Source organism: Anomaloglossus baeobatrachus, chromosome 6, assembly GCF_048569485.1.
Source record: "Anomaloglossus baeobatrachus isolate aAnoBae1 chromosome 6, aAnoBae1.hap1, whole genome shotgun sequence".
In the NCBI taxonomy this organism is placed as follows: Eukaryota; Metazoa; Chordata; class Amphibia; order Anura; family Aromobatidae; genus Anomaloglossus; species Anomaloglossus baeobatrachus.
The window spans coordinates 255118051-255190139 of NC_134358.1; positions in this window are offsets into that span (position 1 = coordinate 255118051).

The following is a 72089-nucleotide window of genomic DNA, read 5'->3' on the forward strand; positions in this document are numbered from 1 at the left end:
ACGTAAAGCGTGAAAGTCCCGCTGTATCCGGGACGGTTGGGAGGTATGCAGCATGTTAGAATGTGTACATAAGATCCCGCTGGTGGTGGCCGCAGCTTATAGGCCCCAAATCTGGTGACAGGTTCCCTTTAAAGTGAACCTGTCAGGTGCAATATGCACTCAGAGCCAGGAGCAGTTCTGGGCACATATTGCTAATCCCTGCCTAACCGTCCCTGTATACACTAGCATAGATAAAGAGATCAAGAACAAATATTTTTAAAGATCTTATATCTTATGCTAATGAGCGCGGGGACTAGTCCGAAGGGCGTTACTTCACTTGGCTAGTCGGCTCGCATAGCATGTTAGCATGTTATTACGCCCCTGTGTGAGTACTAATACGCTATGTGAGCCGACTAGCCAAGTGAAGTAACGCCCTTGGGACTAGTCCCCGCGCTAATTAGCATAAGATATAAGCTCTTTAAAAATACTTTTTCTATAGATGCCTTTATCTATGCTAGTGTATACAGGGACGGTTAGGCAGGGATTAGCAATATACACCCAGAACTGCTCCTGGCTCTGAGTGCAGATTGCACCTGATAGGTTCCCTTTAAAGGGAAACTGTCACCAGAAATTTAGCAAAAAAAATAAAAGATTCCCCTCTGCAGCTCCTGGGCTGCATTCTGGAAAGGTTCCTGTTGTTATTGTGCCCACTTTGAGACCTAAAAAAATACTTTATGAAGTCTTACCTTTTTGTATGCAAATCTGTTTTTATGGTCACGGGGGCGGGCTGCCTGGCGTCCGTTATTCCCCCTCCTGCCGCTGTACGCCGTCCCCCATTGCTCATTTCCATACATGAGGACGCCTTCCTCATGTAACTGTCCTCCTGAAGTTTTGTGCATGCCCAGTGCCACTCTCGCGGGACTGAGCACTGTGCAAAGTGTGAACGCTTTTGAGGTGATTGCGCAGGCGCGAGATTATGGGCGGCGCTGTGATTGTCATCAGCAGCGTCATCCAAGTACCCACCCATAATCTCGTGCCCGCGCTTCTCACTCTGCCTCCACCGTTATGCGCAAGCACTGTCCATATGAACCATGTTACCTATTACCGTGGGCGCGAGATTATGGGCGGCGCTGTGATTGTCATCAGCAGCGTCATCCAAGTACCTGCCCATAATCTCGTGCCCGCGCTTCTCACTCTGCCTCCACCGTTATGCGCAAGCACTGTCCATATGAACCATGTTACCTTTTACCATGGGCGCGAGATTATGGGCGGCGCTGTGATTGTCATCAGCAAAGTCATCCAAGTACCCGCCCATAATCTCGTGCAAGCGGTAATAGGTAACATGGTTCATATGGCCAGCACTTGCGCATAACGGTGGAGTCAGAGGGAAAAGTGCGGGCACGAGATTATGGGCGGGTACTTGGTTAACGCTGTTGATGACAATCACAGCGCCGCCCATAATCTCGTGCCTGCGCAATCACCTGAAAAAGCGTTCACATGCGCAAATCTTCGGGAGGACAGTTACATGAGGAAGGCGTTCTTGTGTATGTAAATGAGCAATGGGGGACTGCGTAAAGCGGCAGGAGGGGGAATAACGGACGCCAGACAGCCCGCCCCCGTGACCATAAAAACACATTTGCATACAAAAAGGTAAGACTTCATAAAGTATTTTTGTAGGTCTCAAAGGGGGCACAATAGCAACAGGAACCTTTCTAGAAGCAGCCCAGGAGCTGCAGAGGGGAATCTATTACTTTTATTGTGAAATTTCTGCTGACATGTTCCCTTTAACTGGTAGGGCAGCCAGGATAAAGCAGAGCTGAAGTTGTTGGGAAGCTAGGACCCAGCAGCTCTGCTCCACAGGCAGGAGACCACTGATCGGTAAGCTAATAGAAGCCTGCAGATGTCACTCTGCATAGGTTATTACTGGCCAGTGCTATCTGCAGGAGAGAGAAGTGCTGATTGCATGGTCTCCTCAGCTTCCTGATCCCCGTGTGTCTGCAGCAGTGAGAAGCCGCACAGGGGGAGTCAGAGAACAGCTGCAGAGAAACGCAGGCTCCAGGACTGGGGGGGTCGGCTCTGGGGGAGGGGGGGTCGCTCTGCTGCAGGGGGATCGCTCTGCTGCAGGGGGTGATTCATACCTCAGCAGCAGTCACAGGAGTAGGTGCGCGGTCGGCTCTGTAATGAATAGAAGGGAGAAACAGCGAGGCGGGGCTACAGTGGGTGGGTGGAGCCCGGGATAAACAGCCTCACGGGCGGGACCCGGGATCAAAGGCTCAGAAGAGGGACTGTCCCGCTGTATCCGGGACGGTTGGGAGGTATGCCTAAACTATGGCTTTGGCTATAGCTATCACTAGGTGATAATAATAGTCCACAACAGGGAGAATTGTCTTGATTGGAATTTTCACTGGATCATTGGGAACAACAGTACTGAAAGGCTGCAGCAGTCTAAAGACAAAACAAAGTCTCAGGACCGCCTAAAGAAAGTAGTTTAATTTCTTAAAGGGGTATCAAGTAGTGTTTAATCCCTTTAACCCCTTTAGGCCCCAGCGATTTTCCATATTTTGTTTCTTCCTCCCCTTCTTCGAAGAGCCATAACCTTTCTATTTTTCTATCAATATAGTCATATTGGGGCTTGTTTTTTGCAAGATGAGTTGTACTTTTGAATGACACCATTAAATCTGCCAAACTTCCTGAAAAGTGTGAAAAAAATTCTAAGAGCGGTGAAATTGCAAAAAAAAGTGCAATTGCACAATAGTATTTGGTGCTTTTTATTTACCATGTTCATTATATGGTAAAACAGACATAGCATTTGATTATATAACAAACATGTACAGTTTTACTTTTATCTAAGTGGTGAAAAAAATTCATGTTTGTCAAAAAAAAAGAATTTAGCTTTAGTCGTTATTTTCCGAGACCTATAGCGTTCTTGCTTTTCTGGATCTGGGGCTTATTTTTTGAGTCTTAAGCTGACATTTTAATTCATATAGTTTTTGGGTAGATGCAATGTTTTGATCTCCTGTTATTGAATTTGAATGCAATGTTGCGGCAACCAAAAGAACCTAATTGTGAGAGTTTGATATTTTTATCCCCTAAACCCTTTACTGATCAGATTAATTGATTTTATATTTTGATAGATCGGGCATTTCTGAAAGTGGCAATATCAAATATGTGTATTTTGTTTTATTGTTATTGTTTTATTTTCAATGGGGCAAAAGGGGGTGATTTAAACTTTTAGGTTTTTTAATTTTTTCATATTTTGGAAAACTATTTTTTATTGTTTTTACTAGTCCCCTTTTGACACTTTATGACTGCATGAGCTGATCGCTTCGGCTGATCAGAGCAATGCTTCAGCATCCCTCTAATCAACAGAAATTATTTAAAATCTGGCTCCGGGACAAATTCCAGTTGCCATACAAGTTTGTGGGGACCAGAATCAGACTTTTAAAAATGCAGGCAGAAGGGATAGGAGGATGGGAGCAAGCCCACTGTACTTACAGAGGCTCCGGCACAGCTGTACACTGCTCCCACAGCCTCTCCTTCACTTCTTGGACCGCTCATTATTGCTCATCCATATGCACTGCATTCCCCACTCACTGGCCATCCTGGCATCTGTGATTGGTTGCAGTCAGATGCGCCCCCTAGCCTGTGTGGCAGCATCTGACTGCAATCAATCACAAGAGCTGTCTGCGGGTCAGTATGGTGGTATAAAAATAAATAAAACAATTGGTGTAGAGTCCCCCATATCATAATACCCAGCACAGATAAAGCATGTGGCAGCAGGTTGCAGCCCTCAGCCGTGCGCTTATCTTGGCTGTGTATCAAAATAAGAGGAACCGCATGCGGCTTTTTTTTTAATATTTAAATAACTAATTTAAAAAAACGGCGTACAGTCTCCCCAATTTTGATACCCAGCCAATTAAAGCCCAACAGTTACAGTTGGGGGTTGGTATTCTCCAGACTGGGGTGGTCAGTGGTTATTGGGCCGCCCCACCCTAATAACAGCAGCCTGCAGCCTCCCGGAATTGTCGTATCCATTAAAGGCAACAAGCCTGGCGCTTTACCCGACTCTTCCCGATTGCTTTGATGCGGTGGCAATTGGGGTAATATAAAAGTTTAATGACAGCTCACAGCTGCCGCTAACCCTAGATTAGTAATGGGAAAGGTCTATGAGACTCCCTCCACTACTAATCGGTAAGTGAAAGTAAATAAGCACAAACACTGAAAAAATCTTTTTTTAATAAAATACAAAAAAACCTCTTTACGACTTTATTACTCCCAAAACATACCTGCAGGTCCAACTTAATTCACAGAAGGTCCCACGACAATTCCAGCTCTGCTACATCTAAACTGACAGGGCACGATCATGGAACATGAATGCCCGCTGTGAGCTCCAGGCAGAGAATCAATGAGCCACCATGATCAGCGGTGACATCACCCAGTTGCGGTCACAGCTGGAGTCCTCCACCTGGGAACGCAGGTCACCTGACCTCAGGTGACCTCCTTAAACTCAGTGAACTCATATGCATTTTCTGCCAGAAAACCGCGTTTTTTTGCCAACAGATGCAGATTTGGTGCTGAAATTTTTATACCATAATACTGCACCCATTCTAAACCTCTGGACAAAAAAAAAAAAAAAAAAAAAATCGCATCACTAATGCATCTTACTTCATGCAGTTTTGATCTGGGTTTTTTTGGCATGAGGTGTAGATTGGGTGCATGAATATGGAGTAAAAATTTCAGCCCCAAACTCGCATCTCTTGGCCCAAATATGCAAAAAAAAATTTTTTTGTTCCAGGAGGTGCAAATTTGGTGCTGAAATCTGGTGCAGACATTTCACCACCAAATTTGCACCTCCTAGCAGAAAACCACAGGAATGGCGTTAAAATTTTTTTTTTGCATTTTTGGGCCATGAGATGCAGATTTGTTCATGAAATTTTTACACCATATTCGTGCACCTATAACGGGGGCAGGGGGCGCCTCGGGGGGGGAATAGTCTTGGTCTCCTGCCCTAAGGGCGACAGGCCGACCCCCGGCCTGACCGTCACTAGTAAAGCAGGAGTGTTTGGTGGGCAGAGTGTGAGTGGCAGGGACACATTCACATCAGCACCTTGGCTCCCAGCAACGCCTTTCTCCTTGGGCTCGCTGGCTCCTTTATCATTCACAGAAAAGAGTCGTTGACAAGCAGCTGATAAACTACACAACAGTTTATTGTACAAAGTTTCCATGCTTTGCTTGCATCCAATTTTCAGCAGCAGGTTTACTTCAGTACCACAATTCTAACGTTACAGGTTCTCTTTACAGCACACTTCTTACTGACGGTTTCCTTTTCTCACTGCCTTAAACACTTTCCTCCGGACACTTTCCTTCACCTGCAGAGGCCACGTGTTACCCCTCTGATAGCTGCACTCCAACCTGGATTTAGTCAAGCCCTATCCCAGGGGTTTCTCAGACTATGGAGTGGATCCAGTACATGCTACCGGTTCAGGACAAGTTCCAAGTTTTCTAACCTTTCTCAAAGGTCTACTCTGTTTGCTGGTTACAGGCGTTCCTGTTTCCCGAAGGTCTCTTCTCTGCTTACAGGCGTTCCTGTATCACCTTCACTTCTCTAATCAGCTCCCACACTGACATTCTGCCCCGTCACGTCTGACTGAACTCTGGCCCTGCATTCAGAGCCCATCCCCCAACTAGGCTACACTACTCCTCCCTCCCTGCCACTGTTATCAGGGGAACCACCTACTCTCTACTGACACCTAGCGGGGAATCTGTTTACTTCCTAACACAGCAGATAACATTTTATCATTACTGTTATACGTTTAACAAACATTCACCACCACACCATGTGGCGTCTTCAGGGGGGGATTCTCTTTTACTGCTCGGGGGTCCGACTACCCCCTTACACACCCAATCTTCACTTCCTGGCAAAAAAAAAAAATCATCAAAACCGTATGCGGTATGATATGATAGTGATGTGTGGTTTTATGCCAGGAGGTGTAGATTGAGTGCAGGAATATGGTGTAAAAATGTCAGCATTAAATCTGCATGTGTTGGCAAAAAAAATTTGATTTTCTGCCAGATGATGCAGGTCTGTGAATCTGAGTTTACTGAGGTCCCCTGAGGTCAGGTTACCTGGGGTCACAGGTGGAGGACTGTGGGAATCTCCTGTTGTGACCGCAAGTAACCTTAGTGACTTCACTGCTGATCATGTGGCTCATTCATTGTCTACCTGAACCTCACAGCGTTCAGTCATGTACCATGATCGCATCCTGTGACTTCAGATACGTAGCAGAGCTTTAATCATAGTGGGTCATCATGTGGAATACGTCAGACCTGCAAGAGTGTTTTTGGGGTTAATAAAGTGGTGACACAGTGTGTTTTTTTTGTATTTTATTTCAAATGAAGGATTTTTTTGGTGTTTGTGTTTATTTACTTTCACTTATAGATTAGTAATAGAAGAATCTCATAGACCCTCCCCATTACTAATCTAGGGCTTAGTGGCAGCTGCAAACTGTTATTAACCCCTTATAACCCCGATTGCCATGGCACCTGGACAATCGGGAAGAGATAGTCACATTTAATATATGTGACAATACTGGGCAGCTGCAGGCTGCTATTTTTATGGTGGTGGTGGCAAATAAGCATGGGACTCCCCAGCCTGAAAATACCAGCCTTTATGATGGCTAGGTATCAAAATTTGAAGTGACCACACAACTTTTTTTTTTAAATTATCTTTTTTTTTTAAAAAGCCACATGCGGTTCCTCCTATTTTGATGCACAGGCAAGATAAGTGCACGGCTGGGGGCTGCAACCTGTAGCCATATGCTTTATCTGTGCAGGGTATTATATTATATTATTTATTTATTTTTATACCACAATAGTGATTCGCAAACAGCGCCTGGGATTGGTTGCAGTCAGACACTGTTATACAGGCTGGGGGCTCATCTGACTGCAATCAATCCCAGATACCAGGACAGATCATGGACGGTGAAAGCAGTGCAAATGGATGAGCAATAATGAGCGGCTCAGGAAGTGAAGGAGAGGCCGCGGGAGCAGTGTACAGCCATGCCAGGGCCTCCGTAAGTAAGAGTTGCTTGCTTCATTCTTATTTTCTTTATTTTTCCTTTATTTTTTTTTAAATTTCCCCAGTGCTGGATCCGTATCAATACCTGGAATCCCGGGACCAGGTCCGGCACCCGGGTATCTTTGAAACCTCATGGATCTGGACTTTTACAGGCAGTGTCTGCCCATCACTACTTATGACAGAAACAAGGGTGATCTGCTGACGCTGTTCTGTCATGACAACTCATTGGCACCCCTTAATCTCATCAAAGGGAAGGAGGCAACCTAGGACGTATAATATATGTCCTAAATAATTAAGGGGTTAAATAAAAAAAGTATTCCCCCATTGGTTTCAGTAGATATTCAATATCAGGGTCCTTTAAGACACAGAAGCAGAACTACCTCTTAAAAGGTATATCACACTAGGAATAATTATCACCTATCCACACAATAAGTAAGGGTTAAACATTTATTGGGACTCCCACTAATCACCTGAAATGGGGTCCAGCGATTTCTGTTTGAATAGAGCCACAGTAAAGTTGTGGACTACCACTTCAGTCAATGTCTATGGGACTGACAGAGATGGTTGGATGTGTGGCGCCCCGAGGCTCTGGTCACCACAGCGTACTGCACCTCAATTAAGGTGCGGTATCCATCTCAGGAAAGGGGGGTATAATCACTGGTGTTCCACATTCACACATTACATACTGCTTAGTAGCCTCCACACAGGGTGGGATGGCTCAGGTTAGGCAGGGGGTGGCCAACACGATGCATGGGACTTCCCCGATCACTGAAGCCAGCCACCTGGGGGGCGGGTTCCACTTGGGGGTAGAAGTAGGCGCAACACACATACATTCACAGAGATGAGTCTTGACCATAGTTCTGCCAAGACACTTCCGGCACTCTTGGACTTTACTAGGCCCGGGTCTTGGAGCGGCAGTTCAGCCCGGGTACCTAACTGCTGAGGTGGACATTCTAGGAAAAGGACACTCTCTCTCTCTCTCTCTTCAAACACCGGGGGTGGCCCCCTTACTTGCTTGGGATTGACCGGAGCCCACGATGACAGAGAACAGCACCTGGGTGCAGCTTTAAACCAGTGAGTAAAAGAACCTGAAATCGCAGTTGCCGACTCAGACTCTGATCAGTGTCGCCGTCGCACAGCTCTCTGGCACTCCCAGGGGACTGCCATTTCCCCATCATCCACTCGGGGCCCACTCCGCCTGTGGGGAGCGACACCATCCCTGCTGCCATAACACCTGCCCTGGCGAGGAATTCTGCAACAGCAGCTTCTCCCTGGCCATATACCACAGGTGGCATCACGGCAAACTTTCCCAAGCATCCTGCTTCCCCCACCATTTACTGTATGCCTTGGGGCAATGGAGGCCACCTGTGACATCGCCTGACCCGCCCCGCAACGAGTAGGTTAACCTCCTGCCCCGTGGGGCGCTACAGATGCAAAGTCAATTCTTTAAAGGAAGGGGAGCTTTTTCTTGTGGTCCATTTATTGGATAACACAACTACAGCCACTAGTTTAGCTTGAATGGTGCATTGTAAAAATGTCCTCATCTAAATACATTTCCTGATGGCATTTTATCTACATGTAGTAATCTGAATGTATGTGTGGTAATTTATCACTACGATATAGTTGAGAATGTTTCTTGAATTGCATAATATAATTCTAACAATAAATTCCTAATTAAAAACAAACAGGTAAAATAATGCTTCATAAACAACTGTTTCAGGCATGAGGAAGTCTAATCCCTTACTACATGATGTAATGTTATGTAATTTCCGTGTGACTTAGCAGAGAATGATTGTAAATTAAATCGAGATCAACAAAAAGGTATTATTAGAGATTACTTCCAAATGTATTGTGACGTGTTTGAGTAATGCAGATTTTTGGTGTGTCTGCATTTGTTTTGTATGTGCTAGAATTTTAGGATACATAACTTGATTAACTACTGTTGATGACAGCATCCATGTGCTCCGTAAAGCACTCAAGATGAATAATCAAGTAAATTTAAGCTCCTGCATTATACTATAAGCATGGATCTGTATTTTATTATATCACGAATTGAAAAATAATGGATGGACCATTGACTGCAGTACACCTATACTGTAGAACACATCAGCACAGAAAATAATCCATTATTATAAAAGATGAGACCATAGAATGGCATATCGATCAACTAATCTATAATATGATTGAGATATATATATATATATATGCGGTCACGTCAATCAAAAAGGGGTTTGTGGTTTGGAGACGTAGGTGTACGGCCTGAGCCGTGTTAAGTTCGTGACACCACCCACGGGATGTGGTGAAGGTGGACACCACCGCTGCAGTTACGGGGAACCCGGGGGAGATGTTGCGCCGCAAGTTGTTAACCTCTCCGTGGGTAGGGATGGTGGCCCCGGGACCCGTTGGGATGTTTGGCGGTGCAGGGAGATGGGCGGCCGGAGGGCACTGGTGTACTCACGATTGGTAAACACATGAGTCTCTGGTAAACCAAGGTGATGGTAGTCGGTGCCCGCAGCCGGCTGCAGTCTGGTCCACCACCCGGTTGGTGGTTTCTGCCTTTCTCCTGCACCTGTTTGTGATGGTGGACTACCTGCGCTTGCAACTTCAGGAGTCCGTTCCCAGCTTTTGGTTGCCTGAGGAGCCCTTTGCCCGCAGACGCTGGCCCGTGGGATCTCTGTGCCGTGGCGGTGGCTTTCTAGCCCCCTCGTTGGGCTGTTGTCTTCAGTCGGGACTTTGGATGGGACAGGACCTGGCCGCAATCAGGTAATTAGCTAGCCCCCAGTGGCTTCTGGACCTAGCTTCAGGGTCTGAGTACCCCTCTTTTTTGCTCCAGTTTCCGAGTCGGTTCCCTGGGTCAGTACCGGGGGGCCACTACCCTGTCCCGGTCCACCAAGGTTCCACCGAGCCATCTTCCCAGCTCCTCCAGACGGAGACCGTAGTCTGCCTCCTAGCCAGCAGTACCAGGGCTCCTACCCTGGCACCGGTTCAGTTTGGGTCTTTCCTCCGCTGGAGCTGCACCCAGCTCCAGCCCACACACCTCTCCATTTGACCTCTAGACTTGAACTCTAGAACACGACTACTAATCTTTCCCGCCCCAGACTGTCTGAGACTCCTCGGTGGGCGTCTTCCAACCACCTGGTTCTGCCCCCTGGTGGGTCCATCAAGCACTGAGGGGGTGAATAGGGTTTTATATGTTTGGCTGCTGTCACCTGTTAGGGAACGGTGTAGTGCGGGGCCCTATCTGTGACTTCCTGGCCCGGCCAGGGTGTCACATATACACACACACACACACAGCATATATATACATACAACGACGAGCAAAAGTGTAACAATATTTCGAACTTTTGACTTTCAGGCACTGTATTTCACCATCCATTACATCCTTGGCTGAGTCTACCTTTATTTTATAGGCAATCACCTTGGCTATCTCATAAATAAATTTTACTTGCAACTCATTAGCATATGATTAGTTTTGCAGATTCTTGTCATTTCACTGCAGTTTTACTGTTTTGCTTATGGGGGAAAAAAAATACACAGCAAGAAAGGGCAACACTGTTTACCCTCCCAGGTCGCAGAAACAAATACACTCACAGGATGCAGCAAAAATACCTTATTAAAGATGGAGGCAACAAGGGCAAAACATTGATGGTGCAACCACTCATACACTGCCACTTCATAAAGGGGGTGATTGCTTAATATTAAAATTGCACACAAACACTTGTTACCAGACGAGCCTTTGGTGATAGTGGTGTTACAGTGTGTGCAGGTGTGCTTAGTCAATACAGTACTGCTCTACACTTTTTTGAATAATACAGTGACAAGCCTTAGCTACTTCAATAACATAATTAATCTAGTCTTTCAGCCTCTGCATGTACAACACAAGCCAAATTTCATCTTCATGGAAGGCAATACTCCAGCTTATCGAGGTTGCATTATTAGAGTAGAGCTGTTGGACATTGGAGTACCTCAAATAGAGTGGCCTGTACTTTCTCCGGACCTGAATCCCTTTGAAAACCTATGGAATGAGCTAAGTTGTCACATAGAGGCTCGTAATTCTGTACCCCAGAACCTCAATGACCTGAGGGCTACCATTCAAGAAGAGTGGGATGCAATGCCTCAGCAGACAATAACTTGACTTGCGAACAGCATGAGATATTGTATTCAAACTGAAATTGATGCTCAAGACCTCATAACAAGTTATTGAGACATTGACATTTTGGGGGGTATACACACCACTGTTGTTGGCTTTTGTTTCAATAAACTGCTTGAGGTGTGGAAATCACCTTTGTATGCTTAAGTGGAAAATGGATTAACTCCATATCTGCAGGTTAATAGCATTTTTCCATATGACAAGTTCCCTTAAATGTCCTACTTTCATGAGAAAATATCACTTTAGCATGAACTTTTTGCTAGTGATGTGCAAGCACTAAAATACTTGTTACTTGATTTGAGCTGGTCACACTCTTGGACGAGCATTCTGGAAAGTCAATAATTGGCTTGTTCGGCTCTCTGCCCACATACAGCCAGACATAAACAGAGCATTTCCAGCACGAGGGAGGGCGTGCTTTCTTTTTGGTCACACTACATCCAAGACTGTTGTTTTATCCCATGGGAGAGCCATTCAGAAACTGTGAATGGCTCTCACTGGGGTGCCTGCTCCCATCATGTAATGAAGCAAGCCTGTGATTTCTGCTCATTGTTTCATGGATGACACATCCGAGCATCCGCAATATTCGGCAGAGCACCAAATGTGTATTGTAGGCAAAAAATAAATTATTTTCAACTTTTACATTTTAAAATAATAAAAAATGGAAATGGGCAGATGCAAAAGTTTGGGCAACCTGCATGTTTAGTAATTACAAAAACTTGTGAACAAGGGGGGGTATTTTTCATGTTTTTTTGGAGTAAGAATTACTGCACCACAATTGTGAAAAAAGTATACAGTTTTTATTATTACAAAAAATACAAAATACTGGAAATCACATGTGATTGCAGTTAGTGATTAGACATACATAGTTAAAAATCCAATTAAATGAGACAGAGAAAAGAAGGTCACAGGGAGGAAGACAGGCTACCCCTTAATTTCTGTGCAGGGAACAGGATAGTTAGATTATATCCCAGATGGCCATATAAATAACCAGAGAAACATAGGTATATCCCCTAAGATAGTAGAGTAATGGAGTGCTTATACATGAAAAATAACCAACAGGATAAGGTCCAAATCAGGGCCTGAACACAATAGTATGTAACACAACCAGCGAGTACATAGCATAATCTCAAAAAAAACCCAAAACGTCTGGGTTCACATGTGAGGCTGACAGACTCCCCTCCTTGGGTGCTATACATACCACAGGTAGGTCCTTCAGGTGCCAATCTCCACCATTGTACGATTTTTTTTTTTCACAATTGTGATGCAGTAATTCTTAGTCCAAAAAAACATGAAAAATACCCCCCCTCGTTCACAAGTTTTTGTATGTATTCTATGGGGTTCATGTACACTACCATCATTATGAGGTTCGCTGTACTTGGTATTTTTTTTTCTAATGTTTAGTATCTAGTAGCACCTTTGGAAAGTATCACAGCTTGTATATGCTTTGTGTAGCCAGCCAAGAGTCTATCAATTCTTGTTTGAGGGATTTTCATGCATTCTTCCTTGGAAAAGTCTTCCAGTTCTGTGAGATTCCTGGGTCATCTTGCAAGCACTGCTCTTCAGATCAGGGGACTGTGATAGCCATTGCAAAACCTTCAACTTGCGCCTTTTGAGGTAGTCTATTGTGGTTGTTCAGACCTAATGTTAACCTCTATTGTTCCTGTTATCTGCCATTTTCTATTTATATTTCAAACTGAGGAAATAGCTATTTCATTTTCAGAGTGCTAGGCAGCTATATGGAAGAGCCCATGGCTGCTGTTTTTTGGCATAAGTTTAAGAGGCTGGGTTTTCTAAAACTGTGAAATTTGCCTTATCTGGCCTTTCCTAACGATGATAGTGAACAAACCATAACCCTAACAGGCTAATTAAGGTATGAAACCATGGTTAAAGTTATCTAAGCACAGAAATTTCCAAGGGTGCCCACATTTTTGCATCGGCCCATTTTCCTTTTTGGAATTTTTCAAATGTAAAAGATGAATATATATATTTTTTAAACCTTTTGCCTAAAATACAAACGAAATGTTTAAACTTTAACTTTATGCCTTTTAGAAATGATTTCATCTTCAAATTGGTTAACTGTTCATGATAACAGTAATTTTCACCAGGGGTGCCAAAACTTTTACATGCCACTGTAAATGCAAGAAATAAATGCAATGCAATGCAACAAGTATATGTGCAACATAAAGTTTGATAACACTGTAAAATGTACAGAGCACAACATATATCTGTAGCAAATACATAGTACAAAACAGTCGACAGGTCAGAATGAGGATCAGTAGCAAAAATAGATGGTAGATAAAGGGATGCCAAGATGTGCTTTGGGGTGGGTGCTTACTGAGGTGACCACTATGTATTCACTACTAGAGATGAGCGAACATGAGGTTCGGTGTTTGGTGTCAACCAAACACTGACTTTTTTAAAAAACAAACAGTTTTTTTGGCGGCGTTTGGGTGATTTACATATTAACTTCACTCATGTGAGCATTGCTGTGCTCAGGTATGCTTGGTTCTCAGCCCAGTGCGAGCCACTTACACTGTTTGAAACCCGTGCCCTGGGGTTAACAACAGCATTATTGTTATGATTCCTCTGTGCAGGGCTTCTTGCACACAGGTGATTCTCTGCAGCGCCTTCCTGAACTACAGAGCCAGAAGTGACATGTTTCCTTTGTGCAGAGCATCTTGCATTTGGAGATGCTCTGCTTAGTTTCTTTGAGCACTAGCTGTCAGGTTGTTTGACAGCACAGGATTCCATGCAGGTTCTGGGAGCTGCTTTTACTACTGGAAATTGCTCTGTTTCAATACTGAGCATGCTCTCCCAGAACCTCGACAGTTGTAATCTCTGGTTCTGCAGTTGTGCTCTTGGCTCGTGTTTGTGTTCTGATCTAAAGTTTTTTACTCTGGACCATTGTTTGACTCCTCTCTGCCTGCTCCCTGTTCTTCTCATTACCGCCCGGCTTCTGACTTCGGATCGTTACCTAACCTCGTCTTTGTCTGCTCCCTGAATCTAATAAGTACTCTCTTGGAATTCTGACCCAAGGCCTGTGACTCGACTGCATTTCTGCCTACTCCCTGTGTCCTGTCATGTCCTCCTGTTTCCTGACCCCGGCTTGTCCGACTACCGTTCTGTCTATACTATCTGTAAGTAGTAACTAGCATCAAAGGTATCAGATGTAGTGTTCAACCCCCTACATAAAAATGGAAAAACACCACCCACACACACCCAGAAGTGATCTGCTTATGGCTGGTTGTATGTAGGTGGAATCCGGCACTGCCAATCAGTGGTTCGGGCTAAAGCGGGCTTTACACGCTGCGACATCGCTAATGCGGAGTCGTTGGGGTCACGGAATTCGTGACGCACATCCGGCCGCATTAGCGATGCCGTTGCGTGTGACACCGATAAGCGATTTTGCATCGTTGCAAAAACGTGCAAAATCGCTAATCGGCGACATGGGGGTCCATTCTCAAATCTCGTTACTGCAGCAGTAAAGAGGTTGTTCCTCGTTCCTGCGGCAGCACACATCGCTGCGTGTGACGCCGCAGGAACGAGGAAGCTCCCCTCACCTGCCTCCCGGCCGCTATGAGGAAGGAAGGAGGTGGGTGGGATGTTACGTCCCGCTCAGCTCCGCCCCTCCGCTGCTATGGGCGGCGGTTCAGTGACGTCGCTGTGACGCCGCACGGACCGCCCCCTTAGAAAGGAGGCGGTTCGCCCGTCACAGCGACGTCGCCGGACAGGTATGTATGTGTGACGGCTGTTGTGCGGCACGGGCTGCGATTTGCCCGTGTCGCGCAACAGATGGGGGCGGGTACCCACACTAGCGATATCGGGACCGATATCGCAGTGTGTAAAGTAGCCTTAAGTCTAAACCCGTGCAGGTACAGTTTGGCTGCATGCACCGAAGCAAACTTCCATGGGTTCACACTTATCTATAGCACTTTACTTCAGCCAAATCTGTTATTTACAGAGCTGATCTTCTTTCTTCTAGAAGAGAAAACCAACGTTGATGACTGTCTTGAAAATGCAACTGGTAGTCATTGAGGTAGTGCCGCTCTCCTGATCAGTGAAGCTGGACTGTTCCTATCCTTTTGGCGGTTTGAGGACCTAGATTCCACTGCCAATTTCTTTTTAAATAATGAAGTGCCAATGTTAATTCAGCAACATGAGTCCTTCAATGTAAATGGAATTGCAATACAGCTCTATTCAGTTAATGCTTAGCAACAACTGGGGTCCCACGAGACAGACCCCCCCCTGATCATAATAGTGTGGCATAAAAAAGTGATATGTCCTAACAATTTAAAACTGATTTTTTTCTATATATGTAGCTCAGTGTTAAGCCATCCTCCACTCGTCAGTCAATTATCCATAATAACAAAATATCTATTACCACTTTAATTACAAATTAGGACCGGTTCAGTACCTAGAGTGCGGCTACTGACTTTATCATTGTACTCACTCCTTTGTCGGAAACAGTATGTTAAACAGATGTGAGTGGCCTCTGGCCCTTTACACTTTCTTAATGAGCTGCTCGTCACATTAGTGTAGTAATGTAAGAGGATGTACTGTCTTTATGTGGAGGTGTAAAGTTATATTGGAGCTAATGAAGTACAGTTTTGCAATTTAACACACCATTAAACACAATTTGAAGCCACAACTATACACAGTATATTCAATAGCCATTTCAGAAGTGTCAGTGCACTGATAAATGTCACTCTGAGTAAATTAGACCTTTAGGGTATTTGTGCTTGTCTTCCCTTCCGTGTCCTCTAGGTCAGATTTCCTTAGTTTGCTAGTAAAAAAAGAAATATTTATAAAGACCATTTTATTTTCTCTGTTCTTGCATTGTAAAAACACAAACATGAGAACAAAAGGCCTATTCCTGGCACAATAAAAGCCGCTTACTATGTGTATCGTTACATGTACATATGCTCAATGTTCTTATTTGCTTGCCATTTGTGGATTATTTTAAGTGTTGGTTTGAGGTCTTAAGTTTATAAAACTGGGTTTGCCACATTTTTCACAAAAAAAATATAAAAAAGCAAACATAGTACGTCAATTACTGATCGCAAAGCAAATATACAGTCAAGTAATTTTTACTGATGGTTTAAGAACAAACATGCTTAAAATGTTTTCAGAGTTCCTAAACCTCCAGATATCGTGAGTAGAGATGAGCGGATCGATCCACAGCGAATCGACCTTGAGTCGAATACCATGAAATTCAGTAGGCTAATGAATAGAGATGAGCGAACCTTTCAAAGTTTGGTTCGCTGATCTTTACCGAGCCTCCCGATGTCGCCAAACAGTTCGGCGAACTTACCGGACCCATTGAATTCAATGGGAGGCCAAACGTATGTGTTGTAAAATGGTGTAGGGGGGCTGTAAAAGATAGAAAATAAAGCAAGACATACTTACCAAGTCTCCTCGGGCGGACTGTTCCCACGCCTGTAACTGCTCCGCCGGTTGTACTTCCCTTATCCATATTCACTGCTTTCCCAGCTTTCCCAGCTCACCGGAGTCTCTGATTGGCTGCAGTTAGACACCGCCAACAAAAAGCATCTGTGATTGGTTGGAATTACAGACCCTGTCTGCGGGAATATTGTGGTATTAAATAAATAAAATTGGTATAGGGTCCCTCCATCTATTGATACAACTACAGATAAAGCCCACGGCTAAAGGCTGCCGTCCCCAGACGTGCACTTATCTTGGCTGTGTCTCAAAATAAAAGGAACTGCATGCAGTTTTTTTTTTTTTAATTATTTATATAAATCATTTTAACCCCTTTACCCCTACGGAGATTTTCTGTTTTACATTTTCGTTTTTTCCTCCCTTTTTTCCAAGAGCCATAACTTTTTTATTTTTCCGTAAATATTGCCATATGAAAGCTTATTTTTTTGTGGGACAAGTTGTGCTTTTGAATAAAACCAACAGGTTTACCAAATAGTTTACGGAGAAATAGCAAAAATAATACAATTTCACAATTCTTTTGGGGGTCTGTTACTAACCCTGTTCACTATATGGTAAAACTAAGGTGCCCGTATGATGCCTCAGGTCAGTATATGTTTGTAGATACCAAACATATATACTTTTACTTTTATCTAAAGGGTTAAAAAAATTCAGAAGTTTGTCTAAAAAAAAAGAATTGCGTTTTTGTCGCAATTTTCTGAGACCTGTATCGTTCTCATTTTTCAGGATCTGAGGCTCAGTGATGGCTTATTTTTTGCAACTTGAGCTGACATTTTTAATTATACCATTTTTGTGCAGATGCTGTGTTTTGATTGCTTGTTATTGCATTTAAAAATTTTATTGCGGCAACCAAAAACCATAATTTTGGCATTTGGAAATTTTTCTCACCACGCCGTGTGCCGATCAGAATATTTGATTTTATATTTTGATAGATAAAGAATTTCTGAATGTGGTGATAAGAAATATGCCTATAATTTTTTTGTATTGTTTTTTTAAGAGGGTGATTTGAACTTTTAGGTTTTTTATTTTTTAAAACTTTTTTTATCATTTTTAATTTATTTAAGTTCCCCTAGGGATCTTTATCACTCCACAGTCTGATCGCTTGTTCATTTCTGCTGATTAGAGCAGCATCGCTCTGATCAGCAGAAATGCAGCGTTCCTGTGAGAGCTGGCGCTCTGCTAACTCTCACAGGAAAAACGTCATGCAAGTGTAAGGGGTCATCAGCAACCCATTGGCGTCATGGGGCCGCTGATGGCGGCAGGGAATAGCGCGATCCCCACTGCAGCCATTTAAATGACGCTGTCAGATACAGACTTCAAATATCACTGATATTATTTTATACCACGATATAGACACACAGACAGGGTCTGTTATTCCAACCAATCACAGACCCTGTCTGGGGGAGGGGTCAGACAGGAGCCAATCAGAGACTCTGGTGGGTGGGGAAAGCAGTGAATATGGATGGGTTATAATCAGCAGCCTCAGCAGTACAGCCAGGGAGACTCGGTAACTGTGTCGTGCGTTAACCCTTTTGCTTCCTTTTTTTACAGTGATTTAAATGGCCAATCACAACCATGCCAATATTTGACATGTCTGTTAAGGGGCTGGAAGTGGGATTTCTGCAAGTGAACACTTATCGAACATTGCCGACTTTTGAGCAAAGTTTTCGATAAGCTGAACATGAATGAGCCAGCCAAAAATCATGCCAAAATTGAAATTCATAGTATCATAGTATCATAGTTTTTAAGGTTGAAGGGAGACTCTAAGTCCATCTAGTTCAACCCGTAGCCTAACATGTTGATCCAGAGGAAGGCAAAAAAACCCCAATGTGGCAAACAAGTTCCAATGGGGAAAAAATTTCCTTCCTGACTCCACATCCGGCAATCAGACTAGTTCCCTGGATCAATACCCTGTCATAAAATCTAATATACATAACTGGTAATATTAAATTTTTCAAGAAAGGCATCCAGGCTCTGCTTAAATGTTAGTAGTGAATCACTCATTACAACATCATGCGGCAGAGAGTTCCATAGTCTCACTGCTCGTACAGTAAAGAATCCTCGTCTGTGATTATGATTAAACCTTCTTTCCTCAAGACGTAGCGGATGCCCCCGTGTTCCAGTCGCAGGCCTAGGTGTAAAAAGATCTTTGGAAAGGTCTCTGTACTGTCCCCTCATATATTTATACATTGTGATTAGATCCCCCCTAAGCCTTCGTTTTTCCAAACTAAATAACCCCAAGTTTAATAACCTGTCTTGGTATTGCAGCCCACCCACCCAAATTGGTAAACGCAAACCAAACAGTCTCGCTCATCCCTAATCTTCCTCTCAAAAAATTATTTTTTTTATGTGTTTACAACTTAAGTAGCCTAAAACGTCTGATACTGCAGTGTCTAGTCAAATAGCCTGTTATGTAACAATGGATGCTATCATGGGTGGATATATGATTTGCCCCCCAAGAAGTCAGGGGCCCCACTTCTATTTCCAAAACATGTAGGGGACTGTAAAGGGTCCATATATTGTTCTTTCACAGGGACACTGTTCTTAGTGGTTACTAACTATGCATCTTTCCCTAGCCAGACAGTAATGATCAAGTGATCTCAATCTCAGGCTGTTTGAATTACACAGCTCAGAAAGGTTTCAATAAACTTCCAGGAAAGCTCAGTACATATATATATATATATATATATATATATATATATATATATATATATATGTATATATATATACACATATATAAACAGTATAAATATATACATATTTATTTACTTTTTTTTAATTTATATTTTTATATATTTTTGTATGTAGAATTTACTATCAACATTGCATGCAGCAGCCACCACAGCCTCCCAGACACTGTATCAAGAGGTGTACTGTTTTCCCTCCCTGTAGATCTCACATTTTATGAGGGACCACAGGTTCTCTATGATGTTTAGATCAGGTGAACAAGGGGGCCATGTCATTATTTTTTCATCTTTTAGACCTTTACTGGTCTGCCACGCTATGGAGTAGTTGGATGCATGTGATGGAGCATTGTCCTGCATGAAAATCATGTTTTTCTTGAATGATACCGACTTCTTCCTGTACCACTGATTGAAGAAGTTCTCTTGGTAAATATTAGTACAGAAATGGGGGACATTACCCCCATACCAGTTTCAGCAGCGTATTTCCCCCATAACAGTGCATCATGACCATATTTTTCGCTTCAATTTTTTTCTATTTTCCTCTTCTAAAACCTAGGTGCATCTCACAGTCTGGTGCATCTTATAATCTAAAAAATATGGTACATATGGTATCTCCCCTTTCATAAAATTCCGATCTATCAAAATATTAGCAAAATTTACCCGATCAATAAACAAGGTGATAAAAAATTATCAAAACATCATATCTACCTCAAAATGATATCAATAAAAAAGTCAGTTGATGCCACAAAAACAATCCCTTACACAGCTAGAAATGGGCAGATCCGGACTGTAAAAAATCCGGATCTGTGTGGCTTCAAAGGTGCCCAGGTGCCGGACCCGGGCCCGGTATTCTGGATGTTTGGTCCGGATCCAGGCACTCGAGAAATTAAAAAAAAATAAAGGTAAAATAAAGAAAATAAGAATGAATCGAGCGCTTCTTACTTACCAAGGCTCCATCGCAGCTGTATACTGCTTCCACACAGCTGTAAACTGCTCCTGCGACCTCCGTTCATCATTGCTCATAGCGGCATGGCATCTGTGATTGGTTGCAGTCAGACGTGCTCCCAGCCTGTGCAACAGCGTCTGCCTGCAACCAATCACAGGTGTTGTCTGTGGGTCAGTATTGGGGTATAAAAATAAATAAAATAATTGACATAGGCTCCCTCCATATTATGATACCCAGTACAAATAAAGCCCATGGCTGCAGCCTGCAGCCAGCAGCAATGCGCTTATCTTGGCAGTGTATCTAAATAAGAGGAACCGCATGCCACTTCTTTTTAAAAAAATATTTCAATAAATCATTTAAAAAACAATGTGCGGTTCCTCCCAATTTTGACACCCAACCATGATAATGCCAGACAGCTGGGGGCTGTTATTCTCAGACTGGGGAGGCCTATGTTTATTAGGCCACCCCCCAGACTAAAAATTGCAACCTGCAGCCGCCCGAGATTGTCGCATTCATTAGATGCGACAAGCTTGGCACTTTACCCGGCTCTTCCCGTTTGCCCTGGTGCAGTGGCAATTGAGGTAATAAGGGGTTAATAACAGTGCACAAATGTCATCAAGCCCATAATTAATGATAGGTAGAGGTTTATGAGACCCCCCCCATCACTAATCCTATAAGTAAAAATAAATAAACACAAACACCAAGAAAAATCCTTTATTTAGAAGAAAATACAAAAACCACCCTCTTTCACCACTTTATTAACTCCCTAAACACCCCTGTAGGTCTGGCAAAATCCACATGAGGTCCCATGGCGATGTGCTTTTTTCCATCTATATAGACAAAAAAAGCTATGGCTCTTGGAAGAAGAGACCAAGAAAATGAAAGGGCAAAAATGGGAAATCACTGGTCGGGAATGGGTTAAAAAAATGATGCTGGTGTAAAATACATCCAATAAGCCATCTGAAAAGATGCTTCAGGAAAAAGAACACCACCTTCGTTTACCTGAAATGTCTTCTTCAGAATCCTTGTGGGTACACCATCTTATAGTCGCCGTTTACACATACCCTAACCTTTTTGTGTTGAAGAGAGAGAAGAATGCACCACTGCTGCTCACAGTGAGTTTTATATAAAATATCCATAGAAACAGTGAACTATATTTGCCTAAATATTGGATTGCTTTGGGAAAAATAACAACTGGCTGAAGAATACAAGCGACATGTCATGACATTATTTTAAGATGCATATCCTTTACAAGAGTAAGCTGAAGGGCATTCTTTGCTGATTAAACACATACATTTTTCTATGTTTCTTTGATGATTTTTCAAAGTGCCTCTGCTCTATACATAAATAGCTTATGTAGGCCCAAATAATAGCTTAGCTGCTGCTGAAAGATATTTAAACTTTGTCTGCAGTGTCATTTCATGTATGTCTGCCTTGAGGCATGAAACATTAGAGTTGTATGAAATTTCACAGCCATAGATGAACGTACCGTACAGCGTGGTACTAAAATAAATTCAGCAAAAATCTCACAAATATTAGTGTATTTAACATAGCAAAAGGAGTGCGGAGATAAAATGGAGTGTGTAGCATGGAATATGTGTGTGTAACATACAGTTTATGTGTAGCATGGAGAGTGTGTGTGTGTTGTAATGACCTGGACCCCGAACTTCTTGGGGCACACGTCTGGCCACGGGATCGAGACACACACGAGCACTTTGTCACTTAAATAGTCCAGGTGATTTATTCACATCCTCCCAAACCACGCAGTGTAATGGGCCACACCCACAATGTCTCACTGTTGGTTTAAACCATCGATTGTCCATACAGTTCATTCTCTGGCATCAGCCAGTCAACATCCCGTTTTCTCAGGGCGTTAACTGTCAGTCGGTTTGTAGGTTTCTACGTCTGCCTTCCTCCAGGACCTCTCACTGGGCTCATTAACCAGGTCCTCAGACCAGCTCCGTTCGATGGTACCTACTGTCAGTCCAGAGCCCCTGTAGACTCTGCAGCTCCATGGACTCTCAGAGCCCTTTGCTGTCTCAGCATGCACATGATCTCCTGACCATGTGCTTTCAGCAAGATAGCTCCCACCTACTCACAGCGATCATGTGAAAAACAACAGCTCCATTAAATCCCATATGAAACACACCTACGTATGGGAGGTATGTGGATGGTCAGTCCGGCCCATCACTTCTGACCAGCCAATGAACACAGCCCTGAATGTGTACAACAATCCTCATGGAACTACAAGTTCCAGAGAAACATTCCGGATTCAGATCGCAGAGGATTTCCGCATCTGCGACACATACCGGCCATTTACCACATTGATGGTTGCATCCTTACAGTGTGTAACATACAGTGTGTGTGTATAGCATGGAATGTGTGTGTAACATACAGTTTATGCAGAGGCGTATCTAGGGGGGGCTTTTGGGGCATGTGCCCCGGGCACAGTGTCAGGAGGGGCGCTGTCAGGCTGACTGAGGCAGCACTCTGAGCGACCAGGGACGGCGTCAGCACCTTTCAGCAAGGGCGGTGATGTATGCTGCGGCCCCCGGTCCGAGTTCCGGATCCCACAGCGATCATGTCGGCACTTCCCTGGCTGATGGCTCTTACATCCACACCTGAACGCAGCCTTCTCTGCGGTCTGCAGAGCCTAAGTTCATCTGTGGGCGGAGCTAGCACGCAGTGTCAACTGCGTCCAATAGAACAGGCAGATGCTAGAATGTACGGGTTCCTTCCAGGTATGACTTGTCATGAAGCTGGTCACGCCCACTAACCTGGAAGGAGCCCGTACATTCTAAGCTGAACCTACAGATGAAGACACTGTCAGACAGGAGCCGAAGCATCAACTTCACGCTGAGCTGTATGTCCTGTTCTCCCCCCCAGAACTGTCTATTCACCCCACCCAGTGCTATATACCCCCAGAACTGTCTATTAACCCCACACAAGGCTATATACCCCAGAACTGTTTATTCACCCCACCCAGTGCTATATACCCCAGAACTGTCTATTAACCCCACCCAGTGCTGTATACCCCCAGAACTGTCTATTAACCCCACCCCAGTGGTATATACCCCCAGAACTGTCTATCAATTCCACCCTGGTGGTATATACCCCCAGAACTGTCTATTCACCCCACCCCAATGGTATATACCCCCAGAACTGTCTATTAACCCCACCCCAGTGATATATATATCCCCAGAACTGCCTATTCACCCCACCACAGTGGTATATACCCCCAGAACTGTCTATTAATCCCACCCCAGTGCTGTATACTCCCAGAACTGTCTATTAACCCCACCCAGTGCTATATACCCCAGGAACTCTCTATTCACCCCACCCCAGTGCTGTATACCCCCAGAACTCTCCATTCATCCTACCCCAGTGCTATATAAACCCAGAACTGTCTGTTCACCCCACCCCAGTGCTATATACCCCCCAAAACACTCTAATCACTCCATCCCAGTGCTATATACCCCCATATTTCTCTATTCACCCCACCCCAGTGCTATATACCCCCAAAACTCTCTATTCACCCTACCCCAGAGCTGTATACCCCCAGAACTGTCTATTCACCCCACCCAAGTGATATATAACCCCAGAACTGTCTATTCACCCCACCCCAGTGCTGTATACCCCTCAGAACTGTCTGTCCCTTGACCCCAGTGGTGTATACCCCCAGAAATGTCTATCCCCTGACCCCAGTGCTATATACCCCTCAGAACCGTCTCTCTCCTGATCCCAGTGCTGTATACCGACCAGAACTCTGTTCCACCCACAGCTGTATCTCCCCCCCCACAGCCGTTTGTCCTCCAGTCCAGTGCTGTATACCCTCAGAGCTGTCTGTCCCCCACTCCAGTACTATATACCCCCCTGAGCTGTTTGTCCTCCACTCCAGTGCTGTATAACCCCAGAGCAGTATGCCCCCCCACTCCAGTGCAGTATACCACCCCAGAGCTGTATACCCCCACTCCAGTGCAGCATACCACCCTAAAGCTGTATACCCCCCAGAGCTGTATGTCCCCCACCCCAGTGCTGTATACCCCCCAGAACTGTACGTCCCTCACTCCAGTGCTATTTATCCCCCAGAGTTGTACGTCCCCCACCCCAGTGCTGTGTACACCTCAGATATGAATGCCCCCCTCTAGAGCTGTACGTCCCCAGCCTCCCTGTGATATATATACAGCAGTGTCAGTGTGCTCTGTGTGTGGCCATGTCTGTTAGTCAAGAATGGTTCGATCATCAAAAACGTGTCTTTTCACAGTAAGGCTATGTGCACACGTTGCTATCTGTGTGCGTCCTGCATCCCCAGCACAATCACTCTCTCTTTCCTACTCACCGATCACGGGCGTCTCGCTGCACGGCTGTCACAAATTTGCGGTGTCTTTTCCTCTTTAGAAAATGGCTGCCGCTTCATTATTCAATCAGGTATTCCGTGCTTTCCCCACCCACCGGTGCCCATGATTGGTTGCAGGCAGACACGCACCCACGATGAGTGACAGCTGTCTCACTGCAACCAATCACAGCCGCCAGCGGGCAGGTCTATATCGTGCAGTAAAATAAATAATAATAAAAAAATGCAGTTCCCCCCATATTTGATACCGGCCAGGATAAAGCCACACGGCTGGAGGCTGGTATTGTCAGGATGGAGAGCACCACGTTATCGGGAGCCCACCACCCTAACAATATCACCCAGCAACCGCCCGGAATTGCCACAGCCATTAGATGCGATAGTCCCAGGACTCCACCCAGGTCATCCCGAATTGCCCTGGTGCGGTGGCAATCGGGGTAATAATGAGTTTAATCATGACAGGCGTCTCCCCGAGATACCTTCCATGATTAAAGTGAAAGTAAAGAAACACACACAGCGAAAAATCCTTTATTTGGAATAAAAGACAAAAAACCCCTCTTTTACCAGTTTATTAATCCCCAAATACACATCCAGGTCCGACGTAATCCACACGACACTGTCAGTTATGCTACATGAAGATGCAGCAGCACCGTAGAACATGATCGCTCTGTGTCCTCTCCACGTAGCAGTGAAGTGAATCGCGCTGTCACTAGAGACTTCACTCTGCAATGCAGACGTGAAGATTACCAAATCTGCCTATCTTTGTCATTAGAGGCAGTAGCGCAGTGGATAGAGTGCTCGCCTCAGAAGCATAACTTTACGAGTTCTAGTCCCGGTAAAGTAGTTAATTTATTTTTTTTTTATTTTTAATTTTAAATGATATTGTGCAGTAAAAAAATAAATAAATAATAAAAAAAAGCAGCTCCCCCCATATTTGATACCAGCTAGGATAAAGCCACACGGCTGGAGGCTGATATTGACAGGATAGGGAGTGCCACATTATGGAGAGCCCACCAACCTAACAATATCACCCAGCAGCCGCCCGGAATTGCCGCATCCATTAGATGCGACAGTCCTGGGACTTCTACCCGGCTCATCCTGAATTGCCCTCGTGCGGTGGCAATTGGGGTAATAATGAGTTTAATCATGCCAGGCATCTCCCCGAGATACATTCCATGATTAAACTGAAAGTGAAAGTAAAGAAACACACACAGCGAAAAATCCTTTATTTGGAATAAAAGACAAAAAAACACCCTCTTTCACCATTTTATTAAAATCCCCAAATACCCCTCCAGGTCCAGTGTAATCCACACAACACTGTCAGCTCTGCTACAAAATACGAGTGCTCTGTATCAGCTCCACGTAGCAATGAAGTGAATCTAACTTCATGAGTTCTAGTCCTGGTAAAGAAATTAATTTTTTCTTTTATTTTTTTATTTTTCATTTTAAATTAGAATTATTATATATTTATAATTATAATTTAATTTAATTATGCACCGAGGGGAGGAGACAGACATCAGCTGTGAGCTGCGGGACACACCTCTAAAATCGGAGCAGTTCACGGAATGAGGCTGCATTGCTCCCTCCTCTCTCTCTCTTCTCTCTCTCCCTCTGTCTCTCTCTCTCTCTGTTTCTCTCTCTCTTTTTTTCTCTCTTTCTCTCTCTTTCTCTCTCTCTTTCTCTCTCTCTCCCTCTCTCCTCGCTCTCGTCTCTCTCTCTATTTCTCTCTCTTTCTCTCTCTCCTCTCTCACTCTCTTTTTCTCTCTTTTTCTCTCTCTTTCTCAGTCTCTCTTTTTCGCTCTCTCTCTCCTCTCTCCTCTCTCTCTTCTCTCTCTTCTCCCTCTCTCTTCTCTCTCCTCTCTCTCTACCTCCCTCTCTCTCTCCTCTCTCTCTTTTTCTCTCTCTCTCTCTTTTTCTCAGTCTCTCTTTTTCTCTTTTTCTCTTTTTCCCTCTCTCTCGCTCTCTCTCCTCTCTCCTCTCTCTCTTCTCTCTCTTTCTTCTCTCTCTCACCTCTGTCTTCCCTCTCTCTTCTCTCCTCTCCTCTCTCTTTTCTCTCTCCTCTCTCTCTCTTCTCTCTCTCTTCTCTCCTCTCTCTTTCTCTCTCCTCTCTCTTCTCTCTCTTCTCTCTCTCTCTCCCTCTCTCTTCTCTCTCTTCTCTCTTCTCTCTCTCCTCTCTCTCTTTTCTCTCTCTTTTCTCTACCTTCTCTCTCTCTTCTTTCTTTCTCTTTCTCAGACCTGACGATGATCAGCTGATGCGGTCACCTGACGGAATCAGCTGACACGATAAGTCGAGCGGTGTGGCCGGCTATTTACCGCCCGGCCGGCTAAACTATCAGCTGATGCTGTCAGACAGGAGTCTGCACTGAAGTGTGGAGTTTGTTTGGGTTTTTTTGCACTGATGCATCAGCTGATTGTATAAAAGCCATTTATACAATCAGCTGCTGTGTCATGTGATTCAGGCCCTTGAACCTGACACATCATCTGATCACCTTCCAGCAAACCGATCAGATGATATTGGATCCGGATTGGATGGCACGGGACCCTTGACCCGGGATTACTGCGGAGGGGGGTTCTTTATTTCAATAAAGATAGAGTCACTAATTGTGTTGTGTTTTATTTCTAATAAAAATATTTTTCTGTGTGTTTTTTTTTTTTTTATCTGTACTAGAAATTCATGGTGGCCATGTCTAATATTGACGTGACACCATGAATTTCGGGCTTAGGGCCAGTTGGTAATATACAGCTAGCCCTAACCCCATTATTACCCAGCGAGCCACCCGTCACCAGGGCAGCTGAAAGAGTTGGATACAGCGCCAGAAGATGGCACTTCTATGAAAGCGCCATTTTCTGGGGTTGCTGCGGACTGCAATTCGCAGCATGGGTGCCCACAACGCTTGGGCACCCTGAGCTGCCAATTCCAATCCCCAGCTGTCTAGTTGTACCTGGCTGGACACAAAAATTGGGCGAAGCCCACATCATTTTTCTTTTAAATTATTTCATGAAATTCATGAAATAATTGAAAAAAAGGGCTTCCCTATATTTTTATTTCCCAGCAGAGTACAAAAAGGCAGCTGGGGGTTGGGGGCAGCCCGTAGCTGCCTGCTGTACCTAGCTAGCAAAAACATGGCGAAGCCCACATAATTTCTGGGGGGGGGCAAAAAACTCCTGCATACAGTCCTGGATGGAGTATGCTGAGCCTTGTAGTTCTGCAGCTGCTGTCGGTCTGTATGGAGGAGAGAAGACAGGAGCTGCAGAACAACAAGGCTCAGCATGCTCCATTCACTAGTGTATGCAGGAGAGCAGACAGCAGCTGCAGAACTACAAGGCTCAGCATACTCCATCCAGGACTGTATGCAGGAGTTTTTTGCTCACCAAAAAAATGATGTTGGCTTCACCATATTTTTGTATGCTAGCCGGGTACAGCAGGCATGTATGGCTGCCCCCAACCCCCAGCTGCCTATTTGTACCCGTCTGGGAACAAAAAAAATAGGGAAGCCCTTTTTTTAATTATTTCATGAATTTCATGAAATAATTAAAAAAGAAATCGACATGAGCTTCGCTCCATTTTTGTGTCCAGCCAGGTACAACTAGACAGCTGGGGATTGGAATCCACAGCACAGGTTAGCCCGAGCTTTCTGGGCAACTCTGCTGTGAATTGCAGTCCGCAGCCGCCCCAGAAAATGGCGCTTTCACAGAAGCGCCATCATCTGGTGCTGTATCCAACTCTTCCAGCTGCCCTGGTGGCGGGTGGCTTGCTGGGTAATCATGAGTTAATACTAGCTTTGTTTTCTAGCTAGTATTAAGTCAGAGATTCTTAATGTCAGGCAAGTTTGACCCGGCCATTAAGAATCTCCAATAAAGGGTTAAAAAAAAAGACACCACACAGAGAAAAAATACTTTAATAGAAATAAATACACAGACACACTTAGAGACTCCATGTTCATTACTCCCTCGCAACCCTCCATGATCCATGGTCTTCTTCTTTTTCCTTCAACCCATGCAGCTCTGCTATATCAGACAGCACTGCATGGAAGGAAGACGCTGCTTCCCGTGCAGTCATTATCACTCAGTTAGTGAGCAGCAGCTGCGTGCTGTAAGCGGTGACGTCACCGCTGACAGGCGCGTTGCTATAGCAACGGTGATCTCCGTTATTGACCGGCTGTGGCAGCCGATGAATAATGGAATGGGGAAGCAGAACGGGAACCCGACCATGTGCCAGAGCATCTTGCTGGTACACGGGAATGCACAAACGAGCACCGCGTACCGGAGAGATGCACTGACAGGACCTAGCAATGACGTCTAACCATGTGACCAGTCTGTGGCCAGTGAGATAATAGATACGTGACTGGTCACATGCTTTTTTTGACATCACGGAAGGTCCTATCATCAGTGCTGGTTACCGGGAGGACGCAGCGATTATCGGAAGGAAAAGCGACGGGAGACAGAGTGCAGGACGCGTCGCGGGGACAGGTAAGTGTTATGGCAATGTTTATTAACTGTATGTGTACATTTATAATGTGTTTTTATGTGTTTGTGTTTGTCTGCCATTGGTTTCAATGGGGCTCGAGAGGTTCGTCGAACGGTTCACCGAACCAAATTCGAACGCGGCGTCCGTTCGACGAACCGAACCGAACTCAAGCCTTCAAAGGCTCGTTCATCTCTACTAATGACCCTTGGTTCAGGCTCTGCTGCGAGCATGAGCCGAGTGTCATGCGGCTGTGATCCAATCTTGCGATCAGATCACAGCTTCGGTCAAGAGAAACGGAGGGAGGAATTCTCCCCTTTCTCTACGGCCTGTCTCTGCATACTTCGTACTGCACTCTGATGACATCCAAGTGCAGTGCGATGTTTCCCATGCTCCCGTTGAACTGTATGTGTGTGTGAACTGAGACTCTTAAGGTACCGTCAAACTAAGCAACATTGCTAGCAACATCGCTGCTGAGGCACAACTTGCTAGCCATGTTGCTGTGTGTGACATCCAGCAACAACCTGGCCCCTGCTGTGAGGTCGTTGGTTGTTGCTGAATGTCCTGGACCATTATTTAGTTGTTGCTCTCCCGCTGTGAAGCACACATCACTGTGTGTGACAGCGACAAAGCAACAACTAAACGTGCAGGCAGCAGGGAGCCGGCTTCTGCAGACGCTGGTAATCAATGTAAATATCGGGTAACCAAGAAGCCCTTTCCTTGGTTACCCGATATTTACCTTCGTTACCAGCGTCCGCCGCTCTCACGCTGTCAGTGCCGGCTCCCTGCTCTCTGCACACGTAGCTGGAGTACACATCGGGTAATTAACCCAATGTGTACTGTGGCTAGGAGTGCAGAGAACAGGGAGCTGGCACTGGCAGCGTGAGAGCGGCGGACGCTGGTAACGAAGGTAAATATCGGGTAACCAAGGGAAGGGCTTCTTGGTTACACAATGTTTACCGTGGTTACTAGCGTCCGCAGAAGCCGGCTCCCTGCTGCCTGCACACGTAGCAGAGTACACATCGGGTAATTAATCCGATGTGTACTGTGGCTAGGTGTGCAGGGAGCCTGCGCTAAGCGGTGTGCGCTGGTAAGCAAGGTAAATATCGGGTTGGTTACCCGATATTTACCTTAGTTACCAAGCGCAGCATGCTTCCACGTGTAGCGACGCTCCAGCGATCCCACCAGCAACCTGACCTGGCAGGGATCGCTTGAGCGTCGCTACACGTGGAAGCATGCTGCGCTTGGTAACTAAGGTAAATATCGGGTTGGTTACCTAAGCGTCGCTTAGTGTGACATCTCACCAGCAACCTCCTAGCAACTTACCAGCGATCCCTATCAGGTTGTATCGTTGTTGGGATCGCTGGTAAGTTGTTTAGTGTGACTGGGCCTTTAGACACTCGAAGCATGCTGCAATTCTTTTTCATGCCAATATATCATGAAAAATAAACTGCAGATGGACACTGCCCCATCATTTTACACTGGTGCGAGTGCAATTCGATGTTTTATTGGATTGCACTCGTCCGTGCAAAGCGCAAGGGGAACCGAGGGCTTTCTGTAGTTCCTGTATAGTCCTCAGTCTGATGATGACTGATAACTAACAAGTATCTCCTTACCATTTTAAAAAGGAATCTGTCACCAGGTTTTTGCTCCCCCATCTAAGAGCAGCATAATGTAGAGACAGACCCTGATTCTAGTAATGTGTCACTTACTGAGCTCTTTGCTGTCATTTTGATGAAATCAATGTTTTCTCTGCTGCAGATCTAGCAGTTATACAGAGCTCATAAATATGCTAGACTACCTGGCAGCATGCCAAGCAGTCCTGTAATGATAATCTACTGCTGATTAAACAGTGATGTTATCAAAACTACACTAAGCGGCACAGTAAGTGACACACCGCTTGAATCAGGATCTCTGCCCCTACGTTATGCTGCTCTCAGATTAGGTGTTAAAATCCTGGTGACAAATTCCCTTTAAGGATGTACTGGAAGTTGTAGATTCCTGCAATACAAATGTCTATAGCGGACTTTACACACTACGACATTGCTAGCAATTGCTAGCGATATCGAGCGTATAAGCACCCGCCCCCGTCGTGGATGCGATATCTTGTGATCGCTGCCATTGCGAACATTATCGCTACGGCAGCGTCACACGCACTTACCTGGTCGGCGTCGTCGCTGTGACTGCCGAACAATTCCTCCCTCAAGGGGGAGGGACGTTCGGCATCTCAGCGACGTCACCGCAACGTCACTAAGTGGCCGGCCAATCAAAGCGGAGGGGCGGAGATGAGCGGGACGTAACATCCCGCCCACCTCCTTCCTTCTGCATTGTGGCCGGCGGCAGGTAAGGAGACGTTCCTTGCTCCTGCGGTGTCACACACAGCGATGTGTGCTGCCGCAGGAGCGACGAACCACATCGATAATCAACCATTACCGATTTTTGGTTTTGGGACGACCTCTCCATGGTGAATGATTTTCACCATTTTTGAGGTCGCTTAAGGTCGCTGGTAAGTATCACACGCTGCGATATCGTTAATGACGCCGGATGTGCGTCACTAACAACGTGACCCCGACGATAAAACATTAATGATATCGTAGCGTGTAAAGCCCCCTTATGTGTCTGACCTGACATTACAATTGATGTACCATTCTTGTGGTTTTGATCATGTATTTCTGTACTGATGAGGGTTTTGATGCTCTGTTTCTAAACTTATGGGGTTATATGGATGAATTTCTGTACTGCTGGTGGTTGTGATGCTGTGTTTCTGTATTGATGGGGGTTCTAATTATGTATTTCTGTACCTCTGGTGGTTCTGGTGCTGTTACTAGTAGAGATGAGCAAACCAGCCGTGGTTCAGCTCGAGTTCGGTTCGTCGAACGGAGGTCTCATTCGAGTTCAGTTCGGCGAACGTTCGACGAACCGAACTCGAACCAATAGGATATAATGGGAGGCAATCACAAACACAGAAAAACGCATTATAAATGTACACATACAGTTAATAAACATTGCCATAACACTTACCGGTCCCTGCGATCCCTCCTGCACTCTGTCTCCTGCCGCTATTCCATCCGATGATCGCTGAATCCTCCCGGTGACCAGCACTGCCAGCAGTGATGCAGGACTTATCGTCACGTCAAAATAGCCATGTGACCAGTCACGTGGCTATTATCTCATTGGCTACAGACTGGTCACATGACTATCACGCGTCATGTAGGACCTGTCATTGCACTCTCCGGTACACGGTGCACATTTGTGTATCGCCGTGTACCGGCGAAATGCTCTAGCACACGGTCGACTCCCCGTTCCGTTAGGGACCGGCTTACACAGCCGGTCATTAACGGAGATCACCGTTGCCATAGCAACGCAGTTAGCGGTGACGTCACCGCTGGCCGCGGCTCCGGGAATCACATGATCGGAGCCCTGTTGCTATGGTAACGCGTCTGTCACCGCCAGCAGCCAGCAGCACTGATCTCTCATGGAGTGAAGGCTGCACGCTGCTTCCCAAGCAGCCTTCACGGAGTGAAGGCTGCACGGGAAGCAGCGTCTTCCCTCATGCAGCAGTGATGGAGCAGAGCTGCATTTATTGAACGAGAAAGACAGAAGACCATGGATCGTGGAGGGCTGACAGGGGGTAATAAAGATGGAGTCTCTAATGTGTCTGTGTATTTATTTCTATTAAAGTATTTTTTCTCTGTGTGGTGTTTTTTTTTAACCCTTTATTGGAGATTCTTAATGGCCGGGTCAAACGTGCCTGACATTAAGAATCTCTGGCTTAATACTGGCTAGTAAAACAAAGCCAGTATTAACTCATGATTACCCAACAAGCCACCCGGCTCCAGGGCTGTTGGAAGAGTTGGATACAGCGCCAGATGATGGCGCTTCTATGAGAGCGCCATTTTCTGGGGCAGCTGCGGACTGCAATTCGCAGCAGAGGCGCCCAGAAACCTCGGGCTAACCTGTGCTGTGGATTCCAATCCCCAGCTGCCTAGTTGTACCTGGCTGGACACAAAAATGGGCCGTAGCCCATGTCATTTATTTTTTAATTATTTCATGAAATAAGTGAAATAATTAAAAAAAATGGGCTTCCCTATATTTTTGGTTCCCAGCCGGGTACAAATAGGCAACTGGGGGTTGGAGGCAGCCCGTGGCTGCCTGCTGTACCTGGCTAGCATACAAAAATATGGCAAAGCCCACGTCATTTTTTTGGTGGGCAAAAAACTTCTGCCTACAGTCCTGGATGGAGTATGCAGGTACGGCTGCCCCCAACCCCCAGTTGCCTATTTGTACCCGGCTGGGAACCAAAAATAAAGGGAAGCCCTTTTTTTATTATTTCATGAATTTCATGAAATAATTAGAAAACAAATGACGTAGGCTTCGCCTCATTTTTGTGTCCAGCCAGGTACAACTAGGCAGCTGGGGATTGGAATCCGCAGCACAGGTTGGCCTGAGCTTTCTGGGCCCCACTGCTGAGAATTGCAGTCTGCAGCCGCCTCAGAAAATGGCACTTTCATAGAAGCGCCATCTTCTGGCGCTGTATCCAACTCTTCCAGCACCTGCCTGCTATACCTGGCTAGCATACAAAAATATGGCGAAGCTCACGTCCTTTTTTTGTAGTTTTTTGGCAAAAAAAATAAAAAATGCTTCCCTGGATTTTCCATTGCCAGTGAAGGTAACACCAAGCAGTGGGGGTTAGCAGCCAGTAGCTGCTTGGATTACCCTTAGCTAGCAATACAAAAAATGCAGCGGGAGCCCATATATATTTTTTTTAATTATTTTTTTAAATAACTAAAAACAAAATGGGCTTCCCTGTATTTTGATTGGTGGACATCACAGTGCTATAAAAATAAATCTATAAAAAAAATGACGTAGTGCTCCGCGGTATTTTTGATTCTCAGCGCAGATAAAGCAGACAGCTACGGGTTGCCACCCCCATCTGCCTGCCGTTACCTTGGTTGGCAATCAAAATACAGGGAAGCCCATTAATTTTTTCTATTTAAAAAATAGTTAAAAAAAAAATGACGTTGGGTCCCCCCATTTTTGATAGCCAGCTAGGGTAAAGCAGACGGCTGTAGCCTGAAAACCACAGCTGGCAGCTTTACCGTGGTTGGGGATTCAATGTGGAGGTCCCCCCAGGCTCTTTTTTTATAATTATTTTATAAATATTAATAATTACACAAAAAAAGTAGTGGGCCCCCCAAATTGGATCACCAGCCAAGGTAAAGCGGACAGCTGTGGTCTGGTATTCTCGGGGTGGGAAGGTCCATAGTTATTGGGCCTTCACAGCCTAAAAATAGCAGGCCGCAGGCACCCCAGACGTGGCGCACCCACTAGATGCGCCAATCCTGGCGCTTCACCCAAGCTCATCCCGTGCTCTGGTGCAGTGGCAAACGGGGTAATAAATCGGGTTGATACTAGCTGTAAAGTCACCTGAGATCAAGCCCAGCATGATGTCATGGCGTCTATTAGATACCCAACATCATAAACTGTCAGTACTAACAAAAAAAAATCGACAAAAGAAATTTATTTGAAAAAACAGTCCCCAAAACATTTCCTCTTTCACCAATTTATTGTAAGAAAAAAAATAAAGGGGTCCCACGACGACTCTGGACCATCTAGAATATGGGGGGGAGACACTCAGGGAACGTATCCTCCATTTTCTAGGAGTGCAGACCCTTCATGTGAGGAGTGTGGGTGCAATGAATCTGCACTCACTCTCCCCGGGTCCACAGCAGCAGAGTCCATGTCGTAATGGTTGCTCCCAAAGCTGCAATGCCCTGCTCATGAGGTAAGGGCATGCCTAATCAGGAGAACTATTCTACATTTCCAAATATTGGTATTTGCTGATATTATCGCTATTCCACCTACTATATATTGGGGATAGGATCTTGGAGATGGAATACCCCTTTAAGTCCAGTTATCCAGCTGAATGAATACTTAACAACAGAGCTCGCTATTTAGATGTGTTTTCTTGTGGCGTATAACGGACTCTCATGTTTGGTAGTCGTTCAGCAGGGAAACTATAAAAGCAAATCCCTCCATTTGGATATGTAGTATATAGCTCTCCTGATCAATTATGTTCCTTACCTCATGAGCAGGGCATTGCAGTAATAATAATAATTTCTTCATTTATATAGCGTTATTAATTCCATAGCGCTGTATGTCTTTGGAGTGTGGGAGGAAACCGGAGGAAACCCACACAAATACACAAACTCCTTGCAGATGGTGCCCTTGGTGAGAATTGAATCCAGGACCTCAGCGCTGCAAGACTGCAGTGCTAACCACTGAGCCACTGTGCCGCATATTTAGCTTACAGATGCATAACCACCACTCACTGTGTCTGAACACAGGAAGCTGAGCTGACAGCCGCTCTGTGCATGCGGCAGCGTCTATTGTGAAGGAGAGGTCCGTGGGGGGATCAACGCTGCACAGGTACCGTGGGACACCGGGGAACACCGGTGGGGTTATAGGGGGTGACCTGGCAGGGCCTGGGGAGGAGTTTTCTGTCGCATGTGTCATGGCACATGCGACAGAAATCAGAGGAGTAGGGTGAATGCGGCCGGCGCGCTGCTGTGCGCGCGGCCATCTTGGATTTCTGGGAGGGCATCAGGGGGGGCACTTTGGCGACACCGGGGACCGGAGGGGACCGGGGAGGAGATTTATCATGTTTGTTCATGCCAGATGGGAGATAAATAATTTTTTACCGGCGCTGTCATTTACTGTAACGTGATCATCGGTATACGGTGTATACCTGTGATCACATGAGCAGGGACCGGAAAAACCGTCCTGAATCATGATCTCCAGGGTCTCAGCTAGCCCTGAAACCCCGGAGATTTTCTGATGCTGGGGGGCGTTATTCACTTACTTCTGCCTGCTGTTTATAAACGGCAGATCAGAATAAGGCTACATTCACATGACTGATCCATTTTTGTGGTCTGCAAAAAACAGACCGTTTTTTTTCACTGGTGCATCCGTGTGGCATCCGTTTCCGTTCCGTAGACGGTCCGTATGTCATCTGTTTGTCATCCGTATGCCTTCCGTTTTTTTTTGTGTACTGCAAAAAAACTGAAGGAGGGAAAATACATAAATTTACCCAGGATCCTTAGCTTCAACCTACATGAGGCGGTCATATGTTCACTCCAGTGCCATTTTCTACTGCTTTTCACAGCGTAGAGCGCTCTGGTGATTTTCCTGTGCTTGTACACTTCATATCAGTCTTTTCTGTCATTATAATGGCAGAAAGACACATAATGTCCCACTCTCCTGCATTTTGTAATTTTGCACCCTTTGGTGCCTTTCATGTGGCACTAAGGGGTGCTTAGCTTTATATTTAGCCAAAAAAATGAAAAAAAAAAAAGACGTAGGGTTCCCCCTATTTTTGTAGCCAGCTAGGGTAAAGCAGACGGCTGCAGCCTGCAGACCACAGCTGGCAGCCTCACTTGGCTGGTAATCCAAAACTGAGGGATTAAAAAAAATTAAATTAAAAAAAAACACGTAGGGGTCCCCCCAAAATTGGATCACCAGCCAAGGTAAAGCAGACAGCTGGGGTCTGATATTCTCAGACTAGGGAGGTCGATGGTTATTGGACTCTCCCCAGCCTAAAAATAGCAGGCCGCAGCCGCCCCAGAAGTGACGCATCCATTAGATGCGCCAATCCTGGTGCTTCGCCCCAGCTCATCCCGTGCCCTGGTGCGGTGGCAAACGGGGTAATATATGGGGTTAATACCAGATGTGTAATGTCACCTGGCATCAAGCCCTGGGGTTGGTGAGGTCAGGCGTCTATCAGATACCCGACATCACCAACCCAGTCAGTAATAATAAAAAAAATAGACGACAAACACATTTTTATTTGAAAAAACACTCCCCAATACATTCCCTTTTTAACCAATTTATTAGAAAGAAAAACAAATCCAGGTCTGGTGTAATCCAAGGGGTTGCCATGACGATCCACACTGTTCCAGTCAATGAAGAGCAGGATGTTCTCCATTGGCTTTGAGAGCAGTGCAGTGACCTGAGCTAACATCAATGGGTCAGCTCAGGTCACTGCAGGGGATGACAAGTGCTGGTGTCAGCGAGGTACATTACCTGCGCTGATCTCCTGCACTGCTGACAGCACCTGTCACTGAGTTTAATGACCACCGCCTTCACAGCCAAGTATCGCGAGAGGCCCGTGACGTCACCGCTAGTCAGTCTCGGGTCGGAAGCGAGAGAAGGTGATGTGACAAGCGGCGGCCATGGAGGACAGTGACAGCTCTGAGGTCGGGACGTCATCACCGCAGGTAAGCCGAGCGGGACCATGTGTGCAGAGTGCCAGGAGGACGTCAGTGTCGTGGACTGCATGGCTGGGGACGTGTGTGTGTGTGTGTGTGTGTGTGTGTGTGAGTGTGTGTGTACATGCCGCGTGCAGGAGGGGGCGGAGTGAGCTGAGCGGGGAAGTGTGGGCTTCCTGCACGTAACTAGGATAAACATCGGGTTACTAACCAAAGCGCTTTGCTTGGATACCCGATGTTTATCTTGGTTATCAGCTTCTGGCAGGCTGCCAGCGATGGCTCCTGCACACTGTAGCTGTAAAAAGCCCTGCATTTTGCTGCTAGAACCGTTCTCGAATGTATCTAGAACTATCGTGCTTTAGCAAAAAGCTCGAGTTCTAGTTCGATCTAGAACAGCCCCCAAAATCACTCGAGCCGCGAACTGAAGAACCTCGAACCGCGAACCGCGCTCAACTCTAGTTACTAGCTCTGATCCTGTACACAATTAACAATACATAAATTGCAAGATTGGACAACCCCTTTACTTAGAATTAGGCTACACTGCTTAACTTTATAAGTAAAGTCTTGTCCAGGTTTGAGATGAAAGTTTCCAGTCTCTCTAGGTGATTGTAGGCTTCTGAATTCTCACAGCGCTTGCACACTTTTAGGGTGCCAGTGACGAGAGTGGACGGTCATATGAGCGCAAGTATGAGATTTTTATATTTCTGGCCACATTCTGACTAGATGTGTCCGGCCTTACTCAATTCCCTTTTGTTTTGAACGAGGCCATACATGTCTAGTCGGCACATGACCACATGCATGTAAATCACATACTTGCAGTTTCGTGACCTCCCACTCACCGCCGGCACCAGAGAATCCTGCCAGTGTGCAGTGTGAGAATTCAGAAGTCTACAGTCACATGGAGTGACACATAGAGTGACTGCAGATTTTTATCTCAAACCTGGAGAAGCCCTTTACTTATAAAATTAAACAGTGTAGCCCAATCCTAACAGCATGTAATATACTCCCTGTCAGGATTCAGCTCTGCTCGCTGGTTTCGGCAGTCACCACATGGCCTCTCCACTCATATGTGATTTTCTTCCTATGTTTCTCTTTGAACTTTGAGAGAATTATTAAGAGCAGCTCGTCATCACGTGACTAAAGGGCGCTTTACACGCTACAATATATCTTACGATGTGTCGGCGGGGTCACGTCGTAAGTGACACACATCTGGCATCGTAAGTTACTTTGTAGCATGTAACAGCTACGTGCGATCGAACGGTAAAACGTTCATCGTATGCACGTCGTTCAATTCCTAAAAATTGAACATCAGGTTGTTCATCATTTTATGTTCAATGCCCTTGCTGATGAAAGGAGGTTTGCACTCAAAATCTCACAATACATGGCCCTATTCATTCTTTCGTGTACACGGATCAGTCGTCCTGGTCCCTTTGCAGAGAAACAGCCCCAAAGCATGATGCTGCCAACCCCATGCTTCACAGTAGGTATGGTGTTCTTTGGATGCAACAGCATTTTGTCTCCTTCAAACATAACGAGTTGTGTTTCCACTAAACAGTTCTACTTTGATTTCATCGGACCATATGACATTCTCCCAATACTCTTCTGGATAATCAAAATGCTCACTAGCAAACTTCAGATGGGCCCGGACATGTACTGGCTTAAGCAGGGCAACACGTCTGGCACTGCAGAATATGAGTCCCTGGCGGCGTACTGTCTTATTGATGGTAGTCTTTGTTTCGGTGGTCCTAGCTCTATGCAGGTCATTCACTGGGTCCCCCGTGTGGTTCTGGGATTTTTGCTCACTGCTCTTGTGATCATTTTGACCCCCACAGAGTGAGATCTTGTGTGGAGCCCCAAATCGAGAGAGATTATCAGTTGTCTTGTATGTCTTCCATTTTCTTATTATTGCTTCCACAGTTGATTTCATCACATCAAGCTGCTTGACTTTTGCAGATTTAGTCTTCCCAGCCTGGTGCAGGGCTACAATTTTGTTTCTGGTGTTCTTCGACAGCTCTTTAGTCTTCACTTAAGGCTATGTGCACACGCTGCGTTTTTATGACTCTGCGATTTTGTGCGTTTTTGGCCGTTAAAAACACACAAAAACGCACCCGCGGCAACAAATGCATACGTTTTTACCGCGATTTGGTGCGTTTTTGGCTGTGTTTTGCTGTGTTTATTATCTCTGCGTTTTTCTGTGTTTTTCCAATGCATTGCATGGGGGGAAAACGCATAAAAACGCAGGAAAGAATTGACATGTCCATTTTTTTTTTTTTAAGCTAAAAAACGCAGCTTAAAAAAAAAGTTGTGTGCGGACAGCAAAAATGAAAACTCATGGGGAAGCAAAGTATCTCAAGTTGCTTGTATCTCATAGTTGTGGTCTACCTATGATGTCAGTTACAGGCCTCTCTCATCTTTTTCAGTGGGAGAACTTGCACAATTGGTGGCTGACTAAATACTTTTTTTCCCACTGTATTGTGCATGTCACATCCAGATTTTAAAAAGCCTGTAGTGCAGACAAGCATTCGTACCTTTAAACATGTCGGCAAAACTCTCAATCATCATTATTAGCAGCACATCTCCCTGTATAAACAAAACTTGTGCTGTCGACAACATGATATTCCCTGAGGGCAAAGCAATCACATTAACGATCGTTAGGTCCACATAGTTTTTAACCATAAGGATTAACTGATAATATGAAGGTGAAATTACCATCTGGTGTTTAAAAAACAAAAAATGAGATAAAAATTAGGCAGCACTGATATCACACGGACAACACACTGATGTGATGCGTGTGACATGCACCGAAGAAAACACGTGTCTTTGAAATAAAATTATTTTCAATACTCACCTGTCTCCAATGCTGCTGACTTCGGCACTGCTGTCACTTGCTTCCAGGCCCACTCATTATGCTCATAAATATTCACTGCACCGTGGACCCGGAAGCAGCAGCACTGGGGACAGTAGCGCCAGTGACAACAGCGCTGGACACAGATGAGTAGAATTTCCTGCTCTCCGTGTACTATCAATGATAGCATACGGTGAACACTAGTGTGCCAAAATCACAGCATACTGATGGACCATATGCGCCTTCAACACGGCCATGCAAAACACAAACATTTTTCACAGATGCGTGAAGGGGCCTTATAGGTTATTGTTTTCTTTCTTCAACATGTTAGGCTATAGATTGAACTCCATGGATTTATGTCTACTAAAGGACTCTGTGACATTAAGTAACTTTAATGTTCATTAGTCCACAATCAGAAGAATACTGTACAACAATAGTGTGTATGGCAGGACTGCAAGAAGAAAGCCCCTGCTCTCCAAGAAGTACATCACTGCCTGTCTGCAGTTTGCTATAGATCACCTGAAGAGATAGAGGCTATTGTAGCTATGTTTTGTAAATAGATGATACTAAAATCGAGCTTTTTGGCTTAATAAGAGGCATTATGTTTGGAGAAAGAAAAATACAGAATTACACCATAAAAATCTCATGCCATCTGGGAAACACCGCAGTGGAAGTATCACGATTTTAGCCTGTTTTGCTGCATAACTGCCAGAACGGCTTTCCATCATTAATGAAACAAATAATATTGAACTTTAAAAGAACACTTCAATTTTAAAAGGAAATGTCAAGACATCAGTTTTAGAACTGTCAACTTAAATTCCTGACCCAAATCCTACAGAAATTTTGTGGAAGGAAAATTGGAGATAACACACCAACATTACAGAGTTGAAGCTGTTTTGTAGCAAGGAACAGGCTAAAATTCCTCCAAGCCATTAGCTGCATTCATTGATGTACAAGTTGGGTCACACTGGATACTGAAAGCAAAGGTTTATATACTTATTCTACTCAAGTACTGTGTATGCGATACTGGATCATTTTCCTCAATAAAATAATGATATAGTCTTTTTTTATCTTTATTTGTTTGATTTGGTTTTCTATATCTACTTTTACGGATATGTCCTGTGTAGAGATGAGCGAGCCTCTGAAGGCTCGAGTTCGGTTCGTCGAACGGAGGCCCCATTCGACGAACTTTCGACGAACCATTCGACGAACCGTTCGACGAACTTCTCGAACCCCATTGAGACCAATGGGAGGCAAACACAAACACATAAAAACACATTATAAATGTACACATACAGTTAATAAACATTGTCATAACACTTACCTGTCCCCGCGACGTGTCCTGCACTTTGTCTCCTGCCGCTTTTCCTTCTGATAATTGCTGCGTCCTCCCGGTAACCAGCACTGATGATAGAACCTTCCGTGACATCAAAAAAAGCATGTGACCAGTCACGTGTCTATTATCTCATTGGCTACAGACTGGTCACATGGTTAGACGTCATCCTAGGACCTGTCAGTGCATCTCTCCGGTATGCGGTGACCATTCCAGCATCTCCGTATACCGGCAAAATGCTCTGGCACATGGTCGGGTTCCCGGTCTGCTTCCCCGTTCCGTTATTCACCGGCTGCCACAGCCGGTCAATAAGGGAGATCACCGTTACTATAGCAACCCGCCTGTCAGCGGTGACGTCACCGTTTACAGCCTTCAGCCTCTGCTCGCTCACTCACTGAGTGAATAGACTGCGCGGGAGCAGCAGCGTTCTTCCTCCCATGCAGTGCTGTCTGATGTAGCAGAGCTGCATGGGTTGAAGGAGAAAGAAGACAGAAGACCATGGATCGTGGAGGGCTGACAGGGAGTAATAAACATGGAGTCTCTAAGAATGTCTGTGTATTTATTTCTATTAAAGTATTTTTTCTCTGTGTGGTGTCTTTTTTTTTAACCTTTTATTGGAGATGCTTAATGGCCGGGTCAAACCTGCCTGACATTAAGAATCTCTGGCTTAATACTAGCTAGTAAAACAAAGCTAGTATTAACTCATTATTACCCAGCAAGCCACCCAGCTTCAGGGCTGCTGAAAGAGTTGGCTACAGCGCCAGATGATGACACTTCTATGAAAGCGCCATTTTCTGGGGTGGCTGCGGACTGCAATTCGCAGCAGAGGGGCCCAGAAAGCTCAGGCCAACCTGTGCTGCGGATTCCAATCCCCAGCTGCCTAATTGTACCTGGCTGGACACAAAAATGTGGCAAAGCTCATGTCGATTTTTTTTTTAAATTATTTCATAAAATTCATGAAATAATTAAAAAAAAAAGGGCTTTCCTATATTTTTGGTTCCCAGACGGGTACAAATAGGCAGCTGGGGGTTGGGGGCAGCCCGTAGCTGCCTGCTGTACCTGGCTAGCATACAAAAACATGCAAAGCCCACATAATGTTTGGGGGGGGGCAAAAAACTCCTGCATACAGTACACTGAGCCTTGTAGTTCTGCAGCTGCTGTCTGTCTGTATGGAGGAGTGTAGACAGCAGCTGCAGAATGACAAGGCTCAGCATACTCCATCCAGGACTGTATGCAGGAGTTTTTTGTCCACCAAAAAAATGATGTGGGCTTCGCCCAATTTTTGTGTCCAGCCAGGTACAACTAGGCAGCTGGGGATTGGAATCCGCAGCTCAGGGTGCCCAAGCTTTCTGCCACCGCCCCAGAAAATGGCGCTTTCATAGAAGCGCCATCTTCTGGCGCTGTATCCAACTCTTCCAGCTGCCCTGGTGACGGGTGGCTCGCTGGGTAATAATGGAGTTAGGGCTAGCTGTATATTATCAACTGGCCCTAAGCCCGAAATTCATGGTGTCACGCCAATATTAGACATGGCTACCACAGCTAAAAAAAAACACAACACACAGAAAAATATTTTTATTATAAATAAAACACAACACAATTAGTGACTCCAACTTGATTGAAATAAAGAACCCCCCTCCGCAGTAATCCTGGGTCAAGGGTCCGCGCCATCCAACCCGGATCCAATATCATCTGATCGGTTTGCTGGAAGGCAAAGCGATCAGATGATGTGTCAGGTTCAAGGGCCTGAATCACATGACACAGCAGCTGATTGTATAAACTGCTTTTATACAATCAGCTGATGCATCAGTGCAATAAAAAAAGAAAGAAAGAAAAAAAGAAATAAAAAAGAAAGACAGAAAGAAAGACAGAAAGAAAAAAAGACAGAAAGAAAGAAAGAAAGAAAGAAAGAAAAAGCAAGAAAGAAAGAAAGAAAGAAAGACAGAAAGAAAGACGGAAAGAAAGAAAGAGAAAGAAAGACAAAAAGAAAGAAAGAAAGAAAGACGGAAAGAAAGAAAGACAAGGAAAGAAAGAAAGAGACAGAAAGACAGAAAGAAAGAAAGACAGAAAGAAAGAAAAAAAGAAAGAAAGACAGAAAGAAAGAAAGACAGAAAGGAAGAAAGACAGAAAGAAAGAAAGAAAAAGCAAGAAAGAAAGACAGAAAGAAAGACGGAAAGAAAGACGGAAAGAAAGAAAGAAAGACAGAAAGAAAGACAAAAAGAAAGAAAGACAGAAAGAAAGAAAGACAAAGAAAGAAAGAAAGAGACAGAAAGACAGAAATAAAGAAAGACAGAAAGAAAGAAAAAAAGAAAGAAAGACAGAAAGAAAGAAAAACAGAAAGAAAGACAGAAAGGAAGAAAGACAGAAAGAAAGAAAGAAAAAGCAAGAAAGAAAGACAGAAAGAAAGACGGAAAGAAAGACGGAAGGAAAGAAAGAAAGACAGAAAGAAAGACAAAAAGAAAGAAAGACAGAAAGAAAGAAAGACAAAGAAAGAAAGAAGGAGACAGAAAGACAGAAAGAAAGACAGAAAGAAAGACAGAAAGAAAGAAAGACAGAAAGAAAGAAAGAGACAGAAAGAATGAAAGAAAGACTGAAAGAAAGAAAGACAGAAAGAAAGAAAGAGAGAGAGAGAAAGACAGAGAGAGAGAGAGAGACAGAGAATGAATGAATGCAGCCTCATTCTGTGAAGCGGCTCACAGCTGATGTCCGGCTACTCCCCTCTGTGCATAATTAAAATACAATTATAAATAAAGAATAATAATTAATTAATTTAAAATTGAAAATAAAAAAAAATCTAGAATACTGTATATAAGAGCCCAGACCGCGCTGTATAACTTAAAAAAATACTTTTAGAATACTCACCTAGGGGCGCATTGATCCGATGGGTGTCACTGCTCTCCAGTCCAGCACCTCCTCCATCTTCTGCAATCTCCGTTCTCTGGCCTAGCCCCATGTATGACGCATCCGGCGTCATTCACAGAGAAGGCTCCATTGCGCTCTTGCGCATGCGCACTTTGATCTGCCCTGCTGAGCAGGGCAAAGTACTTTAATGCACAGGTGCAAGAAAAAGTCAAACATCGTACCGCGCATGTGCACTACAGTACTTCAGCCAGTCAGATCAAAGTGTGCCTGTGCAGGACCGCAATGGAGGCCTCACTGTGAATGACGCTGGACGCGTCATGCACACGTGGCTGGGCAGGAGGACGGAGATCGTCGGATGAATCCACTCCCTTGGTGAGTATTATAAAAGTGTTTTTACGTTATACAACGCAGCCTGGACACTTATATAGTGTTCTAGAAAGGTTCACTGGTGGTGGTTTAGAGGGGCCAAATCTGGTGACAGGATCCTTTTAAGAAGCATTCTCACTAAAGTTTTTGTTTATTAAATATGTGTGTATGTGAATGTAAGGGAGTGTCAGTGTATTAACCCCTTTACCACCTGGTGATCTTGCTTTTTTCATTTTGTCCTCCCCTTCTTCCAAGAGTCATAACTTTTTTATTTTTCAGTCAATATAGCCATACGAGGGCTTGTTTTTTGCGGAATGAGTTGTACTTTTGAACAACATCATTCATTCTGCCCCATGTTGTACTGGAAAACTGGAAATAAGTTACAAGTGTGGAACTCTCAGTTTAAATACTGTATTGTTTCTGTTTGTGCTCTAACAGTTGTCAGTTTTGCTGCTAGCAGCTTCCCAGCAGTGCAGGTCAGCTGCAGCTGCTCTGTAGCCATGCTCCTTTGTGTTTAAGTAGCAAGGTTTCCCAGGATTCTTTGCTGATTATACAAAACCATTTGTATTCCGCCTGCGTTGAAGAGTTACTGTAGATTTGTCTTGAAGTTGTATCCTCTCCATTTTGGTTGTTTTTCCCGTTTGTCTCACCTACTCTTGTGTTGTATTAGTGCAGCGCTGGGTCTAGTGAACCTTATCTTCCCACTCACTAGCCAGGACTGTAGTAGGGGCTTCAGGTTCCTGTTCGGCAACAGGTGAGGAACTTTTACAGGGTCTGGCTAGGAGTGCAGGGTACAGCAGCAGGAGGTGTCCCATCTACCCCCTCACTAGTGCCAGGGCCTACCATTGTTATTGTATTCCTGGTGTTCACCTTGTTTGTGGTGTTGTTGTGGAGTGTTTTTGTTGTGCGTCAGACATCTATAGGTCTGAACATGCATGCCATGTCTAAAAGCGTGACACCGGAAGTCTGTTTTACAATGAAAGCCGAAGAACCCTCAGTATGACGCTGAATAAACTTACATTGTAAAACCTACATCGGAGTCGGAGGCATGTGGAGTGAAGTGTAACCAAGAGAGTCTGCAGAGTACTGACGTCACTGAGAAGTAGGGACAAACTGTGCTAGACACCAGAGAGAGCGGCGGTAGGTGAATATATTAATACACTCACACTATATTACATGCACTATAAACAAAATGAATGCATATACAATACAATAGTTAAGCAGATACACCCTGATAAGAGCTGTGTTTTCTATTTTGCTATACTTTATTGATTATTTAATCAATTAATCACTTTATTTTTATTTGTACTTAATCATTTGCATGAGTCACATTCATGATCTTTTTGAAACAAACTTTACATAACCAAGTTTTAAAGTTATTTCTCATCATCTTTTTTTGTTTTGCATATAGTATTCTGTAATTCTACCACATTGACATCTAGTCTTCAGTACACATGTCGTCATTTTTGTTTTCAATGCTGAATATATATGTGGCGCCCTGGACAAGCCAGGACGTCACAGGTACTGCAACAACACACCCTACACCCCGGTTTGGAACATCAAGGTTAAACACAAATCCTTGTTGCCTCCCTCCAGGGGCTGATGTCCACACCAGGTGGGGCAGAGCCAGGTGGTTGGCTCCACCCACCGAGGAGTTCACAGTCCTGGAGGCGGGAAAAGGAAGACAGATCAGTTTGAGGAGTTGTAGTGTGAGGAAGTAGTAGTGGAGGAACTACATCAGTGGGTGAGCGCAGCATCCCCTCCCCGCCCGCGACATATAGACTAATGAAAATGTAAATTATAAATATCAATGTTTTATTAAGAGTAATAATAATATACAAGTATATAAGTAGCAAATTAATTTGAGGTTTAGTTTTATTGGTTTTAGGTCTGCCCCTCCTTGTTTCCATTTTGTCATTCTATGTGTCAATATTATGTCAACACCAGAAATGGAGGTGAGCGACTGAAGAATCTTCTGTCAGCTGTGTAGGCGTTTTGGTGGAATTTAGTTTGCTACTTTAGGCAACCGAATAGGCACACCTCACCCAACCCTTCCATCTGGTTCAGTGGTTACTGTGTAATATACATTTTAAGACGTTTTAGTAACCGGTTAAGATGCAGTGAGTTACCATATCTGGCATCTTCTTATTTATTATCTCCCTATGTTTTATTATTGCCCCCAGAGAATTGCAATTCATGTTCTTGGATTCAAGACCTAGCACTCCTTGAGAATATTAATGTGCATGAAAAGTGAAAATCTCTTTCTGCTAGATTTAAACAGTTATATCTTTACAGTCATTGAATGAAGCTCATATCATAGAAAGGCTAAAGTATATTTGAGAGAAGATGTTTGATTAAAAGGTTTAAACAACCATTGAATAATTAATCATCTGGTGATTGATCCTAATGCTGATGTAGTCATGAATATTTTAATTGATATTCGCCTTCATACTTGCCCAAAGTAGTCATACAGGTTCGATAACATTAGACGAAGCACAAATAATCATTTATTTAACATGTCTATCCATCTGCACTCCTCCCTTATATGTTTTTGCTTTCACTGTTGCCTTGCAGCTTCCTTAACCCCTTCACCCCCGAGCCTGGTTTTCATCTTCCTAACCAATTTCTTCAATTCTGACCAGTGTCACTTTATGCGGCAATAACTCTGGAACACTTCTCTGGGTCTCAATGATTCTGAGACATATTGTACTTTATGTAAGTGATGAACTTAGAATATTTGTTGGGTTTATTTGTGAAAATATAGGAAATTTGGTGAAAATTTTCAAACTTTTTATATTTCGACCCTTAACCCCTTTACGACCAAGGACGTAACTGTACATCCTTGGTCATGTTGGGCTAATCACCACTGGCTGCTGAGGTGAGCTGGTGGTGATCCCTGCACATGTCTGCTGATTTGAACAGCAGACATGTGGGGCTAACAGGCTTGCTTGCCACTTAGATTGCGAAGTGAAAATGTGACAGTGCAATTTAAATGGCCGTGGCAGGGATCGTGCCTTTCCCCGCTGCCATCGGAGGGCCTGTGATGTGATCACGGGGAGCCAATGGTTGCCATGGCAGCAATGGGTCATGTGATGACCCCTGTCACTATCATGATGTATTTCCTGCTAGAGCCAACAGAGCACCGACTCTCACAGCAATGCTGCATTTCTGCTGATCAGAGTTGTACAGCTCTGATCAGCAGAAATTCATAGGCAGACTGCTGATCTAGTAAAAACAAGTTTTTAAAAATATGAAAAAATAAAAAAGAAACTAAAAGGTCATATCATCCCCCATTCACCCCATTGAAAATATACACATATTTGGCATCACTGCATCCAGAAATGCCCGATCTATCAAAATATAAAATGAAATAATCTGACCAGTAAACGGCGTGGCGAGAAAAAATTCCAAACGCCAAAATTAAGTTTTTTTGTCTCCGCATTTTTTTTTTAATGCAATAACAAGTGACCAAAAAGTAGCATGCACACAAAAATTGTATAACTCAAAATGTCAGCTCAAGACGCAATAAAATAAGCCGTTTCTGAGCCTCAGATTCCAAAAAATGAGGACGCTATGAATCACAGAAAATGGCACCAGAAGCTCAATTCTTTTTGTGGAAAACTTTTTTACCCCTTAGATAAAAGTATAACCCTACATGTTTGGTATCTACAAACTCATAAGATAACTCAGAAAAAAATTTTATGGACCACATCACATTTGATATGAGAAAAAATTCCCAAAAATGACAACATTTTTAAAGCTACACCACCCCTCAAAATGCTCAAAACTCACATTCAAGAGGTTTATTAACCCTTCAGGTGCATCACAGGAATTAAAGCAATGTGGAAGGAAAAAAAAATAAATTTAACTTTTTCTCACACAAATGTTAAATTAGCCCCAATTTTTTTTTATTTTAACAAGGCCAATGGGAGAAAATGCACCATACAATTTATTGTGAATTTTGTCTGGAGTTTGCTGATATCAAATATGTGGTGGAAATCTACTGTTTAGGCACATGGCAGTGCTCAGAAAAGAAGGAGGACCATTTGACTTTTGAAACAGAAAATTGGCTTGAGTCAATATTGGATGTCATGTCGCATTTGCAAAGCCCACAATGTCTCTAAACAGTGGAAAATCCCCACAAGTGACCCCATTTTGGAAACTAGATTCCTCAAAGAATTTATCTAGTTGTGCTTCACAGAATTGTTTAAGGTTAAGCCATGAGAGTAAAAAATCATATTTTTCCCCAGAAAAATGTTGCTTTAACCAAAAATGTTTCAATTTCTCAAGTGTAACAGGAAAAAATGCACTGTAAAATGTGTTGTCCAATATCTCCAGACTACACTATTAATCCATATGTGGTGTGAAAACTACTATTTGGGTGCACAGCAGGGCTTGGAATGAAGGGAGCATCATTAGACTTTTAGAATGCAAAATTGCCTGGAATTGTTCGCGAATGCCATGTTGCATTTGCAGAGCCCTTGGTGTGCCTAAACAGTGAAATAACCACACATGTAACCCCATTTTGGAAACTACACCCCTGAAGAAATTTATCCAGATATGTGGTGAGCACCTTGGACCCCCAAATGCTTCACAGAATTTTATAATGCTGAGCCATGAAAATAAAAAATATTTTTTTCCCACAAAAATATTGATTTAGCCCCAAATGTTTTTATTTTCACAAGGGCAACAGGAAAAAAATGCATAGTGCAATCAGCTGTGCAATTTCTCTTGAGTATGACAATACCTCACATGTGGTGGAAAACTATTGTTTGGTTGCATAGCAGGGCTTGGGAGGGAAGGGGCACCATTTTGGCTGGTATATATGGAAAACATCATGTCACATTTGAAGAGCCCCTGACATTCCAAAACATCAGAAACCCCATTTTAAAACCTACACCTCTTAAGCAATGTATCCAGGGGTATAGTGAGTATTTTTAACCCTCAAACGATTCACAGAGTAGTATAACATTAGGCTGAGTAAATGAAAACTAACATTTTTTCCCACTAAACTTTGCATTGGCCCCAATTTTGTTAAAAGGTGGACATACACTTTAAGTTATCAGTGGAAACTGAAGCCCTGGTGTTGAATCAACAGTAGTACTGGCAGAAAAAGTGGCTAAAAATGTGAAAAAATGACAGACAGGAAATTTATGGAAATCTGTCAGCAAGTTTTTACTATGTAATCTGAAAGTACCATGATGTAGGAGCAGAGACCCTAATTACAGTGATGCATCCCTTACTGGGTTGTGTTTTCATGTTTCAATACAATCAGTATTTTATCAGCAGGAGATTGTCAATACAGGACAACCAGCCTCCTGCCTGCTAGTCCAACCACACCCCAAGCACTGTTTAGCAGCTTTCTGTCCCTAGATAAAGTATATCAAAATATTGAAAATATTTAAGTGGTCACAAGTATAAGGATAACATAAAGAAACCCACCTTAAAAACATCAATTTATTAGATATGCACTAAAATACCCACAAATAGAGAAACAACACAAAAAGCCAAGAAAATTCTGGCATAAAGGAAGCAGGGTGCCTACATAGATGCAAGCCTTAATCTGATACTAGGCAACACCAAGACACTAAATCACCCTACAACTATGTTCTAGACAATGGAGCTGCCTATCCGTGGATGTTCGAAATAAACTGTGGAAAGAAAAAGCGCAATAGGATCTTACCCGGTATATATCCGGGAAAAATTGAAGGGAATGCACTCACCTTAAGTAGTTGTGACAGTCACAACTACTATGAAAGCTTATGTTGTAGAGATGAAGTCTGCTGCAGCCCCCGTGGTTGATAACAGAGAACAATAAAGAAGGGGTTTATGCCGCGCTGTTCATCAGGAAGGAGGACAATGAGATGGTCAATGTTCCTTTATTGTAGCTTGTGGCTACGCGTTTCAGGAGCATGTTAACCCCATAAAGCTGCTGGTTCCAAAACAAAGTAAAACAGATACCTATTTTTTAACCCATGAGTCCTGATTTTTAGATTTCTTTAATTGTGGATAATAAAACAATTTTTTGCATGAATATTTTATAACATATTTTTATACCATTACCAATTTTTTGTCCCTGTTTTCTCTGTCTTTTATACATGTAAGTGTGTTTGCTGTTACATGCGTCATTCCAACCCGCCAATTTTTTTATTTGGGGGTGTGGCTTGACATTTTTTTCTTTTTTCTGTGTTGTATTTATGCTGGGATCCTAGGATCAACTGCAGATATGTTTTTTTTGTGCTGTATGTCCTGATGAAGGGAGCAGAGCTCCTGAAACGCGTAGACACAAGCTACAATAAAGGAACATTGACCATCTCATTGTCCTCCTTCCTGATGAACAGCGCGGCATAAACCCCTTCTTTATTGTTCTCTGTTATCCGTGGATGTTGGCAGCCTAATAAACTCAAGAGAGTGGCTCCCTCGCTCCTTGATGACTGACCATGAACTGCCCTATGTGCTCCTCATATATTCATCTGTAAAAAATAGATATCACAGGCAGTACTTCAATATTGTAAATATTAGGGCCACATCACAATATGTAGTTAATGATGGACTCAGACATAATAAAGTAAACCATATGAGTTGATAATTATCAGATCACAGCTAATAGAATTGTATAAATGCGTTTCCAGGCTTGTGATCCAGTGACTTCTTAATGTTATCAGCCTTCTCAACCATCTTCTGTGGGGAAACACATCAAGGCAAGGCATCAGATATGTTCTACCGTGTTTCCCCAAAAAGTAGCCCTACCCCCAAAATAAGCTCCTTAGTTATGGTTTAAACTGAAGTGTGTGCAGCTAAAAAACCTTAAAGAATACTGCAGAACATTTCATTAAAGAAAGCCGACACCACCAAAAATGAGATGACAGACCCCGCAATCATATTCACCAGAACCTGACCGAGATGCTGTGGAATGCGAGGACCTGTGGTGGAACACATCAAGGACCTGCAGTGGAACGCACGTGCGTGCACACACACGGTGATACCGTACTGCTTTTGGGACCTGGGAATCAGTGGAATGGGAGAACCTATGGTGGAACGTATTGAGGACCTGCAGTGGAACGCATCGATGTGTTTCATCACATATCCTCGCATTCCACAGTGCTGGCAGCCTAAAGTAGTATAGTATCACCAAATGTGTGTGTGCCGCCCCCGCAACAGCCGACGGGCTGTTCGGACCCGGATCCACAGTGGCTCGAGGGGTCTCCGGATCCGAGGCGGGGTCGCGCGGCTACCCGGAATAAAAAGGGGGAATGTTTTGGGTGGTGAATGGGATAATGTTCGTGATACCACCCACGGTGTGTGTTAACGTGAGGGACCATCGCTGCCGGTTGTAGGGGGGAGCCCGGGGATGATGGCGTGGCAGCTCGAGATGTTAAACCTTCCGTGGGCATGGGGAGTGGTGTCCGGGACTCGGTGATGGATGGAGTGGGGAACCCATCGGGGGTGAAGGGATATTGGGTACTCACACAGTCCAAAGTCACTGACGCTGACACCAGGTAAACCAAACTTATGAATGCTCCATCTCCGTTGGTCGAGCACGGTGGGTCCATGCCTTTTTGGTGTTGCTGGTTGGTCTGAAGCCTTGTCCCTTGGCACTGTGTGTCCTTCGTATGGATCCCTTTCGCTTAAAACTACTCGGGTCCCGCTCACCTGCGTGGCTAGCAGGGTGAGCTTGCTCTCAGGGTTCACGCTTGGGATTTTCTGGACGGTTGTTGGAAGTTCTATCCCCCTCATTGCGCTAGTACCCCGATTCTGGAGCGGGTGGGGAACGGTTCTTGAAGACTCCGTTCCCGTCGGGTGAATTACTGGGCTGCGTGAAGCTTCTTCCCAGCCTAAGGTCCGCGTACCCTGTCATGCCCTGGCCCCTGCCCGGTTATAGCACAAGGCAGCCGGCCTGCTCTCTGTAGCAGCACCGTGCCCCTTGTCACTTCCCCCTGCAACCGGAGTTCCAGCTCCTTCTGGCCAGGCCAACATCTGGCACCTGGGAAGGGTACAGGAGCCCAGCTCCACAGCGTGACCTGTCCTGTCACCGCTGCCTCACTGCTCAACTACTACTCAACTGACATCTCTGCCCTCCCTCTTCCATCCCTCCATCTGGGTGGCCCTATTCCCCTCAGGCTGCATTATGGGTGTTTTCTGGGTGTGGTGCAGAGTGTTACTCAGGATTTAGGTATACTGCGATGCCCTGGACTAGCCAGGTAGTCACAGATAGACCCCCGCACGACACCTGTCCCCTAAAAAGGTGTCATCAGCCAACCATTAAAACCTAGTCACCTCCCTCAGTGCTTGATGGACACACCAGGGGGCGGAGCCAGGTAGTTGGTCACGCTCACCGAGGAGTTCAGGCGGCCTGAGGCAGGAAACAGATCAGATGAGTTTTAGTGTTGAGCAGGGGAGGAGGTCAGGCCTGTGGGACAGGCCTGTGACAGTCTGACAGGTGCCGGGGTTGGAGCCCGGGCACCTTTGGCTAGGAGGCAAATGGTGGCCTTAGCCTGCAGGAGCTGGGAAGATGGCTTGGTGGAACCGTGGTGGACCGGGACAGGGTAGGGGCCCACCTGTACCGACCCGGGGAACCGACTCGGAAACCGGAGCACACAGGGGGGTACTCAGAGCCTGAAACGAGGTCCAGAATCCACTGGACTGAGTTAATTAACTGATTGCGGTCTGGGCTATAGGTCCTTTCCCACCCAAGTCCCGACTGAAGACAACAGCCCACCACCGCACAGGCAGAGAGATCCCACGGGCCAACGTCTGCGGGCAAAACGGCTCTCCCAACAGTCACAAAGCCGGGAAGTGGACTCCCATCGCTGAAGCGCAGGCAGTCCACAGATACACAACACGGTGCAGGAGAAAGGCCAAGACCACCCAACCGGGTGGGGGACCAGACGCAGCCAGCTGCGGGCACCGACCACCATCCACTTGGTTTACCAGAGACTCTTGTGTGTGTCAATAATCGTGAGTACAACAGTGCCATCTGGCCGTGCACCGCCCTGCACCACCCAGCTATCCCTAACGGGTCTCGGGGCCATCACCCCTGACCACAGAGGGGTTAACATTTTGCTGCACCACCATCTACCTCGGGTGGCCAGTAATCGCAGCGGCGGTGTCCAACTTCACCATGACCCGTGGGTGGCGTCATGAACTCAAGCGCGGCTCCGGCCGTGCACCTACCTACCCCCTTCCAGAAGCGTCAGTGTACCGCCCCGCGGGCTCTACCGGCTGCCGAGCCGCTCGGATCCGTGCTCGTGCGATGGGTGGCTCAAGCTCCTCACGGACCCGGGGGTCACGTTGCTCCGTCAGGGGGTGTTGGCGCTACACGCAGGGACTTCGGTGGGGATTTCCATGGCCGGGGCCGCGGTGGTTTGCAAGGGATTTTTAAGTTCGTGACGCCACCCACAGGTTGTGGTGAATGGATGGACACCACCGCTGCCGTTGACTAGGCCTCCCGGGGACGGTGTTGTGCAGCTTGGTGTTGACCCCTCCGTGGGTAGGGGAGTGTTGGTCCCGGAGGCCCGAGGGAGGCGCTGAGGCGGGGGATTGGGTGCGTGCCGGGGTATCGGTGCGGTCAAGCGGTGCGCCAACCAAAAGCACTGGTGTACTCACTATGACACAACACACTGGAGTCTCTGGTTAACCAAACGGAATGATGAACGGGGCCCGCAGCCGGCTGCAGCTTCTCCCTTAACAGGTTGATGGTTTCGGCCTTTCTCCTGCACCTCCTTAATGTGAATGTTATGACTCCTATGCCTAAGCAACAGTAGTCCGCTCCCCGGCTTGCTGGGTGTCCAGAGAGCCCTGTTTGCCCGCAGATGCTGGTCCTTTGGGTCTCTATGCCTTGGCGGTGGCTTTACCCTAAAAGGTTGGGCTGTTGTCTTCAGTCGGGTCTTGTGTGGGAAAGGTCCTAAAGTCCAGTCCTCAAACAGTTGATTCGACTTAGCCTAGTGGTTTCTGGGCTTCGTACTGGGTCTGAGTAGCCCTCCTGGTGCTCCGGTTTCCAATCGGTTCCCCGGTTCGGTGCCGGCGGGTCACCGCCCGACCACGATCCCTACGGTTCCACCAGCTGTAATCCCAGCTCCTGCAGGCAACTTCCACCGTCTGCCTCCTTGCCAGAGGTGACTGGGCTCCAACCCAGCCACCTGAGTAGTCTATTGGCAGGCCTGGTCACAGGTCTGCTCTTGAACTCGACTTCTCTCCTCCGCTGTCAAGACTAATCTACCACTTTCTCTAGAACTTGTGTTTTTCCCGCCTCCAGGCCTATGAACTCCTCGGTGGGCAGAGGCAACCGCCTGGCTCCACCTCCCTGGTGTGGACATCAAACCTGGAGGGAGATGACAAGGGTTTTGAAGTTTGGCTGCTGTCACCTTTTTAGGGAGGGGGTGTGTGTGCATGGGACTACCTGGGACAACCTGACTAGTCCAGGGCGTCACATTAGCACCCCTTTCAGAGCGAAGTGACTCCGGGTCCAGAGGCGCTTGAGCCACCCACCAACGAGCCCAGATCCGAGCGGCTCAGCTGTAGCCGAGCGCGGGGCGGTACAATACCTGCTGGTAGCAACACCAAATTGACAGGACCCGTAACCAAGGAGGAGCAGGTACCATGCAGAAGGGCAGATTGCATGGCACCCTTGTGACGACCTGATAGGCCAGGGCGTCACATGTGTATATGGGTATGTGTATGATCTTACTGCAATCTGACATTTGTGGGTGTGTATATGAGTGTGTGTGAGTACCAACAAGAAGCAGAGGAGGACCAGTGTTGAGCACACTGCTGGGAGTGCCTGCTGTGGATCTCAGGAGGTCCTAGGAGAAATGCCAGGGTCTGGTAAGATTCTCCTGGGAGGGTCTGCTTTTTTTTTGGGAGAGTAAACTAACCCCCAACCTATGTTTTCTCAAAAATAAGCCCTACCCCAAAAATAAGCCCTGGAGCATTTTTTGAGGCAAAAAATAATATAAGACAGCGTCTTATTTTCGGGGAAATATGGTATCAGTTCATTTGGTTTGCTTCATTGTGCCCAAGTCTGCCATCTATATCATTCATTATATATTATACTATCAATGGGACCCTAAGATTTATATAAACAAAGAGAAAAAAAAATCTAACAGCTCACCTAGACCTTGCAATTCATGTGGTGAAAAGATGAGGTGCCCGGTTCCAAGACAGGCCGAATCCTGCCGAAAAGCATGCACAAGGAGTAAAACCAGCACCTACTCAGGAGATCCAAAAAAAGTTTCTTTATTGCAAAAACCATGCATATAAAAACATAATGCAATATTAAAAGTAGACCACGTCTATGCCTTTCAGGCCCCATAATTAAGGGACAAGTTTTTGGGGCCTTAATTGCGTAGACATGGTCTACTTTTAATATTGCATTATGTTTTTATATGCATGGTTTTTGCAATAAAGAAACTTTTTTTGGTTCTCCTGAGTATGTGCTGTTTATTCCTCTACTCCTTGTGCCTAAGCATTATATGTTTGAAGTTTAGCTTATGATGCCTATTTTTTATAGGTGAATACAATAGGATCATATGGGGCAGTTCAGACATCGAGGAGCAGGTGGCACTGCCGTCAGTTTATCACTATACAATATACACAGAAAGCTGTGGTATGGACGGCGGAGTTATACACAGCTCAGCAACTGAACTCTGCTAGATCTGTAGCAAAGAAAACTGTGACTCTAATATATGCTGCCCTCAGTAAGCTAAGTGATACATGGCTGGAGTCAGGGTACATGTCCCTACATGCTGCTGTCAGATTACATAGTAAAAACCTGCTGACTGATTCCCTTTAAGTGTATACTTGAAATATGTCATGGTGTTAAAGTGTATGATACTAACATGTAACGCATATGTGTAAAATTGTATTGTAAGGCTGAACGGAGCCAGGGCAGAGCCATGGGCGTAGTGACCCATGACTCACCTTTGCAGGACAGCAAGGGGTTAATGATAATTTTATAGAAAGAGCGGGCTTTCTGCGGGGTCAAGAGTTTAGGGGGGTGGATTTATAGGGCCAGGGGAGGGGACAGGGTGGGGGCTGTATATATGTCCAGGAAGAAGGGGGGGGGGCACTACTTCGGCGCGAGGTACCATTAGGGAAGGTCCCCGTGTCACCTCACCTGGTCTCCCCCTGATCTGATGGCATCGGTTGCAGGACTCCTGGAGCAGCTTCAGGCTGCTGCTGGCGGCGCGGATGGAGCGGCGGTCAGGACAGCGCTGAGAGAGATCCTGGGAGGTCCGGATGCGGTGTCTGATGCTGACCCCCCACCGCTCTGGAGTGGGTGCAGGGCGACAGCACCGGAGAGGTTCTCGCCTGATGCTGCTCCTGGTCCTCAGCGGCACCGCAGGAGCCCCTCTGGCGACCCTCCTCGCCAGAAGAATCCACCTGCAGCAGCTGTCAGGAGCAGGCGAGGGAGGAATCCTTCTCGGCGTTCAGGACCTGCGGCGGTGGGCAGTCCCTCCAGGGGTCATGTGACCGGCTCAGCTGCCTCTACTGCTTCAGGCTACAACAAAATGGCGGCGGTCCTCCCTGGCGATGCTCCTGTCGGGGGGACTGCTAGACAGCACGGAGATGGTGTTGCTGCGGGGCCTCCGGGGCCAGGAATGTGGAGTACGACCCTGCAAGGAACATCACCTGTGGAGCCCGGGATGGATTCAGCATCCAGGAGGACAGCGCGCATTGGGTTGGAGGATACTGCCAGGAATGGGGCATCGCAGCTGCGGAGATCATCACCAGAGAGGAGGTCGCGGTCCAGGTTCAGGTCCCCGTCGACGAGGAGGAGCGGGTCGCCATCAGTGAGGTCAACGACGGGCAGAAATTCGCCTTGCACGGCAGGGGCCTGCATCATCCCAGTCGAGGTCGCGATCCAGGAGGAGGTCGCCTTCACGGTCGGCATCTGAAGGGAGTCGTCCTGCATCTCATTATCCGGTTCGCTCCCGGGTCATCCGACCAGGGTCGAGTGCGGCGGGTTCCCAGGTCCCCCCTGGTCGATACTGCCAGGAATGGGGCATCGCAGCTGCGGAGATCATCACCAGAGAGGAGGTCGCGGTCCAGGTTCAGGTCCCCGTCGACGAGGAGGAGCGGGTCGCCATCAGTGAGGTCAACGACGGGCAGAAATTCGCCTTGCACGGCAGGGGCCTGCATCATCCCAGTCGAGGTCGCGATCCAGGAGGAGGTCGCCTTCACGGTCGGCATCTGAAGGGAGTCGTCCTGCATCTCATTATCCGGTTCGCTCCCGGGTCATCCGACCAGGGTCGAGTGCGGCGGGTTCCCAGGTCCCCCCTGGTCGAGCTGCCGAAGACGTTTCTGTGCTGGGCCATTCTGGAGGAGATCGTCGTCTGGAGTCAGGATTTTCGGCTGGTGGGTCTCATGTACTGACGCAGCTTGGTGAGTACGCCTCTATGTTTTGTACGTCCCCACCTAGTTTAGTTTCCCCGGGAGTGAGCAGTGGCCAGGCGCAGGGCGTCATGGGGGGTCTGGGGGTCGTGGGGCCGAGCGCGGCGGGGTTTGATGTCGGTGGTTTGAGCAATGTTTTGAAGGGTGTGCGTGATTTGTTGGCGCAGTTGGATAGGGCGGGTCAGGGGGCGATCGGGTCCCCTGTCCCAGCGTGGGTGCCGGGTTCTGGGGCAGCAGCATCGGCCGTGGTTGTGGTACCGACGGAGAGCGAGGTGGTTGCTGGGGATGGCGTGACGGATCCCGGGCAAAAGGAGAAGGATAAGGAAGGAGCTAGGATTATTTTGGATGATAGGGCCAGAGGGGAGGTGTACGTTTGCTTTGAGGGCCCTCTGGGGGCGCATTTAAAGAAGGAAGTGAAGGAGAAGATTTGGAAGGATGAATACGTGGAGATTTTTTCCCTCCTTCCTTTGGAGAAGTTTAATTTAGATAAGAGAAATAAGGATGATAGCAAGAAGGAGGAAGAAAAGCGGAGGTGGCGGCTGATCCCTCAAACGTTTGTTAATTGGTTGCAGGCTTTTGCGATCCTAGCTAGCATCATTGGCGAAAAGGCGCCGGATAATTGTTCTGGGCTATTCTGCTACATGGATGCTATAGCGGAAGCTCATAGGATTTATGGTGGGCAGACTTGGTTGCGGTACGATGAACAATTTAGGCAGCGGAAAGCTGTGTGGCCCAGTATCCGTTGGGATCAGAAGGATATTGGTTTATGGTTGAAAGTCATGGCACCGGCACGTTATGGTCAGCCCTTTCACGGGGGGGGGGCCGGGTCGGCCGGCCAACATACTGCGGAGGGAGCGGGGACCCAGAAAGGGGGTGTTGGAGCAAAGGCAGGGGTGTGCTGGCAGTTTAACGACAGCCAGTGCAAGTTTGGAAACTCCTGCAAGTTTAAGCATCAGTGTTCAGGTTGTGGAGGTTCCTCCCACGGAGCGGCTCATTGCTTTAAGAAGGGAAGGCCTAAGGCAGGGGGAGATCCTGGAAAAGGGGGGGAGCCCGGTGAGGCTTCACGAGATGGCCCCTTATCTAGATAGATACCCTAAGCGGGATAAGGCAGTATTGTTGGAGGACGGTTTTCGTGTTGGTTTCAGGATCCCCCCCCCCGCCTCATGTTGTTCCGTTTCAGTTAAAGAATTTGTTGTCGGCGCGGCGACGCCCAGAGGTTGTGGCTAAAAAGCTTTTTGGGGAGGTTGCTTGTGGACGGATGGCAGGTCCATTTGCATCCCCCCCATTCCTAATTTGGTAGTATCTCCGTTAGGGGTCGTCCCAAAGAAGGAGCCGAACAAATTTCGGCTCATTCAGCATTTGTCGTTCCCCAAGGGTTTGTCGGTGAATGACGGCATTGACCCAGAACTTTGCTCCGTGGTTTATACCTCATTTGACGCAGCCGTCAGCTGGGTTCGGAAATGTGGTAGGGGAGCATTTCTAGCAAAGACGGACATCGAATCGGCATTCCGCTTGCTGCCGGTGTGTCCTGAGAGCATGCATCTGTTGGGTTGTTTTTGGGACGGTTCCTATTTTGTTGATCGTTGTTTACCAATGGAGTGTTCCATTTCTTGCGCTTATTTTGAAGCGTTCAGTTCCTTTTTAGAATGGGCAGTGTGTGATGTGGCGCAGCTCTCGTCAGCGATTCATTATCTGGACGATTTTTTGTTTATCGGCCCCGCTGAGTCGGCAGTGTGTCAGACGTTGTTGGGGACTATGGAGTGGTTGTCTGGCCGGTTCGGGGTCCCCTTGGCTCAGGATAAGACGAAAGGCCCGTGTACATATCTGAATTTTTTGGGTATCACTATTGATACTGTGTTGATGGAGTGCAGGCTGCCTGAAGAAAAGATCTCAGCTTTGCGGGCAGAGGTGGGATCGGCTGTTCGTCTTAAAAAAATTCAGTTGAGGGACCTTCAGTCTTTGTTGGGCAAGCTTTATTTTGCTTGCCGCATCATGCCCATGGGCCGGGTTTTCTCACGAAGGTTGGCGTCGACGACTGCCGGGGCACGCTCCCCAAGGCATTACATAAGGTTGACTCGGGACCTTAGGGAGGATTTGGCGGTATGGGTCAGTTTTTTAGAGACGTACAATGGCCGGTCGCTAATGATTGCGGAAGTCTTAGATGATTTTGATTGTGAGCTCTTCACCGATGCAGCGGGGGGTAAGGGCTTTGGAGCTTACTTCGGCGGCAGATGGTGCGTGGGAGAGTGGCCAGCGGCTTGGCATGAAGCAGGGTTTACACGGAATTTGACATTGTTGGAGTTTTTTCCAATTGTGGTGGCAGTGTCCGTTTGGGGAGAGCATTTCAGCAACAGAAAAATTCGTTTTCACTGTGATAATATGTCAGTGGTCATGGCAATTAATAACCTGTCGGGCGCGTCTCCTCCGGTGGTCCGCTTGTTGCGGTACTTTGTGTTGCGGTGCCTTTGTCTTAATGCGTGTGTTGTGGCAGTGCATGTACCGGGGGTTGAGAACTCCATTGCTGATTCCCTTTCTCGCTTGCAGTGGGATCGTTTTTGGAGCCTGGCACCGGAAGCGGAGTCCACTGGCAGCATCTGGCCGGCAGAGCTCTTGGAATTGGTGTTCGAGAGGCGAGTTCGTTGATCAGAGCATCATTGGCCCAGGGCACGTGGGCTGTGTACGAAGCAGCTTGGATGGAATGGACAAATTGGAGGCAGGAATTTGGGGCGGGGGAGTCTGTTGAGGATTCTGTAGGCGCTTTGCTTTGTTGGATGTGCCGGATGGCTTCCGGTCAGTGGTCTTTTTCCAGGGTTAATCGGTTTATGGCGGGGGTTGCGTTTGGTTGTAAATTGCGGGGGGTTGTTGACATAACAAAGAATTTTTTGGTTCGACAAGCTGTGAGGGGCTTGAGGAAGGGGCTTCATAGACTGGAGAGTCGGAGGCCGGTGTCATTCCAGCTGCTGGAAGAGCTGGGTGTTCAGCTGGAGCGAGTGTGTGTTTCCTATTTTGAATTGGTTTTGTTTCGGTTATCGTTTTCCTGGGCTTTCTTCGGAGCTACGAGGATAGGCGAATTGGTGTCCCCAGCGTCATCCCGTGGGGGGGGTGTTTTGGGAGAAGACACAGTTGATTTAGGAGACTCTGTGGAATTTTGGATCCGGAGGTCTAAGACGGATCAACTTGGTCGTGGAAGACGGGTCACTTTATGGGCATTGGCGGGGTCCTTGATGTGCCCTGTCTCTTGTTTTAAACAGTATTTAGAATTGGGGCCTGGCTGCCTGGGCCCTTTGTTGAAGCATCAGGACGGATCGTTTTTGTCCAGATATCAGTTTGTGGTAGTCTTTCGGAAATGCCTGGAGAGGTTGGGGTTGGAGGTGGACAAGTTTTCAGCCCACTCTTTTCGCATTGGGGCAGCAACGGAGGCCGACAGGTGGGGGCTTCCAGCGGAGACAGTGAAGAGGATAGGCAGGTGGGAGTCGCGGAGGTTCAGGCTGTACGTCCGCCCCCATTTGTTGTAAAAGTCTGGGCTAGTCTGGTCTAGTGGTATTTAAAAAAAAAACAAACCTTGGAATGTTGTTCTAAAGTTAATGGTAGTTACTGGAGTGTGTCTGATTTGCGGTTGTTGTACATCCCCTCTATTCTTGTATTGTTTCCTTCTATAGGTGGTGCGCCCCTGGTCTGGATTTTCGGCCATTCATTTGTTTATTGAGGGGCAATGAGAGCTGATGTGCGGCGCAATGGTCGGCAATTGGGTTGGTCCAGAGACGAGGTAATCGTACGTTGAATCGGGGTGAGGGGCATGCGCTGGCGGCAGGTGTTGGTTGATTTTCACCGGTTCGCTCGATTGGATCGCACCCCAGATGTGCTGGTGTTGCACATTGGGGGAAACGATTTAGGGGCCCGCCCCTGTCGGGAGTTGATTCGGGATATTCGGTACGACCTGCTCCGTCCTTGGTCAGTTTGCCCTAACCTGAGGGTGGTTTGGTCGGACATTGTTCCCAGAAAGGTTTGGCGGGGGGCTCGGTCCCTGGAGGGGATCGACAAGACCAGAATAAAGGTCAACAGGGTGGTTGGGAATTTTGTGGCCAGGAATGGAGGTGTTGTGGTTCGGCACAGGGACCTGGAGTCGGGGGAGGGGAATTTTTGGCGATCAGATGGTGTGCACCTGACTGCCGTGGGTACTGATTTATGGGCCTTGAGCATTCAGGAAGGAGTGGAGCGGGCACTCGTTTTGATGGGGTGACTCGCATTATGAGGTGTCAGGTAATGCTCGTGGTGGCGGTGGCGAGGGGGGTTCTTGGAGTCGGTGGAAATTCGGGGTAGGGGGTGGTACATCGGCTAGATGGGGGACCACCCCCCTTTGTTTATTCTGGTATGGTAATTGCTTGGCGGACTTGGGGGGGCTCTCCAGGGGTGGGGTCCCCTGAGAGTCGGTTAGGGACACTGTTTTCCGGCAAAGGTGGTGCCCCCGAGCTTGTGGTCGCGGCTGGGGGCAAAATATGCCGGATGGTTTGGTAACAATATTTGGTGTCCGCCAGGTTTTGAGGCTCCAAAACCGCCCTTGCATTGGTAAAATGGTTATTTATATCTGTTATAATGTTTGTTAATAAACCGGGCCGATTTGGCCAATTTATCCAAAGAAGGGTGTTGTGTTTTTATTAGCGGTTGGGAAAAAGGGGGGGTTTTGTGAGGGATTCTGCTGACAATATGAAGAAAGCCTCTGCAGTAGGGCAGTCAAGGTGCTATGAAAAAAAAATCCAGTGAACGGAATCTCTGAATGTAATACTTATCTTCTAAGGTGAACGTTGAGAGAAATAAGATCTGTCTTAAGCTGGTGTCACACTAAACGACAGCGACAACGACGTCGCTGTTACGTCACCATTTTCGGTGACGTAACAGCGACCTTGTAAGTCGCTGTTATGATCGCTGCTTAGCTGTCAAACACAGCAGAAGCAGCGATCATAAGGTCGCTGTGCTACATGTTCAGAGAGCAGGGAGCCGCGCTTAGCGCTGGCTCCTTGCTCTCCTGCAGCACACATCGGGTTAATTAACCCGATGTGTGCTGCAGCTACATGTCACAGTTCAGAGAGCAGGGAGCCGCGCTTAGCGCTGGCTCCTTGCTCTCCTGCAGCACACATCGGGTTAATTAACCCGATGTGTGCTGCAGCTACATGTCACAGTTCAGAGAGCAGGGAGCCGCGCTTAGCGCTGGCTCCTTGCTCTCCTGCAGCACACATCGGGTTAATTAACCCGATGTGTGCTGCAGCTACATGTCACAGTGCAGAGAGCAGGGAGCCGCGCGCACTGCTTAGCGCTGGCTCCTTGCTCTCCTTGCTACAGTATACATCGGGTTAATTACCCGATGCGTACTGCAGCCACATGTCACAGTGCAGGAGCCGGCACTGGCAGCAAGAGCGGAGGCTGGTAACCAGCGTAAACATCGGGTAACCAGGGAAAGGTCTTCCCTTGGTTACCCGATGTTTACGCTGGTTACAGCTTACCGCAGCTGCCAGTGCCGGCTCCTGATCGCTTAATTTCGTCGCTCTCTCGCTGTCACACACAGCGATGTGTGTGTCACAGCGGGAGAGTGACGACCAAAAAATGAAGCTGGACATTCAGCAACGACCGGCGACCTCACAGCAGGGGCCAGGTCGTTGCTGGATGTCACACACAGCGACAGCGACGGGACGTCGCTGCAACGTCACAGAAAATGGTGACGTAGCAGCGACGTCGTTGTCGTCGTCGTTATGTGTGACACCAGCTTTATTTACTACAGTCTTAAGCAAAACTAAACATTTCATAGCAAGTGTCACCAACCTTCTTGTATGAAGACGATCAGGAAAAGTATAGCAAAGAACAACTATATAAAGATCTTAAAACTAAATCTAATCTCATCTGCACAGAAAAAATATGTTATTTTAAGCGAAGGTTTGAAATCTGCTTGAACAAGTTATTTAGAACTTCTGGCAGATTAAAAAAATGCATTGTCATTCCGAAATGCTTAGCAGTATCTAACAAAACAAATATACGTCAGCGTGCTAATGACATGCCTGGGAGCCATGGTTAGCATGAGAAGCATTGCATTGTAAGGCAGGTCTTACCTATAACCGTTTCAAGTGTTTTACTTAAACAATAGCAAACCATGTCTGTACTTGAAATGTCAGCCCAAAGTTTACAGAAATCTTACAAACTGTGTAAAGAGCTGCTTTAGAAAAACACCTCCCATAATAGGTATCTCGCAGATACACTTATGTTATGTAAAAATAGAAATAGAAGTTACTCAAGAGGAAACTTTAATTTACCTTTTTATATTAAAGTGGATCTTTCACTCTGGAACTAAATAAACAACCAGCCTATGTTATATAACTTATCTGCTTAAATTCCTGGCAAGTAGTGGAGACATTATGATTCATGTATTTAGTCAGCGATCCATACTTATAAATCATAACTTAAACCAGGGATGGACCAGGACTAAAATTTAGCCCTGGCATTTGAAAGCACACACACCCATGCTAGCTCCAGTGACTTCAAGAGGTTGTCCCCTACTTTTACATTGATGGCCTATCCTTCAGATATAGGTCATCAATGTCTGATCGGCCGTGGTCCGACACCCAGCACCCCTGCCAATCAGCTGTTCTCAGTCCCAGCAACAGCGGTAGGCAGCCGGAAATGCCCCAATTCCGAAGCTGCTTCGTCTTCTGATAGTGGTCAGGACAGGGTACTGCACATCCACCTCCTATCAATCTGAAAGATCGAGAATAACCGATCAGCTGGGATGCGGGTGTCGGACCCCTGCCAATCAGACATTGATAACCTATCCTAATGGCTGCTTTACACACAGTGACATCGCTAGCAATGTCGCTGCCAATCGCACCTGCCCCCGTCGTTTGTGTGTAAGGGGTAGTCGGACCCCTGGTAGTGAAGGAGCGTTTTTTCCCCCCCTGAAGACGCCACAGTAGTATAGTGGCAAATTGTAAATGTTGATGGTAAAATGTTACCTGTCATAAACTGTTTCCCCACCAGGTGCCAGTGTAGAGCAGTGGTTCCCCTGGTAACAGTGGCAGGGAAGGAAGGGGCAGGGCAGCCTAGGTGGGGAAGGAAGGGTTCTGAATGCAGAGTCCAGTGTGCAGTGAGATGTGAGAGGCGAGCAAGCTCGGTCTGAGGTGACGGGGCAGAGTGTGGGAGTGAGACGAGGCAGTCAGCCTGAGTGAGTACTCTTGGCTAGAAAGCAGAGGAAACCCATGAGAAACGGTGGAAGAGTTGGGACTAGTCCGGAGTCGGTGGTGTGTACTAGAGTGGAGTGCAGCTATCGGGGGATAACAAGTGGCCCCTGCAGGCGAAGGTTAGTGCCCTGACAAAGAAGTGGAGAGGTGAGAACTTATCCAGAGCCGGTAGTGTGTGCTGGATCTGCCCTACAGTAAATCCGGGTTAGAGCGCAGCTACTAGGGGGTTAACGTATGTCCCCTGCAGGCAAAGGAAAGTGCCCGTAGAGAAAAAGGAAACCGTTTTCGTAGAAAAGGACTTGTAACTTGTAACGTACTAAAGTAAGCCTGCTGCAAACAGAAAGATGGAAGCTTTGTTTAATAAAACGGTGTTTGGTTTACCCGCTGCCTGCAATTGTCTCTTTCCTGAAAGTGAAGAAGGAGCTGGAGAGCACAGAAAGAACGCTGTCATGAATGGGCCCCATGCATCCACACTCTGCCCCAGCAACACACCTGTTTTGCAAGTAACGGCCGGACCGGGGTTCCGCCTGTGGCCCACAAGGCGAGGGGACCCGACTACACCCCCTGAGGCGCCCCCTGCCCCCGTTACATGTGCGTCACGGGCAAATCGCTGCCTGTGGCGCACAATATTGTCAGTCCCCGTCACACATACTTACCTGCCTAGCGACGTCGCTGTGGCCGGCGAATTGCCTCTTTTCTCAGGGGGCGGTTCATGCGGCGTCACAGCGACGTCACATGGCAGGTGGCCAAAAGAAGTGGAGGGGCGGAGAGCAGCCGAAGGAAAGACACGCCCACCTCGCTGTCGGAGGACACAGGAACGGTGTTGTTCATCGTTCCTGGGGTGTCACACGTAGCGATGTGTGCTGCCTCAGGAACGACAAACAACCTGCGTCCACAACGAGCAACGATATTATGAAAATGAACGACGTGTCAACGATCAACGATTAGGTGACTACTTTTGATCGTTAACACTCGCTCGTAGGTGTTACACGCAACGACGTCGCTAACAAGGCCGGATGTGCGTCACGAATTCCATGACCCTCAACGACATCTCGTTAGTGATGTCGTTGCGTGTAAATGGGCCTTAAGGACAGGCCATCATTGTAAAAGTAGTAGACAACCCCTTTAAGTCTCTATTACTTAAGTTAGTCTACCTGCATGAAATAAAAATGTACTACTATCTATACTTCCAATAATACTGCTATATAAGATTTATAAATAATATTATTATTATTTTTATATATATATATATATATATATATATATATATATATATATATATATATATATATACATATATATATATATATATATTTATATTTATGTATTTATATATATATATAGTTATTAATAATAATAATAATAATAGAAAAGACAACTAACACCAATGCAGTAGTGATAATACCACCATATTTTTTAAAGAAGCACTCACCTCTTTATTTTTCTTATGGAATACAGGACTTATTACGGAGTGTCAAGATGGAAAGCTCAAACATGGGACTCCTGCTCAATACAAGGAAGACAAAGATATTGACCACTGCCACGTATGAGCGGGACACATTTGAGATGGACGGCGATGAACTAGAAGTTGTAAGGGACTTCAACCTACTGGATCAATGATCACTCAAGATGCAATAACAACACCCAATAGGAAAATAGATATAGGAAAATTAATAATGAAGTCAATGGACAAGGTCCTCACATCGAGGAACATTTCACTGGTGACGAAGAGATGGCTTGTACATAGTCTGTTCTTTTCTGTAGTCACATATGGATGCGAAATCTGGACGTAATGTGGTGCTTAAAAGGATGTTATCAATACCATGGATGGCAAAATAAACAAACAAATCAATATTGGAATAAATCAAGCCAGAGGAGATGTTGCTCGAAGCAAGGATCACCAAGCTACGACTGGCCTACTTTGGACACATCATACGGATAGAGCAATGACTGGAGAAGGAGATCATGGTGGGAAAAATAAAAGGAATATCTCAAAAAGGACAACCAGCATATTGATGGCTTGATATTATCAAGATAATGGCAGAGAAAACCATTCTGGACTTATCTAGGTTTGCACAATACTGAACCTTCTATAGAGCGTACATCAATAAAATCGCCAAGGCTCCAGATCGAACTGAACATCACCAGATGTCATTAACAAAACACCCAATCCACACAGGCAAAGAAATCAAACCATAGATATCCATAAATAAAATTATGTGTAATAATGAGAAATGACACAGGGAAAAAGTATTGAACATGTGCAGAAATAGAGGTTAATAATTAGAAAGTAATCCTGCAACTTACTGAAAAATAATATCAGGTGGTTCAACTGATGGCCTATAAAAAGGTGTCTCATTATGAAAGGTGACTCACAAGAAACATCTCATGATGGGTAAAATTAGTGAGCTGTTCTAAGACCTCTGCAACCTTATTGTTACAAAACATGCTGATGGCATTAGTTACAAAAAAAATTCTAAACTAATGAAGGTTCCAGTAAGTACTATTGGAGCCTGAAGCCTTAGGGACTCAGCATTGCAGCATAGTTGTTGTGAAGCACCAGGTCACCTGGGCCGCTGGTGCACTGTTGCTAAGGCGATGGTTGGCGCGCGGCACTGCACCTTTTAAAGGTTCAGATAAGTTAGGGACCCACTCAGAGGTTAGCCGTGATGTGGCTGTGGGCTTCATACAGTCTGTTACATAAACTCTAGTTATCAGGTATAAGACACAAATGCATAGATCACTAACTAAAACATAACATTTAATGATATTATTAAAATGATCCGTAACCACAATACAAAATCATATAACAAACCGGTGCACAGCAGGGAGGAGGAAATAAATCCCTACAATATACACTCCCTTCTGTGCCCTACCTAGCCGTGGAGGTAGGCACCCTAAATGTACAATATGGCGCCCCCATATTATTAGAAATCAGAATTGTAATGCGAACGTACAACCTGTTTTGAATTCAGAAAATCGCCAACACAACGTGTAGGTCCCTTTGCAGTCCAATCATTATAGCAGGATCTGATCTCTGCTGGCCTCTACTGCCTACATGATGCTGAACTTTCCTGCCCACTGCTCTGATGTGGGCACTGACTGCATCAGCAGCTCAGTCAAAGCGTAGTTCAGTGTAGCAGGAGGAGATTTCTGCTACACTACATTGTGTAGGGCACAGTGCCGTGCGATTGGTTGACATGATCCTCTGCTCTCCCCTTCCCACCCAGCACTTTGATGCACATATGAGCTGAATGAATCAGGGTCCAATGGACGCAGGAACTACTAATCTGAAAGGCAGTCCTCAACCCTCATAACCCTGTACTTGAGCAGCAACAACTGCTTGGCACAGAAAATTTGTGGTACAGAAGCCACTAGGATTAAACCTCCATGTGCTTCCTAGAGCCCATATCACACTATACATTCCCATACAGCAATTTGATGTGTACCATCCCGGTCTTGGTCGAGCTGCTCGGATCCGGGATCGTAGTGGCTCAAGGGGCCTGGACCTGGGTTGGCGGACACTTTGATCCGTAAAAAGGGGGTATTTACAGGGGAAAAGTTTGTGACGCCCCCTGTGGGTTGCGGTAATGGGAGTACCGCCGCTGCTGTAAGGAGTACCGGGGAAGATGGAGTTAAGCAGCCTGATGTTAGTCCCTCCACAGGTAGGGATGGCCCCGGGCTCAGGGGTGTTGGTGGTTGTTTGGGAGCGCCGGGTGCAGGGGATCAGAGTACTCACTGTGGGTAGTCGTGGTGATGGATGAGGATTATAAAGGCGACACACACTCTGCAAGTAAACTAAGTTCTCTGTGTGCCAAAGTCACTGCAGGGAGCCCGTCCAGGTATCCACTCCCTACCTCTGTGCACAATTTAATTGTCTGTTTTTGGCCCCGTGGCGTGAAGCTGTTAGGGCCCCACTCACTCTGTGAAGTGTAGCTGTGGTCTTGAGGGCTGGCACTTGGGACTTCAGTGAGCTGCTTTTTGGCTGAAAAACCCTGTCCTCCGCGTTGTGCTGATGCCCCCAATCTCTGAGCTCTGTGGGAAGGTCCCTGAAGGTCTCCTTCCTCTGCAGGTTAATTGACAGGACGTTGAATGGGCTCCTGACTTAGGGTCCTGTACCCCATCGTGCTCGGTACTAGTCAGTTTCTTTTGAGCTTGCTGGTGCCGACGGTCCACCTCCTAGACTATGTCCGTCGCACCCCTTTCCAATGTCACTGCCACCGGTCCCCGACTCCTCTTGTCCCGGACCACCGTCTGTGACCCAACTTCGACCTAGCTCCCCAGGAGCTCACTCTCCCCAGCTCCTCTCTCTTTGAGGGCTCTCAGTACTCTCCTGCTTCCTCCCTCCCACCAGTCTGCCTGACCCCTAGGTGGGTGGCCCTTTTCCAGCTAGACCAACACACTGGTGTGTCTGACAGGTCATGATGTGATGTGTTGATTGGGATTTGTGGTGCTGATGGTAGTGAGATTAATTTCTTAGGGACCTGGAACCATGGGGGGTAGGCCCTGCACCCTGGGTAAGGATGCAGTACCCTGTGGCACCCTGATGTACTCAGGGGTGCCACATTCCCCCTTGGTTAAACGTAGCTCGTCCCCGAGCTAAAGGACACAGAATTTTTTAAATGAACTGGAACTGAAAAAAGGATAACATATTAAATATAAAATACTCTTCCCACACAGGGAAGGCAATACACTTAAACGTTACAAACTCAGAATCCAACGCAAGAACACTTGGAAATGCTACCAGTTGTAGCGGTAGCCGGGGACTCAGCCTACTCCGCTGCAGCCCCTTCCTGCGACAGTCCATTCCCATTGTCACTTTTCCCTTCAACCCACCACCCAAAACACCTGAACCACTGGTGCCACCAATAGCCATGGTGTTGCACCACCCCGAGTTCCTTGCAGTGTCCATGGTGACAGGATTGAAATCCTGATGGTTCAGGAGATGACTCTGGTAGGCACCCTAGGTGCAACTAGTTACAAAGAGCACAAGTTCGTGCTGGCTGCTGCCAGACCTGCAGCCATGGTCCATAATTAACTTGTTAATGATTGGTAGAAAATCAGGTGACTTTCCCGGTTAATTAGCATTTTCAACACTTTCAATTATGCAGATTTTCAAGAAAAATAACAAACACAATATAAAAAACAATAACTACTAAGGTAGCCGGGTTCCACTGCCATCACTCTCGTGGGAGAGCTGGGGCTGTTGCGGGGTCTAACACTATCTTGCCCTCTTTCATGGCATACTTGTTAACCTCTAGGGCGTACCAGCTCCGCTCTCCGCAATGCTGGGAATATAAAACCATATCTCCTGGTTGCAGGTTTCGGTCGGGGTGTCCCTTTGGGAGGTGTTCTGTGACATCCCTCCTGGAGACAAACACCCCAGCAACAAGGTCCGGCTCAGAGATGAACCCCCACACCTTGATGGGGTCAAACTGCTCAATAAGGCCCCGGTGCCATGGCCCTTTGACCCAGAAGGTAGCCTTGCTCAAATGCTCCTTTTCTCTATGCGTGCGGGCGGCAACCTCTGCCCGACGTTTCTCTCTGGTGCACATCTCCGTGAGCAGCTGCTGCTGATGGTGCCTTTCCCAGTATGCAGCGTGGACCTCAGATTCCGCCTTCTCCAGAGGAACTGGCTGTATTCAGACTCCCGTGGCCCGGCTACTACCGGGGAGCCGCGCTGCAATGGAACCAGCATGTCGGTGGATTCCTCCCCTGCAGCAGCAACAAAATGAACTGGCTGTTCCGCAGCCGGAGTAGAAGTGGCCGGGTGCTCTGTAACGAGGTACAGGCCCGGTGAGGTTGCCTGGTCTGGCCTGGCTGAGGATGGTTCCGGAGGCATTGCGGCCTGGTCTGGTCTGGCCGGGGATGGCACCGGAGACGTTGCGGCCTGGTCAAGTTTGGCCGGTGGTAGGGCCGGAGGCATTGCAGCCTGCTCGTTTTCTGCGGGGGCTGGAGGCTCCACTGCCGGTGTCGGGGACAGCGTATCGGCTATAGCTTTAGCCGAAGGTGGAGGAGGTGACATGGCTGTCGCGGTGGCCGGGGGCATACCGTGTTCCACGGCCGAGTAGGCGGGATCAATCTGAACTGGGCGTCTGCTTACCAGCTCCACACGCAGGGCTTCCACTTCACGGGCCCGCACCATCGTGGCCACACTCCTCATCTTGATCCTCCAGTCGTCCAGCAGGAACAGGAACTGGGTCCGCATCCTACTGCACAGCTGCTCTGTCTCCTCTTCGAACCAGGTAGCCGTCCCAGGAATGGAACGCTCAGGCGACCAGTCACTTGGCACCGACATCCTGCTGCTCTCTCTTCCAGGAACTTTTGTGCAGAGTCCTGGTGTCCCTGCGCCAATCTCCTCCTTCACATCCTGTTACTCCCACGGGGCGGGGCTTCGGCTTCGCTCCCTTTTGTGTGGGGATGATGAACAGTTTTTGTTTTTAGGTGCCAAAATGGTGGAAAAATGGCGGCAACTCAAACGGACAGTCACAGCACAGTTTGGAACAGTTCTGCAAGACGCACATAACCCGGTTTAATGGGTCCAGTCCTTATCCTGCCAGGTAAGATTCAAGGTGTTGCTCCCCGGTGTTGGTCGGGCTGCTCGGATCCGGGATCGTGGTGGCTCGAGAGGCCTGGACCGGGGTTGGCGGACACTTTGATCCATGAAAAGTGGGTATTTAAAGGGGAGAAGTTCATG